This window comes from Salvelinus fontinalis, chromosome 24 (assembly GCF_029448725.1).
Source record: "Salvelinus fontinalis isolate EN_2023a chromosome 24, ASM2944872v1, whole genome shotgun sequence".
NCBI classification, from domain to species: Eukaryota; Metazoa; Chordata; class Actinopteri; order Salmoniformes; family Salmonidae; genus Salvelinus; species Salvelinus fontinalis.
The window spans coordinates 34257697-34329785 of NC_074688.1; the positions used below are offsets into that span (position 1 = coordinate 34257697).

At 45.0% G+C, this 72089-nt stretch overlaps 1 protein-coding gene across 3 annotated transcripts; it reads right to left on the reverse strand.

Annotated features, from left to right (window-relative positions):
* Positions 1 to 18574: 18574 nt before the first annotated feature.
* On the reverse strand, positions 18575 to 51593 carry LOC129822342 (2-phosphoxylose phosphatase 1-like). 3 transcript variants are annotated; one of them, XM_055880559.1, is made up of 6 exons: positions 51455 to 51593; positions 50287 to 50430; positions 39659 to 39847; positions 34792 to 34918; positions 20799 to 20938; positions 18575 to 20695 (listed from the first exon to the last, which is right to left on the reverse strand). In XM_055880559.1, the coding sequence occupies exons 2-6, from the start codon at positions 50363 to 50365 to the stop codon at positions 19638 to 19640; spliced, it is 1593 nt and encodes a 530-aa protein (XP_055736534.1). In that variant the 5' UTR covers positions 50366 to 50430; positions 51455 to 51593; the 3' UTR covers positions 18575 to 19637. The 3 variants fall into 3 exon arrangements, with proteins under 3 accessions (XP_055736534.1, XP_055736535.1, XP_055736536.1); XM_055880560.1 differs by lacking the exons at positions 50287 to 50430; positions 51455 to 51593 and adding an exon at positions 44395 to 44531; XM_055880561.1 differs by lacking the exons at positions 39659 to 39847; positions 50287 to 50430; positions 51455 to 51593 and adding an exon at positions 44395 to 44531.
* Between the last annotated feature and the right edge of the window lie 20496 nt (positions 51594 to 72089).

The window sequence follows — 72089 nt, forward strand, 5'->3', positions numbered from 1 at the left end:
CCACACTGTCTGTTCTAGTAGTGACTACCTCCACACTGTCTGTTCTAGTAGTGACTACCTCCACACTGTCTGTTCTAGTAGTGACTACCTCCACACTGTCTGTTCTAGTAGTGACTACCTCCACACTGTCTGTTCTAGTAGTGACTACCTCCACACTGTCTGTTCGAGTAGTGACCACCTCCACACTGTCTGTTCTAGTAGTGACTACCTCCACACTGTCTGTTCTAGTAGTGACTACCTCCACACTGTCTGTTCTAGTAGTGACTACCTCCACACTGTCTGTTCTAGTAGTGACTACCTCCACACTGTCTGTTCTAGTAGTGACTACCTCCACACTGTCTGTTCTAGTAGTGACCACCTATACACTGTCTGTTCTAGTAGTGACTACCTCCACTCTTTAGTCTGTTCTAGCAGTGACTACCTCCACACTGTCTGTTCTAGCAGTGACTACCTCCACACTGTCTGTTCTAGTAGTGACTACCTCCACTCTTTAGTCTGTTCTAGTAGTGACTACCTTCACTCTTTAGTCTGTTCTAGCAGTGACTACCTCCACACTGTCTGTTCTAGTAGTGACTACCTCCACACTGTCTGTTCTAGTAGTGACTACCTCCACATTGTCTGTTCTAGTAGTGACTACCTCCACACTGTCTGTTCTAGTAGTGATTACCTCCACACTGTCTGTTCTAGTAGTGACTACCTCCACTCTTTAGTCTGTTCTAGTAGTGACTACCTCCACTCTTTAGTCTGTTCTAGCAGTGACTACCTTCACTCTTTAGTCTGTTCTAGTAGTGACTACCTTCACTCTTTAGTCTGTTCTAGCAGTGACTACCTTCACTCTTTAGTCTGTTCTAGTAGTGACTACCTTCACTCTTTAGTCTGTTCTAGCAGTGACTACCTTCACTCTTTAGTCTGTTCTAGCAGTGACTACCTTCACTCTTTAGTCTGTTCTAGCAGTGACTACCTCCACTCTTTAGTCTGTTCTAGTAGTGACTACCTCCACACTGTCTGTTCTAGTAGTGACCACCTATACACTGTCTGTTCTAGTAGTGACTACCTCCACACTGTCTGTTCTAGTAGTGATTACCTCCACACTGTCTGTTCTAGTAGTGATTACCTCCACACTGTCTGTTCTAGTAGTGATTACCTCCACACTGTCTGTTCTAGTAGTGACCACCTCCACACTGTCTGTTCTAGTAGTGACCACCTCCACATTGTCTGTTCTAGTAGTGATTACCTCCACACTGTCTGTTCTAGTAGTGACTACCTCCACTCTTTAGTCTGTTCTAGTAGTGACTACCTCCACATTGTCTGTTCTAGTAGTGACTACCTCCACACTGTCTGTTCTAGTAGTGACCACCTCCACATTGTCTGTTCTAGTAGTGATTACCTCCACACTGTCTGTTCTAGTAGTGACTACCTCCACACTGTCTGTTCTAGTAGTGACTACCTCCACACTGTCTGTTCTAGTAGTGACTACCTCCACACTGTCTGTTCTAGTAGTGACTACCTCCACACTGTCTGTTCTAGTAGTGACCACCTCCACATTGTCTGTTCTAGTAGTGATTACCTCCACACTGTCTGTTCTAGTAGTGACTACCTCCACACTGTCTGTTCTAGTAGTGATTACCTCCACACTGTCTGTTCTAGTAGTGATTACCTCCACACTGTCTGTTCTAGTAGTGACCACCTCCACATTGTCTGTTCTAGTAGTGACTACCTCCAATCTTTAGTCTGTTCTAGTAGTGACTACCTCCACTCTGTCTGTTCTAGCAGTGACTACCTCCACTCTGTCTGTGATAGTAGTGACTACCTCCACACTGTCTGTGATAGTAGTGATTACCTCCACACTGTCTGTTCTAGTAGTGACTACCTCCACACTGTCTGTGATAGTAGTGACTACCTCCACACTGTCTGTGATAGTAGTGATTACCTCCACACTGTCTGTTCTAGTAGTGACTACCTCCACACTGTCTGTTCTAGTAGTGACTACCTCCACACTGTCTGTTCTAGTAGTGACCACCTCCACATTGTCTGTTCTAGTAGTGACTACCTCCACACTGTCTGTTCTAGTAGTGACTACCTCCACACTGTCGGTTTTAGCAGTGATTACCTCCACTCTTTAGTCTGTTCTAGTAGTGACTACCTCCACATTGTCTGTTCTAGTAGTGACTACCTCCACACTGTCTGTTCTAGTAGTGACTACCTCCACACTGTCTGTTCTAGTAGTGACCACCTCCACATTGTCTGTTCTAGTAGTGACCACCTCCACATTGTCTGTTCTAGTAGTGACTACCTCCACTCTGTCTGTTCTAGTAGTGACTACCTCCACACTGTCTGTTCTAGTAGTGACTACCTCCACTCTGTCTGTTCTAGTAGTGACTACCTCCACATTGTCTGTTCTAGTAGTGACTACCTCCACACTGTCTGTTCTAGTAGTGACGACCTCCACACTGTCTGTTCTAGTAGTGACTACCTCCACACTGTCTGTTCTAGTAGTGACTACCTCCACACTGTCTGTTCTAGTAGTGACTACCTCCACACTGTCGGTTTTAGCAGTGATTACCTCCACACTGTCTGTTCTAGTAGTGACGACCTCCACACTGTCTGTTCTAGTAGTGACTACCTCCACACTGTCTGTTCTAGTAGTGACTACCTCCACACTGTCTGTTCTAGTAGTGACTACCTCCACACTGTCGGTTTTAGTAGTGATTACCTCCACTCTTTAGTCTGTTCTAGTAGTGACTACCTCCACATTGTCTGTTCTAGTAGTGACTACCTCCACACTGTCTGTTCTAGTAGTGACTACCTCCACTCTTTAGTCTGTTCTAGTAGTGACTACCTCCACACTGTCGGTTTTAGCAGTGATTACCTCCACTCTTTAGTCTGTTCTAGTAGTGACTACCTCCACATTGTCTGTTCTAGTAGTGACCACCTCCACACTGTCTGTGATAGTAGTGATTACCTCCACACTGTCTGTTCTAGTAGTGACCACCTCCACATTGTCTGTTCTAGTAGTGACTACCTCCACACTGTCTGTTCTAGTAGTGATTACCTCCACTCTTTAGTCTGTTCTAGTAGTGACTACCTCCACATTGTCTGTTCTAGTAGTGACTACCTCCACACTGTCGGTTTTAGCAGTGATTACCTCCACTCTTTAGTCTGTTCTAGTAGTGACTACCTCCACATTGTCTGTTCTAGTAGTGACTACCTCCACACTGTCTGTTCTAGTAGTGACTACCTCCACACTGTCTGTTCTAGTAGTGACTACCTCCACACTGTCTGTTCTAGTAGTGACTACCTCCACACTGTCTGTTCTAGTAGTGACTACCTCCACACTGTCGGTTTTAGCAGTGATTACCTCCACTCTTTAGTCTGTTCTAGTAGTGACTACCTCCACATTGTCTGTTCTAGTAGTGACTACCTCCACACTGTCTGTTCTAGTAGTGACTACCTCCACACTGTCTGTTCTAGTAGTGACCACCTCCACATTGTCTGTTCTAGTAGTGACCACCTCCACATTGTCTGTTCTAGTAGTGACTACCTCCACATTGTCTGTTCTAGTAGTGACTACCTCCACTCTGTCTGTTCTAGTAGTGACTACCTCCACACTGTCTGTTCTAGTAGTGACTACCTCCACTCTGTCTGTTCTAGTAGTGACTACCTCCACATTGTCTGTTCTAGTAGTGACTACCTCCACACTGTCTGTTCTAGTAGTGACGACCTCCACACTGTCTGTTCTAGTAGTGACTACCTCCACACTGTCTGTTCTAGTAGTGACTACCTCCACACTGTCTGTTCTAGCAGTGACTACCTCCACACTGTCTGTTCTAGTAGTGACTACCTCCACACTGTCGGTTTTAGCAGTGATTACCTCCACACTGTCTGTTCTAGTAGTGACGACCTCCACACTGTCTGTTCTAGTAGTGACTACCTCCACACTGTCTGTTCTAGTAGTGACTACCTCCACACTGTCTGTTCTAGTAGTGACTACCTCCACACTGTCGGTTTTAGTAGTGATTACCTCCACTCTTTAGTCTGTTCTAGTAGTGACTACCTCCACATTGTCTGTTCTAGTAGTGACTACCTCCACACTGTCTGTTCTAGTAGTGACTACCTCCACTCTTTAGTCTGTTCTAGTAGTGACTACCTCCACACTGTCTGTTCTAGTAGTGACTACCTCCACACTGTCGGTTTTAGCAGTGATTACCTCCACTCTTTAGTCTGTTCTAGCAGTGACCACCTCCACACTGTCTGTTCTAGTAGTGACTACCTCCACACTGTCTGTTCTAGTAGTGACTACCTCCACACTGTCTGTTCTAGCAGTGACTACCTCCACACTGTCTGTTCTAGTAGTGACTGCCTCCACTCTTTAGTCTGTTCTAGCAGTGACTTCCTCCACTAGTCTGTTCTAGCAGTGACTACCTCCACTTTCCACCTTTTTCTCTGTGGCTGTCTCTCAGCTCCATCCTGTCAATAGACTTCTTCCTCTTTCAAACCCTGTACTTCTAAACATTATGAAATCAATCTCTCTCTCCCTCCTTCTCTCTGCTGTTCCCACATCTGTGATTATAACTGTGGTTGGGAGGGTGGGAGGAGGCACCCTCACGTTTGCCATAACCACAGCCTCTCCCTCCAACTTCCTCCCCCTTCCTCCTCCCTCCCTCCTTTCTGTCTTTCTTTCTTACATTCAACACTCCTCTCTCTCCCCCTCCCTCCCTCTGTCTGCAATGTCAATCACTCCCTCCCTTTATCACTCGCCCTCTATCTGGTTCCCATGTCAACAGAGTACCCTCTCTATGCATCTGATTGACTCAGGTCACTAGCAATGTTTGGGCATCTACATTCAGGATTTGTTGGCAATGTTTAAAGGCAAAATAGGAAATGTTTGGGGCTCTGACAAACAAGCCAAGTAGCTAACATACATTTAGACTCACACGCACAAAGGTGTGGAGGTAGTCATTGTCTGTTCTAGCAATGACTACCTCCACTCTTTAGTCTGTTCTAGCAATGACTACCCCCACTCTTTAGTCTGTTCTAGCAATGACTACCTCCACTCTTTAGTCTGTTCTAGCAATGACTACCCCCACTCTTTAGTCTGTTCTAGCAATGACTACCCCCACCTCTTTAGTCTGTTCTAGCAATGACTACCCCCACTCTTTAGTCTGTTCTAGCAGTGACTTCCCCCACTCTTTAGTCTGTTCTAGCAATGACTACCCCCACCTCTTTAGTCTGTTCTAGCAGTGACTACCCCCACCTCTTTTGTCTGTTCTAGCAGTGACTTCCCCCACTCTTTAGTCTGTTCTAGCAGTGACTTCCCCCACTCTTTAGTCTGTTCTAGCAGTGACTACCTCCACTCTTTAGTCTGTTCTAGCAGTGACTACCCCCACCTCTTTAGTCTGTTCTAGCAGTGACAACCCCCACTCTTTAGTCTGTTCTAGCAATGACTACCCCCACTCTTTAGTCTGTTCTAGCAGTGACTACCCCCACTCTTTAGTCTGTTCTAGCAATGACTACCCCCACTCTTTAGTCTGTTCTAGCAGTGACTACCCCCACTCTTTAGTCTGTTCTAGCAATGACTACCCCCACTCTTTAGTCTGTTCTAGCAGTGACTACCCCCACCTCTTTAGTCTGTTCTAGCAGTGACTACCCCCACTCTTTAGTCTGTTCTAGCAGTGACTACCCCCACTCTTTAGTCTGTTCTAGCAGTGACTACCCCACCTCTTTAGTCTGTTCTAGCAATGACTACCTCCACTTTCCACCTTTTCCTCTGCGGCTGTCTCTCAGTTCTGTGATTATAACTGTGGTTGGGAGGGTGGGAGGAGGCACCCTCACGTTTGCCATAACCACAGCCTCTCCCTCCAAATTCCTCCCCCTTCCTCCTCCCTCCCTCCTTTCTGTCTTTCTTTCTTACATTCAACACTCCTCTCTCTCCCCCTCCCTCCCTCTGTCTGCAATGTCAATCACTCCCTCCCTTTATCACTCTCCCTCTATCTGGTTCCCATGTCAACAGAGTATCCTCTCTATGCGTCTGATTGACTCAGGTCACTAGCAATGTTTGGGCATCTACATTCAGGATTTTTTGGCAACGTTTAAAGGGAAAATAAGTCATGGTTTGGGCTCTGACAAACAAGCCAAGTAGCTAACATACATTCAGACTCAAAAGCACACACGCGTACACACACACACGAGCATACACACAGCTAGTTGGGGCCGCAGGCAGCACAACACATTAAAGTTTGAGCTAGACCCGCTCCAGCTCTCGGGTTGTGGGAGGAAATTCCTGCTCCGCCCTGCTATACAGTATGACATCAGAGAGAGTGTATGGTAGTGTATGGGTGTCAGACAGAGGCTGGAGGGCATGGAGAAACTGTCAGGTGAGATGGGAACAGCCTGGTCAGGAGAGGGGTTCTATCAATAACAGTGATGTCAGTGCAGGACCAAGAGTAGAGGTCAACAAGACAGTATAGAAATCATATACTAGAAAATCTGCTTTGAAAAACGTATACCCCAATAATGGACTGAAGGAGCCTAACATCACTCCTTGGTCCAAGGACCTGACATGTTCTGTTTAAAGGCGAATTTGCTCTGGAAGCCCAAAACAGTCAAGTACTCAGTGTAAACGTGAATTGATTCTTAGTTGCGGTAAGGTTCTAGAAACATAAATTCCTCTACTTTCATATCACATCAAAATAACTGTTCACTGTTTTAACCGGTTTTATCACAGTTGCAGCCAACAGTATTTTTCAGTGACAACACGTTTGTGATGTCCATCTTCCTTTACAAGCAGGTGTTTGGAGACGACAATAGATAGTTATCAGGTAGTCCACTCAGTATTCTGTCTGTAACATGGAAATATGGCCTTGTGGGAACCCTAACCCTATAAAGGTGTGTATCAAAAACTCTCTGATATGAAAGATAAGGTCCTTATGCTTCCAAAGCTGTACCACAAGTGATGCATATATGAATGTTCAGACCAAGCATTGGGGCTCTTAAAAAACTCCCTATAGAGAAGACGTCTTAATCCAATGTAATGGAAGGACTAGAAAAAACACAGGCAGTTAGTGCATAGTGTTACTGCCCCGGCACTAAGGATGACAATTAACTTTAATAGCCAAATCCTGCACTTTTATATTGATGTGAAAACTGAAATGGTGTTAGTATCCGTGTCAATGCATTCCATAAATAGATCACATGCATGATTCATACTACTTCAGACATTATCTGTCTGTTTTAGAAGGGTAGGGGCAAAATTCATTAATTCGATTCCCTATTCCCCAATTTGTCAAGAAAACCCCAATGTTAATGTTGATGGCAACCTTGCCATGTTATTGCATTTTGCAATCAATATTGATATTTTTCTGAGAGTTCTGGAAGTGGAAAGTTGGACAGGCTTACAAGGGCACTTTAGAAAATAAGCCTGCGGAATTGATGTTTTGTCATCGTCGGATTATGTTATTTATCGAGATGACACATCACTGGTCTGGGCTAGGGCCTAAGAGGGAGTAAGCGCTTTAGTTTTTATACATATATAAAATATATTGATTGTGCGTTAAGCCCTGTGGCACTCATGATAAACTATTTCTGTGATACTGGTGGATGGGGCACCGGGGCAGGCAGAGTGATGGTGGCTTCTATCAGTGAAGGTATACTGCCATCTAGTGATAGAGATGTAAATGAACATGAAAATGAGTCTAGGGAAGGCCAAAGACTTATGTAACAGTATAACTTCAGACCGTCCCTGGTTCGCCCCAACCTCGGGCGCGAACCAGGGACCCTCTGCACACATCAACAACGGTCACCCACGAAGCGGCGTTACCCATCGCTCCACAAAAGCCGCGGAAAGGGAAACACTGCTTCTAGGTTTCAGGGCAAGTGACGTACCTGATTGAAACGCTATTAGCGCGTACCCGCTAAATAGCTAGCCATTTCACATCCGTTACACTTAGATAAACAACAAATCTTTGTATCATTCAAATTATGGTGTCTCTGGGAGCACAGGAAGTGCCATTGAGGCCATCTCGATTAAGAAGTACATTTTCTTCTTCTACTACTTCTAAGAGTTGGTAATCAAACTGAAAGGGTGCATACTGCCACATGGAGTGTGTTGTCTGAAAAGGTATGAAGCCAAGGTTGGTGATTTACTGCTACCTGCAGTTATGGAATGTTTGCTCTAGTGTATATTTCATTGGGTGATCCCTCCTGATTCCCTAGATCAGGCCTGGTCAAAGGCCGGCCCCGGGGTCCTATGCGGCCTGCGACCTGATTCAATACGGCCCGCGGAATCATGCTCAGATCACATAAAACATTTGAGATAGTAAAGTTTTGAAAAATATTTATAGTATTTTTTATTCAAATTAAAAGCCCAATAAATACTCACCTTTGTGTAATGATTTATCGGCCACCGCTTGTGGGACATTTATTTTGAAGGCAAGTGTAAATAACAACTGCACGAGGTAAGACAGTGACTGACAGGCTGACACACACGTCACAGTTACAAATTGTAGCTAGCTAGAAATTGCGCAAAAATTTGTTTTTCAAAGAAGATGAAAGTAGACAATGAATGTAGGGTGTTCCAGCAAGAGTGGGCATCGAAATATTCATTTATTGAGGTATCAGGGAAAGCTGTGTGCGTAACCGGTGTGAAATGGCTAGCTAGTTAGCGGGGAGCGATAAGTAACGATTCTTCGAAGGTGACTTGTTGTGTGCAGAGAGTCCCTGGTTCGAGCCCAGGTAGGGGCGAAGAGAGGGACAGAAGCAATACTGTTGCATTGATGCTGTTGACCCGGACCACTGGCTGCTGCGGAAAAGGATGAGGTCAAAATGGGGGTGAGTGTTGCCGGTGTGTAATGGCTAGCTGGTTAGCGTGGTGCGCACTAATAGCGTTTCAATCGGTAATATCACTCGCTCTGAGACCTAGAAGTTATTGTTCCCCTTGCTCTGCTTTTGTGGAGCAATAGGTAACGATTCTTCGTTACTTATTGTTGTTGTGTGCAGAGGGGCGCTGGGGCGAGAAGAGGGACGGAAGCTATACTGTTACATGTGCTTAGAGCGCATCGCTGTCTTAAAAGACTACAATTTGTCCGGTCACTTCCAGACAAAGCATGCAGAGAAATATAGGAATATGTCTTCTGAGCAGAGGACAAGTGCATCGAAAGAGTTTCTCAGTTGCAAAAGCAGCAAGCATTTTTTTACAAAACTGCATTCATCAAATTACGCAATTACGAGAGCTAGCTATGTACATGTCCACAAAATTGCTAAACATATCAAGCCATTTCGTAAGGTTGAATTCACTAGAGAATGTTTAATTGACTCTGCAGCAATACTTTGCCCCGACAAGAAAGAGCTGTTTGAAAATGTTTCCCTGTCAAGATGAGCAGTGGCACGGCGTGTTGAGAACATCGCAGAGAATATGGAACAACAGTTGAAAGACAAGGTAAAAGTTTTCCCCTATTTCTCCTTGGCCCTGGATGAGAGCAGTGATACGGCGCAGTAGTTGATATTCTTACGAGGTATAACGCCAGACTTTGAAACGCTCCTTGGCGACAACACCAGGCTCCAGAGCATTGAAGCTGTAAAACAGGGAATAACAAATAAATCTGAAGACATTACAACACTGCACAACATCAAATCACCTCCCAGGTTTAGATAACCTCATACAATGAAAATTATGTTTTACCTGAAGTGCTTTTACTTCTTGATCTGTGACAGCGGCCTGAAGTACAGAGTCAGGTGTTGTTGCCAGCCATAGCTTTCCACCAGCACCGTACCATCCTCCAGTCCAACCAGCTGTGGGATGTTGACCCCTGTCATAGTGCTGACCTTCACAACACCAGCAATCTCAGACAAAGTGTTCATTTTGGTCTTTCTGAAGCGCTGCTTGATGAGGCCGAAAGCACCAGTCATGGGCAAACTTGGTGTGGCCTGTGATCAGGAAGTGAAGGTTTAGATTGTGGTGGAGCTTGTGCATAGTCCACCAGGGACAATACCAAAGCACAAACTTGTTCTTGTTTTGGCCATTGCCGTTATCACAATTCAGGTCCACACGTGTTTTCCTGCTGCCTTTGCTTGCTTAGGCCAGCTCTCTTTTTGATGACTATGCCTAGTTGATTAGAGTGAGGCGTGTTCTACTGATTGTCTGGAATTTGTCATTCAGCATCAAATATTTTAGCATTATTATACAATAGAAGCGAAATGGCATTCTGAGATATCACTACACAGTTCATACAGGGAATGTTAGCTACTGTAGCTACTGTTTAATTTCAGCTGGCTAACTAACAGCAAGCTTTAACTAGCAATACAAACAGTCATAACTAAAGTTAACCAATATGTTAGCTAGCTAACATTAGGCTATAACTAGCAATGCAAAATGGCATTCTAAGAAAACTACACTAATGTTACACACACTTCTTACACAAGTTAATGTTAGCTAGCAAGCCAGCCACCTAACCTTGGCTGACGCTAGCTAACTTGGGGTCTTTTGTTATTAAAACATGTCACGCTAACGTTAACTAGCTAAAATATGAAATATAATCCCAATCCATAGAGTAACGTTACTATCAATACAAACCGATAGCAAGCTATCATAGAAAGCTAAAGCGATCAAACTCCAGCTGACTAGCTAACAGCAAGCTTTAGGAACGTATATCTGAATCTGTAGCTAGATTCTTACCTCTATACATGGATGAAAGCTTCACGGCCGACTGCAACCCCTTTAATCAGACATCCTGTGTTGTTTCTGTTTAGTTTGCACAGCTTGTTTGACCCGTTGTGTTCCACTGATTTCAAAACGTGTTATTGTCAGAGTGAGAGAGTCAGCATTGCATGGCACGATCGTCCAGAAAGTAGTCCATCACAACTTTTCCCACTGACCTTTGTCGATAGTATCATCTCAGTATGAATGAGTCAGGAGACAGACGCAGGAATGTGTTATAGTTTTTTTTATTGCACCCAAATTACAATGTGCGGTGTAAAGGCAAGGGGACGAAGACCAAACTAACAAACAACAAAACAGGGTAGAAACCCAAAACAAAAGAGCAAGGAGTACCTCGAATAAATAACACACACAACACACACGTGCACAATGATTAACACATGGAACGAGACCCGTAATCATCTGCACAATCCACAATGGCACACAAGCCAAAACACACAGCACAGGTACTCACACTCACCAACAGACATTGTAACAATAATCAACAGCCCAATGGAAACCGAAGGGCACACTTATACAAATACTAATCAGTGGGAATAGGGGACAGGTGTGCGTAATGAATGTTCCGGGAGGGATCCGTGACAGATAGCGCCTGATAAATGCAGGGCAGAAATGTTATTGAGAGCAGTAGCAACATATTTGCAGCTCTCCATGGCTAAAGTTATATCTTTAAAAAAAAACTGCATTACGAGCAGCTCATTTTATAGACACAATATGCAACACCGCAGACCAATCCAAACTCATCTCTTGGCATGTCCAGCCCACTCATTATCTCAGCCAATCATGGCTAGTGGGAAGGTCGCCATCTTTCTTTGTTGCTAAACCAACTAGGCTCGTAATTTAAAAACTTCTTATGGCTGCAATCCCGTTAACCGGATCGATATGACAACAGCCAGTGAAAGTGCAGGGCGCCAAATTCAAACAACAGAAATCTCATAATTAAAATTCCTCAAGCATACAAGTATTTCACACCATTTTAAAGATACACTTCTTGTTAATCCCACCACAGTGTCTGATTTCAAAAAGGCTTTACAGCGAAAGCACCACAAACGATTATGTTAGGTCACCACAAAATCACAGAAAAACAAAGCCATTTTTCCAGCCAAAGACAGGAGTCACAAAAAGCAGAAATAGAGATAAAATTAATCACTAACCTTTGATGACCTTCATCAGATGACACTCACTGGACTTCATGTTACACAATACATATATGTTTTGTTTGATAAAGTTCATATGTATATCCAAAAACCTCAGTTTACATTGGCGCCATGTTCAGAAATGCCTCCAAAATATCCGGAGAATTTGCAGGGAGCCACATCAAATAACAAAAATACTCATCATAAACTTTGATGAAAGATACATGTTTTACATAGAATTAAAGATACACTTGTTCTTAATGCAACCGCTGTGTCAGATTTCAAAAAGCTTTACGGCAAAAGCACAATATTCAATCATCTGAGAACAGCGTTCAGCCACAAAAGGAAGCCATACAGTTACCCGCCAAATTGTGGAGTCAACAAAAGTTATAAATAGCATTATAAATCTTCACTTACCTTTGCTGATCTTCGTCGGAATGCACTCCCAGGACTCCCACTTCGTTCACTAAAAGCAGACGAAATGTCAAAAAGTTCCGTAACAGTCAGTAGAAACATGAAACATGTCACATGAATCAATCTTTAGGATGTTTTTAACATAAATCTTCAATAAAGTTCCAACCGGAGAATTCCATTGTCTTCAGAAGTGCGATGGAACAGAGCTCCTTCTCACGTGAACGCGCATGGTCAGAGCATGGTCAGGTCATGATAGACCTGACTCATTCCCGTCTCCTTCGGCCCCACTTCACAGTAGAAGCATCAGACAAGGTTCTACAGACTGTTGACATCTAGTGGAAGCTGTAGAAAGTGCAAACTGACCCATATCCCACTGTGTATTCGATAGGCGATGAGCTGAAAATCGACCAACCTCAGATTTCCCACTTCCTGTTTGGATTTCTTCTCAGGTTTTTGCCTGCCATATGAGTTCTGTTATACTCACAGACATCATTCCAACCGTTTTAGAAACTTCCGAGTGGTTTCTATCCAATACTAATAATAATATGCATATATTAGCAACTGGGACTGAGGAGCAGGCAGTTTACTCTGGGCACCTTTCATCCAAGCTACTCAATACTGCCCCTGCAGCCATAAGAAGTTAACAATTTTACTCGTATTTACAAATGACATAGAAGTTTGATATTAAGGCATGTGAAAGTTCACATGGTTGAGAAGGCATTTCTGACAAACGCATTTTGATTAAAAAAAATGTTTTATGTTTAAAATGGTCTCCTGTGAAGTCATGACTTGCGACATATGCCTAGTTTCCTGAATTGGGTCACAAATAACAAGTCAAGACACAGATCATCTCTTACTGACTCTCACCTCTCAGCAATCCTGCGCATAGTGACGTCAGAAACTATACCTGACTCCACTGCTCTAGTCAATGCCCATCAGAGACTTCACTCCTCACACTGATTGAGAAGTTTAGATGTAATGTTGAGCTCTCTCTCTTGTGTTTTTGTGCGTACCCGTTAACAAGAGTTCTGTCCGTGGTGCTGAATGTACAGTGTACTTTTCCCTCCGTGTAGTTCATTGCATGTTTAATAATGAAAATACTGAGCAAAAAGAGAACATGGATGTGGTTTATTTCTGTGCATAGTAAAATAAGTAGCATATCTGGACGTGATTTACAGTAGATATATCTGTCAACACAGTCATACACATTATGTATAATCCTGTAATATCATTCTGGCCCACGATGGCAAAAATATATTCTAATGTGGCCCTCCATGGAAAATAATTGCCCAGGCCTGACCTAGATGGAATTATGTGATCCTTCCTTAACCCACAGGAAGGCCCAGTTGACTTCATTAAAGTGGCGCTACCAATGCTAAAACAGGCTTTTGGGCACTAAAGTTGTCTATCTAAGCTTATAGTCTAGACCAGGGGTATATGATTCTGACCATACGAGGTCCGGAGCCTGCTTGTTTTCTGTTTTACCTGATAATTAATTGCACAAAGCTGGTGTCCCTGGTCTGAATGAATCCCTGATTAGAGGGGGACAATTACAGAAATCAATGGAAGATGGCTTCGAGGTCCAGAGTTGAGTTTGAGTGGTCTAGACACTCCTGTGTAGAGGAATGATACTCCATCTCCACCTAATAAAGTTAAAAGGCAATGAGAGCCAAGTATTGTGTTCTCTGTGTGGAAATAGTTGTTTGATGGTACATGAGCTATATTTGAGTAGGCATGGGCAACTCTGTTGCACTACAGAAGAGCTTCTCAACTAAAGTTGTCGAGCACTATTATAACTAATGTATTCATCATGGCATTGTAACCTGCTAGATGACCAAGAGTAGGGGAGACTGGACATCAATGACTAAAATTGAGGTGAATACGAGTAGACACTGTGTTGATAGACACTGGACCTCAGGATCTTGAGTCCGTGGCTGTAGCAGCCTATACCAGACATAACTTCTCACCACCAGGGGGAATACTTTCCTTCTTGTCTGAAAGTTGAGAACACAGAAATATCAATATTCAAAATCAATGTTGATTTCTATGTACAGTGCTGATAAAATAATGTATATGTCTAAAGATAATGATTAAATAATTCCACTCTGAAACCATATAATTGTATGAAATGTATTACAATCATAAATCTATAATCTGATGTGTGTAGTTTTAGTCAGAATTAGAACAAGGACCTTTTGTTCCTTTTTAGTATGTAAGCAGGGTGCAAGTGTGAAACAAATGATAAGAGGAGCTATCGACAGACAAGCTGGACTACTGTGTTCCTTACAGGACATTCTGTCTCCACCCGTGGAGGGGAGAAACTGTTAGGCTTGCAGAAAATTATGAAACATGTTGCAGTTTAAACAATGTATTTGTATATTGGAAAAACACAGACTGTCTGAGCAAGGCGTAGCTTAAGATTTGAACTTGTATGTACGTGCGTAGGATACCTACAGTTTGTGTGTCTGTATGTGCGTAGGATACCTACAGTTTGTGTGTCTGTATGTGCGTAGGATGCCTACAGTTTGTGTGTATGTATGTGCGTAGGATACCTACAGTTTGTGTGTATGTATGTGCGTAGGATATCTACAGTTTGTGTGTATGTATGTGCGTAGGATATCTACTGTTTGTGTGTATGTATGTGCGTAGGATATCTACAGTTTGTGTGTATGTATGTGCGTAGGATATCTACTGTTTGTGTGTATGTACGTGCGTAGGATACCTACAGTTTGTGTGTATGTATGTGCGTAGGATATCTACAGTTTGTGTGTATGTATGTGCGTAGGATATCTACAGTTTGTGTGTATGTATGTGCGTAGGATACCTACAGTTTGTGTGTATGTATGTGCGTAGGATATCTACAGTTTGTGTGTATGTATGTGCGTAGGATATCTACAGTTTGTGTGTATGTATGTGCGTAGGATATCTACTGTTTGTGTGTATGTACGTGCGTAGGATACCTACAGTTTGTGTGTATGTATGTGCGTAGGATATCTGCTGTTTGTGTGTATGTATGTGCGTAGGATATCTACTGTTTGTGTGTATGTATGTGCGTAGGATATCTGCTGTTTGTGTGTATGTATGTGCGTAGGATATCTGCTGTTTGTGTGTATGTATGTGTGTAGGATATCTACTGTTTGTGTGTATGTATGTGCGTAGGATATCTACTGTTTGTGTGTATGTATGTGCGTAGGATATCTGCTGTTTGTGTGTATGTATGTGCGTAGGATATCTACAGTTTGTGTGTATGTACGTGCGTAGGATACCTACAGTTTGTGAGTATGTACGTGCGTAGGATACCTACAGTTTGTGTGTCTGTACGTGCGTAGGATATCTGCCTTTTGTGTGAAGGTATGTGCGTAAGGAGCCAGTATAAAATTGATGTTTTTGTACAATGGACTAGAACGTTCTCTGAATAAACTGTACTAACCTTTTGCATAAAGCCGAGTCTTTGCCTAATTATTAGTACACCCATGGTCTTACAAACCTCGGGGATTGGTCAAAGCTATTGATTGATAGTCATTGGGATTGAAAATTCTCATGACAAGTGCCTATATAAAGTCTACAGCCCCTTGAACTTTTTTCACATTTTTCTGCCTTAAAATGAAATCTATAAGTGATTACATTATTTTATATATACAGATCTACACAACCTACATATTTTCAAAGTAAAATAAGTATAAATAATAATAACTTGCCGGGCTACAGGGGGGATCCAGTCAGGACGAGTGGTGCTAGCTCTGCGCTTGAGACCGCCAGTGCGCCTCCACAGTCCAGTGCATCTGGTGCCTCGGCCAAGGAAAAGGCCTCCTGCATGTCTCCCCAGCCTGGTGAGTTCTGTGCCTGTGCTAAGCTCTAACCCTTCTGCATGTCTCCCCAGCCTGGTGAGTCCTGTGCCTTCTCCCAGAGCCAGGCCTCCTGTGTGTATCTCCATTCCAGTGATGATCCATGGCACGAAGCCTCCAGTGATGATCCATGGCACGAAGCCTCCAGTGATGATCCATGGCACGAAGCCTCCAGTGATGATCCATGGCACGAAGCCTCCAGTGATGATCCATGGCACGAAGCCTCCAGTGATGATCCATGGCACGAAGCCTCCAGTGATGATCCATGGCACGAAGCCTCCAGTGATGATCCATGGCAAGAAGCCTCCAGTGATGATCCATGGCACGAAGCCTCCTGTGATGATCCATGGCACGAAGCCTCCTGTGATGATCCATGGCACGAAGCCTCCTGTGATGATCCATGGCACGAAGCCTCCTGTGAGGATCCATGGCACGAAGCCTCCAGTGAGAATCAATGGCACGAAACCTCCAGTGAGGAGTTATGGCACGAGGCCTCAAGCGTCGCCCTCTAGTCCGGAGCCTCCAGCGTCGCCCTCTAGTCCGGAGCCTCCAGCGTCGCCCTCTAGTCCGGAGCCTCCAGCGTCGCCCTCTAGTCCGCAGCCTCCAGCGTCGCCCTCTAGTCCGGAGCCTCCAGCGTCGCCCTCTAGTCCGGAGCCTCCAGCGTCGCCCTCTAGTCCGGAGCCTCCAGCGTCGCCCTCTAGTCCGGAGCCTCCAGCGTCGCCCTCTAGTCCGGAGCCTCCAGCGTCGCCCTCTAGTCCGGAGCCTCCAGCGTCGCCCTCTAGTCCGGAGCCTCCAGCGTCGCCCTCTAGTCCGGAGCCTCCAGCGTCGCCCTCTAGTCCGGAGCCTCCAGCGTCGCCCTCTAGTCCGGAGCCTCCAGCGTCGCCCTCTAGTCCGGAGCCTCCAGCGTCGCCCTCTAGTCCGGAGCCTCCAGCGTCGCCCTCTAGTCCGGAGCCTCCAGCGACGCCCTCTAGTCCGGAGCCTCCAGCGACGGGCTTCAGTCAGGAGCAGCCAGGGTCTCCCTCCTGTCCGGAGCAGCCAGGGTCTCCCTCCTGTCCGGAGCAGCCAGGGTCTCCCTCCTTTCCGGGGTCCGCTGCCAGGGTCTCCCTCCTTTCCGGGGTCCGCTGCGAGGGTCCCCGGTCCGGGGTCGGCGGTAAGGGTCCCCGCTCCAGAGGCGCCACCTAAGTGGGCCAAAACTAAGGTGGTGTTGGGTCCACGTCCCGCACCAGAGCCGCCACCGCGGTGAAATGCCCACCCAGACCCTCCCCTATTGGTTTAGGTTTTGCGGCCAGAGTCCGCACCTTTGGGGGGGGGGGGTGGGGGGGGGGGGGGTACTGTCACGCCCTGACCGTAGATTGCTTTGTATGTTTCTATTTTTAGTTTGGTCAGGGTGTGATGATGTGGGTGGGTATTCTATGTTGTAGGTCTAGGTTATCTATTTCTATGTGTTTGGCCTGGTATGGTTCTCAATCAGAGGCAGCTGTCTATCGTTGTCTCTGATTGAGAGACATACTTAGGTAGCCTGTTTTCCCACTTTTGTTTGTGGGTGGTTAGTGTTTGTTGCACCTGTCAGAACTGTTTGTTGGTCATTTTGTTGTTTTTGTTTGTGTATTCATTTTGATTAAAAGTATTATGGATACATACCACGCTGCACTTTGGACCTCCTCTCCTTCTCCAGACGATTATCGTTACAGTCATTACATCTGTGTTATTACTTGGTAGAAGCACATTTGGCAACCATTACAGCCGTGAATAATTTTCATTAAGATTCTACCAACTTTGGACAACTCTTAGGGCAACCTATTGTTTTTGTCAAATTTCTCAAGCTCATTCAATTTGGTTGGGAATCATTGATGGACAGCAAAATTCAAACCTTGTTTGATTTTCAAGAAAATTTAAGTCAGGACTGAGACTAGACCGATACGGTCCTAGGAATATCTAAATCCTGCATGATTTCGTGCTGGAATTGGACCTGCAGAAATGGATATATCCTGCAGAAATATCAAAATCCTGCAGGATTCGTATCTGCGGGATTCATGCTGGGATTTACTTGGTCCTTCAGGAATTGCCATATCCTGCAGGAATATTAAAATTATTCAGGTTTCGGTCCTGCAGGAATTGTCATGGTCCTACAGGAATTGCCACAGGAATTGTTCTGCTGGATTCGTGCTGAGATTTAGTTGGTCTTGCAGGAATATCAACATCCTGCAGGTTTTGGTCCTGCAGGATTCCTGAAGGAATTGTCCTGTTTGTGCAGGATTTCTGCAGGACTAGTCATCATGGACTTTTTCTGCAGGCTTTTGTCAAGCCTAAGTAACCTTCTATCTTATGTAACCATTTTAAACATAACATAGCATACTAATTTGATTGTCCTGGATTTATGTTTACTATATTACGTCTAGTCTACGAGACTTGGGGAATTCAGAACAGTAATATGTTAGCTCATACGTTTTCACACAATACAGAGACAGTTGTGAGGAAACAAGTTTTATTACTTCTTTGCAGACTGTAATGTGCTTTACAGTAAAAATTATAATTATTCAAAATTATGAACATCGTTAATAAAAATAGTCCCAACTGGAAAATGACCACTGAAATGGTTTCCTTCATGTAGTGGAAAAATGTACAATTACTGATGACATATTTATGAACTGTTATTACCATCTTACAGCAGCAGTGAAATCTAAGTACCATAAAAACTAGCCTTTACTAAGGTGTGGAATATTTTCATTATTGAGTAAACATTGAGTGTAAATTGTTGGGATGACTTAATTCTTAACATTGAAATCAACCTGAAAGTACAGTACTGAGCTCTTCTTTTAGCAGTAAACTCAAATGAATTAATTATACAGAAAAACTGACCCTAATTCTATTGGTCTCCAGCACCATTTTAATCAAAATGTCAGAACAATATCAAGACAAATTATAAATGGCAGATTCAAAATTTTATATGAACTAATCCAGTATTCGTGTTTCCAGTTTCAATGTTCCCCTTTTCTATGCAGGAATTTGGGAAAAGCAGAATCTCAACATTCCCAGTTGGAATGCAGGAATGTGTGAATAAAGTGTCTGAGTCCTTAACTTTCACCCCAGAATGTCTTTCCCTTACAAACATTTCAAAAACGCAAAAATGGTAGAAAGGTCAACGTTCAAATGTGTATATTTGCAGGTTAAGTATCCGGGTGTGATTGTCAACACCACAAGGCTGTCAGTTTAGAAGTCCAACTTCATTGACAAAGACATCTGATCAAGAAGGCATGAAGAGTGTGTATATAGTATGTGTGTGTTTGTGTATAGGAATTTGTTGGTGAAAATATGTATTTTTGCAGTGTGTTTGTGTGCATGACATGTATGATCAGTATCTATGCTTTCTAGGAATGTTTTTTGACTTTAGAAAAATTTCAACGTTTTAAGACATTAAAATAGTTCAATAGGGCACTACCATCAACGTGGGAAAAGAGCTATTAACAAATTCCAAAATCAGCTAAATGATTCCCTTCCTTTCCTCCTTTTCTCTCTCCATCCCTCTGTCAGTCAGCCTGTCCGTCGGTAGCAGGCGTCGTGGTAGGACGTGGCGTTGAGGACACCGAACATGTCTTTCCTGACGAAAGACAGGAAGTTACCCAGGGGGCATAGCGGTTGTGTGGCATGGCGGTCATGTGAGCGACAGAAGGTGGTATGGAATGTTACGTCCTCTCCGTTGTACAGAACCCTCACAAACATGTCCCCCTCGTTACCATCTTTTGACCTCTCCCCTTTCACCCCAGAAGCCTTATTCTGGCTCTGCCGTTGCCCCTTACGTTGTCCCTGCGTTGCGTGCGGACTCTTCCACAACTCAAACACAACCCTTGCTGCAAACCTCGGGAACAATGCCTCCTCCAAGCCCAGGGCGCTTAGTAACGGCGCCACGGTGACGTCGTGAGCCGAGGACAGGGTGAACACCTCCTCTCCTCCAGCGCGGGGTTTTCTGCCCGGAGCGTTGGCTTTGGCAACACGCTCCAACCTGTTGGCGGTGCGGTTGAGGTAGGGGTGCGTGGCGAGCACAGCGTAGCGGTGATACAGTCCCACCCTCCTCCTGTCCACCTCATCCTCTAACTGCTGCCTCCGGATCACAGCGAACTGGGCCAGAGTCAGACAGCCCCCACTGCCCAGAGCACTCCCTGCTGCCACACAGGGGAAGGACAGGCCGTGGCACAGGTGGCACAGCAGAGAGTCTATAGGGTTGGCAGCTCTGAGCTGGCGCGGGGGCAGACCTAGCGTACGGGCCATGTCTGCGTAGGTCCTCTCCAGTTCAGTGTCTGCCGCTCTGAAGCGGTACTGTCTCCTCTGCTCCTCTTCCAGATAACGGTTCCTAGCAGGACAGTCACAGGCTGAGCCACAGAACAACGTGCTCCACTGGTGGTGGACTGTCAGACGGCTCCAGTCAAAGTCGGGCAGGAACCCATACAGAAGAGCCATCCCACTCTGGAGGGTGCGACTCCTGCCCGTAGTCTCCACCCACACTTGCTTGGTCGACCAATCGGGCGGGAGGAGTTTGTGGCGCTTGTAGGCTTGGCGAAGGAGCTGGCCATTGCGTAAATGCTGCACTACACCTAAAGAGGGAAAGACAGAGATTGGTTGCACATTTCAGATATAAAAGCAGCCTGGTTTGGGTGGTTCTTTACACATCTTTAATGTGATTGATTGGTTGGTTACCTGTCTGAGTGAGCTCGCCCATCTCACAAGCGCTGTGGTTAGGGAGGCGGGGCAACGAGCTGAGAGTCCCCTCCCAGCGGCCATGCCCCCCCTGGGCCATGTGACCAATGAAAGATTTTAGCTGGGGGTGGGAGGGCTTCCTGGAAGGGGGGCGAGAGATGAAAGAGAGAGGGGGGGTTAAGTGACATGATTAATATGTGACATGTGGAAGGAAAGAACCCTTCGTATGGGGTGAAAACTAGAGTTAAAGTAGTATGCAGTCTTGTACTGTTATGTCTCTACCACCAGGGAGCTGTCTAACACAACACTGACTGAGCCTACTTCAATGTGCGGTAGATAGAGTATGAGGGCTATATAAACACAATCAGCAGAGACATGGCTACAGAGACAAGAGCATCATGTTTCCCTCATAGTGAGGTCAGTGTACAGTCAGGGCAGGGGATGATCAGTCAAAGATCTAAACGGTTAGAGATGATAGAGGATTACAGTTTAATACATCAAATCTGGGAGCTGCAGCTCAACCGCACCATAGTTTTACAGATTAAAGATTATTTATGGGGTGGCAGGGGTTCAGCGGTACACACAAGCACGCACACACACACATACATGAGCATGCACACATACACACAGGGACACTGGTTTCCATAGCAGTTCTGAGACATCATCCAAAACCACATCACATCCTATCATTAGTCTCAGATTCGACAAGGTTTGTCATGATTGGTTGAAACATTGACCTTAAATCTATGCCTTCCACCACAGAATAGTATTACATCATGAAATCCCGTTCGCCAAGCAGCCCGTCTCCAACATTCAGCAGGCAGCTCCAGTCTCTAACTAACATTCAGCAGGCAGCTCCAGTCTCTAACTAACATTCAGCAGGCAGCTCCAGTCTCTAACTAACATTCAGCAGGCAGCTCCAGTCTCTAACTAACATTCAGCAGGCAGCTCCAGTCTCTAACTAACATTCAGCAGGCAGCTCCAGTCTCTAACTAACATTCAGCAGGCAGCTCCAGTCTCTAACTAACATTCAGCAGGCAGCTCCAGTCTCTAACTAACATTCAGCAGGCAGCTCCAGTCTCTAACTAACATTCAGCAGGCAGCTCCAGTCTCTAACTAACATTCAGCAGGCAGCTCCAGTCTCTAACTAACATTCAGCAGGCAGCTCCAGTCTCTAACTAACATTCAGCAGGCAGCTCCAGTCTCTAACTAACATTCAGCAGGCAGCTCCAGTCTCTAACTAACTTTGGCCAGGCAGCTCCAGTCTCTAACTAACTTTGGCCAGGCAGCTCCAGTCTATAACTAACGTTTGCCAGGCAGCTCCAGTCTCTAACTAACATTCAGCAGGCAGCTCCAGTCTCTAACTAACGTTTGCCAGGCAGCTCCAGTCTATAACTAACGTTTGCCAGGCAGCTACAGTCTATAACATTTGCCAAGCAGCTCCAATCTCTAACTAACATTTGCCAGGCAGCTCCAGTCTCTAACTAACATTTGCCAGGCAGCTCCAGTCTCTAACTAACATTTGCCAGGCAGCTCCAGTCTCTAACTAACGTTTGCCAGGCAGCTCCAGTCTCTAACTAACATTCAGCAGGCAGCTCCAGTCTCTAACTAACGTTGGCCAGGCAGCTCCAGTCTCTAACTAAAGTTTGCCAGGCAGCTCCAGTCTCTAACTAACGTTTGCCAGGCAGCTCCAGTCTATAACTAACGTTTGCCAGGCAGCTACAGTCTCTAACTAACGTTTGCCAGGCAGCTACAGTCTATAACATTTGCCAGGCAGCTCCAATCTCTAACTAACATTTGCCAGGCAGCTCCAGTCTCTAACTAACATTTGCCAGGCAGCTCCAGTCTCTAACTAACGTTGGCCAGGCAGCTCCAGTCTCTAACTAACGTTGGCCAGGCAGCTCCAGTCTCTAACTAAAGTTTGCCAGGCAGCTCCAGTCTCTAACTAACGTTTGTCAGGCAGCTCCAGTCTATAACTAACGTTTGCCAGGCAGCTACAGTCTCTAACTAACGTTTGCCAGGCAGCTCCAGTCTATAACATTTGCCAGGCAGCTCCAGTCTCTAACTAACGTTTGCCAGGCAGCTCCAATCTCTAACTAACGTTTGCCAGGCAGCTCCAATCTCTAACTAACGTTGCCCAGGCAGCTCCAATCTCTAACTAACGTTGCCCAGGCAGCTCCAATCTCTAACTAACGTTGCCCAGGCAGCTCCAATCTCTAACTAACGTTGCCCAGGCAGCTCCAATCTCTAACTAACGTTTGCCAGGCAGCTCCAGTCTCTAACTAACGTTTGCCAGGCAGCTCCAGTCTCTAACTAACGTTTGTCAGGCAGCCCCAGTCTCTAACTAACGTTGGCCAGGCAGCCCCAGTCTCTAACTAACGTTTGCCAGGCAGCTCCAATCTCTAACTAACGTTGCCCAGGCAGCTCCAATCTCTAACTAACGTTGCCCAGGCAGCTCCAATCTCTAACTAACGTTGCCCAGGCAGCTCCAATCTCTAACTAACGTTGCCCAGGCAGCTCCAATCTCTAACTAATGTTGCCCAGGCAGCTCCAGTCTCTAACTAATGTTTGCCAGGCAGCTCCAGTCTCTAAATAACGTTTGCCAGGCAGCTCCAGTCTCTAACTAACGTTTGCCAGGCTGCTCCAGTCTCTAATTAACGTTTGCCAGGCAGCTTCAGTCTCTAACTAACGTTGCCCAGGCAGCTCCAGTCTCTAACTAACTTTGCCCAGGCAGCTCCAGTCTCTAACTAAAGGATCATGCATTATGCTGGTGTTAGATTTAACATTCTTCTATTCAATTGACTTGCCCACTCAATATCTATCTCACTGGTGGTCAAATCCCTTTGAATTGTCAAGCAAGACAGAGCAGGAAAGGGAAAGAAAGAGAGAGGGAGAGAGAGAGAGGCAGGCTAAAGAGGGGGAATAGTTTCCAGCTGGAGAGACCGCAGACAGACAGAGACAGTGGGTCGACTTGGCATGCTAGTGCAAGCTGTGGGGAATTACATGCAGACACACACAGACACACACTCCAACAGTCCCCTAGGATCCTGCCTATAACCCATATGCTAGTGCAGACTAGATTCCCATAATTACACACTGGTCAAAATAAAAACAGACCCAGATTGTAGACCTTTATAAATAAGACCTTTATAAATGTAAATCTCTCTCTCCCAAGCACACACACATAATCCACACACACCCCGGAGACAAAACAGCCTGGTCAAACACACGTCTGCTGTATCTATTGAGGGCACTCGGAGTGTGGTGTCAGGAAAACAACCTCTCACTCAACGTCAACAAAACAAAGGAGATGATCGTGGACTTCAGGAAACAGCAGAGGAAGCACCCTCCTATCCACATCGAAGGGACAGTAGTGGAGAAGGTGGAAAGTTTTAAGTTACTTGGAGTACACATCACAGACAAACTGAAATGGTCCACCCACACAGACAGTGTGATAAAGAAGGGGCAACAGTGCCTCTTCAATCTCAGGAGGCTGAAGAAATTTGTCTTGTCACCTAAAACCCTGACAAACCTTTACAGCCTGTAGGGCTGTATCGCCGGCTGGTACAGCAACTGCACCTCCCTCAACCGCAAGGCTCTCCAGACAGTGATGCTGTCTGCACAACGCAATACCGGGGGCAAACTACCTGCCCTCCAGGACACCTACAGCACCCAATGTCACAGGAAGGCCAAAAAGATAATCAAGGACAACAACCACCCGAGCCACTGACTGTTCACCCGGCTACCATCTAGAAGGCGAGGTCAGTACAGGTGCATCAAAGCTGGGACCGAGAGACTGAAAAACAGTTCCTGAAATATAACATACTGTTGAAAAGGCCATCAGACTGCTAAACAGCAATCACTAACTCAGAGAGGCTGCTGCCTACATAGAGACTCATATCTCTGGCCACTTTTATAAATGGATCACTAGTCACTTTAAACAATGCAACTTTAATAATGTTAACATATCTCACATTACTCATCTCATATGTATATACTGTACCTTATACCATCTATTGCACCATGCCTATGCCGCTCATCCATATACACTGCTCAAAAAAATAAAGGGAACACTTAAACAACACAATGTAACTCCAAGTCAATCACACTTCTGTGAACTCAAACTGTCCACTTAGGAAGCAACACTGATTGACAATAAATTTCACATGCTGTTGTGCAAATGGAATAGACAAAAGGTGGAAATTATAGGCAATTAGCAAGACACCCCAAAAAAGGAGTGATTCTGCAGGTGGTGACCACAGACCACTTCTCAGTTCCTATGCTTCCTGGCTGATGTTTTGGTCACTTTTGAATGCTGGCGGTGCTCTCACTCTAGTGGTAGCATGAGACGGAGTCTACAACCCACACAAGTGGCTCAGGTAGTGCAGTTCATCCAGGATGGCACATCAATGCGAGCTGTGGCAAAAAGGTTTGCTGTGTCTGTCAGCGTAGTGTCCAGAGCATGGAGGCGCTACCAGGAGACAGGCCAGTACATCAGGAGACGTGGAGGAGGCCGTAGGAGGGCAACAACCCAGCAGCAGGACCGCTACCTCCGCCTTTGTGCAAGGAGGTGCACTGCCAACGCCCTGCAAAATGACCTCCAGCAGGCCACAAATGTGCATGTGTCTGCTCAAACGGTCAGAAACAGACTCCATGAGGGTGGTATGAGGGCCCGACGTCCACAGGTGGGGGTTGTGCTTACAGCCCAACACCGTGCAGGACGTTTGGCATTTGCCAGAGAACACCAAGATTGGCAAATTCGCCACTGGCGCCCTGTGCTCTTTACAGATGAAAGCAGGTTCACACTGAGCACATGAGCACATGTGACAGACGTGACAGAGTCTGGAGACGCCGTGGAGAACGTTCTGCTGCCTGCAACATCCTCCAGCATGACCGGTTTGGCAATGGGTCAGTCATGGTGTGGGGTGGCATTTCTTTGTGGGGCCGCACAGCCCTCCATGTGCTCGCCAGAGGTAGCCTGACTGCCAATAGGTACCGAGATGAGATCCTCAGACCCCTTGTGAGACCATATGCTGACACATGCACATTTGTGGCCTGCTGGAGGTCATTTTGCAGGGCTCTGGCAGTGCACCTCCTTGCACAAAGGCGGAGGTAGCGGTCCTGCTGCTGGGTTGTTGCCCTCCTACGGCCTCCTCCACGTCTCCTTATGTACTGGCCTGTCTCCTGGTAGCGCCTCCATGCTCTGGACACTACGCTAACAGACACAGCAAACCTTTTTGCCACAGCTCGCATTGATGTGCCATCCTGGATGAACTGCACTACCTGAGCCACTTGTGTGGGTTGTAGACTCCGTCTCATGCTACCACTAGAGTGAGAGCACCGCCAGCATTCAAAAGTGACCAAAACATCAGCCAGGAAGCATAGGAACTGAGAAGTGGTCTGTGGTCACCACCTGCAGAATCACTCCTTTTTTGGGGGTGTCTTGCTAATTGCCTATAATTTCCACCTTTTGTCTATTCCATTTGCACAACAGCATGTGACATTTATTGTCAATCAGTGTTGCTTCCTAAGTGGACAGTTTGATTTCACAGAAGTGTGATTGACTTGGAGTTACATTGTGTTGTTTAAGTGTTCCCTTTATTTTTTTGAGCAGTGTATTTACACTACAGTTCAAAAGTTTGGGGTCACTTAGAAATGTCCTTGTTTTTGAAAGAAAAGCACATTTTTAGTCCATTAAAAGAACATTAAATTGATCAGAAATACAGTGTAGACATTGTTAACAAGAATAGACTGACGAGTTTCAGAAGAAAGTTACTTGTTTCCGGCCATTTTGAGCCTGTAATCGAACCCACAAATGCTGATGCTCCAGATACTCAACTAGTCTAAAGGCCAGTTTTATTGCTTCTTTAATCAGAACAACAGTTTTCAGCTGTGATAACATAATTGCAAACGTTTTTTTTTAATGATCAATTAGCCTTTTAAAGTTATAAACTTGAATTAGCTAACACAACGTGCCATTGGAACAAAGGAGTGATGGTTGCTGTGTAACGCTCGTCGTTATGTGGAAGAGAGGAGGACCAAATCGCAGCGTGGTACGTTTCCATATTTATTGGAACACTTATCAACACGAACAAAACAATAAACAGAATGAAACCAACGACGCTACAGACCTGAACATGTGAACCTAGTAAAACAAAGAAAGCAATGAACAGGAACAATCACCCACAAACAAACAGTGAACACAGCCTACCTAAATATGGTTCCCAATCAGAGACAACGTAAAACACCTGCCTCTGATTGAGAACCATATCAGGCCAATAAGACACACCTAAACCAATGAAACACAAAACATAGAATATACCCACCCAGTTCACATCCTGACAAACTAAACAAAGATTAAACAAAGGAAATAAGATCAGGAACGTGACAGTACCCCCCCCCCCCCCCCCCATCCCCCAAAGTGCGGACTGGGTGGGCATCTGTCCACGATGGCGGCTCTGGCGCTGGACGTGGCCCCCGCCCCACCATAGTTAATCCCCGCTTCCGTGGCCTCCTCCTATTGACGACCCACCAAAATAACCCCACTGTACTGATGGGCGCCTCCGGACTGTTGGGCAGCTCCGGACTGAGGGGCAGCTCCGGACTGAGGGGCAGCTCCGGACTGATGGGCAGCTCCGGACTGAGGGGCAGCTCCGGACTGAGGGGCAGGTCATGGCTGACTGACGGCTCTTGCAGGGTCATGGCTGACTGACGGCTCTGGCAGGGTCTTGGCTGACTGACGGCTCTGGCAGGTCATGGCTGACTGACGGCTCTGGCGGGTCCTGGCTGACTGGCGGCTCTGGCGGGTCCTGGCTGGCTGGCGGCTCCTGGCTGGCGGGCGGCTCTGACGGCTCCTGACTGACGGACGGCTCTGAAGGCTCAGGACAGACGGGCGGCTTTGAAGGCTCAGGACAGACGGGCGGCTTTGAAGGCTCAGGACAGACGGGCAGCTCAGACGGCGCTGGGCAGATGGGCAGTGCAGGCGGCGCTGGGCAGACGGACAGCGCAGGCGACGCTGGGCAGACAGACAGCGCAGGCGGCGCTGGGCAGACAGACAGCGCAGACGGCGCTGGGCAGACAGACAGCTCAGACGGCGCTGGGCAGACGGGCACACCTTTAGGGAGGAGACGGAGAGACAGCTTGGTGCGTGGGGCTGCCACAGGACCCACCAGGCTGGGGAGACCTACAGGAGGCTTGGTGTTAGGAGGAGGCACCTGAAGGACCGGGCTGTGGGGGAGCACTGGAGCTCTGGTGCGCAGCCTTGGCACCACTCCCCCAGGCTGGAATACTACTCTAGACCGGACCCTCCAGAGTGCAGGCACAGGTTGAACCGGGCTGTGGGTGAGCACTGGAGATCTAGTGCCTTCTACGCGCACCTCTCCCTTAGGCTCCACTCCCACATTTGCCCGGTACGAGCGGAGCGCAGGCATAGGATGCACTGCACCCTCCCAGCGCCCCAGAGACACAGCACGCAGAGCCGGCGCAGGATACCCTGGACCGAAACGGCGTACCGGAGACCAGACGCGCTGAGCAGGCACAATAGGCCCTGGCTGGATGCCCACACTCACATGACACTTTCGGGGGGCTGCCCTATAGCGCACCGGGCTATGGGCACGCACTGGCGACACCGTGCGCTTAACCGCATAACACGGTGCCTGACCAGTAACGCGCTGCTTATAATAAGCACGAGGAGTGAGCTCAGGTCTGCTACCTGGCTTAGCCACACTCCCCTTTAGCCCCCCCCAAAAGAAATTCTGGGGCTGCCTCTCGTACCTGTCGCGCTGCCGTGCTGCCTCCTCATATCGTCGCCGCTCAGCTTTCGCTCCCTCCAGCTCAGCTTTGGGGTGGCGTTATTCCCCAGCCTGTGCCCAGGGTCCTTCTCCGTTTAAAATCTCCTCCCATGTCCAGGAGTCCTGAGATTTCGGCCGCTGCTGCTGTTGCTGCCCGTTACCACGCTGCTTGGTCCTTTTGTGGTGGGTGATTCTGTAACGCTCGTCGTTATGTGGAAGAGAGGAGGACCAAATCGCAGCGTGGTACGTTTCCATATGTTTTGGAACACTTATCAACACGAACAAAACAATAAACAGAATGAAACCAACAACGCTACAGACCTGAACATGTGAACCTAGTAAAACAAAGAACGCAATGAACAGGAACAATCACCCACAAACAAACAGTGAACACAGCCTACCTAAATATGGTTCCCAATCAGAGACAACGTAAAACACCTGCCTCTGATTGAGAACCAAATCAGGCCAAACAGACACACCTAAACCAATGAGACACAACACATAGAATATACCCACCCAGTTCACGTCCTGACCAACTAAACAAAGATTAAACAAAGGAAATAAGGTCAGGAACGTGACATGCTGATAATGGACCTCTATACGCCTAAGTAGATATTCTATTAAGAATCAGCCGTTTCCAGCTACAGTAGTCATTTACAACATTAACAATGTCTACACTGTATTTCTGATCTATTTTATATTATTTTAATGAACAAAAACTCCATTGTGTCCTCCTCCCAGAGCGCTAAGAACCTTGGCGTGATCCTGGACAACACCCTGTGGTTCTCAACTAACATCAAGGCGGTGGCCCGTTCCTGTAGGTTCATGCTCTACAACATCCGCAGAGTACGACCCTGCCTCACACAGGAAGCGGCGCAGGTCCAAATCCAGGCACTTGTCATCTCCCGTCTGGATTACTGCAACTCGCTGTTGGCTGGGCTCCCTGCCTGTGCCACTAAACCCCTACAACTCATCCAGAACGCCGCAGCCCGACTGGTGTTCAACCTTCCCAAGTTCTCTCACGTCTCCCCGCTCCTCCGCTCTCTCCACTGGCTTCCAGTTGAAGCTCGCATCCGCTACAAGACCATGGTGCTTGCCTACGGAGCTGTGAGGGGAACGGCACCTCAGCACCTTCAGGCTCTGATCAGGCCCTACACCCAAACAAGGGCACTGCGTTCATCCACCTCTGGCCTGCTTGCCTCCCTACCACTGAGGAAGTACAGTTCCTGCTCAGCCCTGTCAAAACTGTTCGCTGCTCTGGCACCCCAATGGTGGAACAAACTTCCCCACGACGCCAGGACAGCGGAGTCAATCACCACCTTCCGGAGACCCCTGAAACCCCACCTCTTTAAGGAATACCTAGGATAGGATAAAGTAATCCCTCTGACCCCCCCCCCCCCCCTTAAAAGATTTAGATGCACTATTGTAAAGTGGCTGTTCCACTGGATGTCATAAGGTGAACGCACCAATTTGTAAGTCGCTCTGGATAAGAGCATCTGCTAAATGACTTAAATGTAAATGTAAAAAAATTGCTTTTCTTTCAAAAACAAGGATATTTCTAAGTGATCCCAAACTTTTGAACGGTAGTGTATATGTACAAATTCTTATTCCTCCCTTTAGATTTGTGTGTATTAGGTAGTTGTTGTTAGATATTACTGCACTGTCGGCACTACAAGCACAAGCATTTCGCTATACTCACATTAACATCTGCTAACCATGTGTATGTGACCAATAACATTTGATTTGATTTATTGCAGCTCCAGCAAAACAAAGATCTTCTCTCAGGAGGTCCACATTGCAACCTCCCTAAGTCTACCTTCATCCCTCACTCTCTCTGTTTCTATCTCTCTATGTCTCACACTCTTGTTTTCTCACCGTGGATCCTTCCCACTCTCTCCACTTGGCTGTGTCGCCTTGCATCTATCCATTTCTCTCTCTCCTCCCTCTCTCCCTCGCTCCTTTCAGCTCTAACTTGGAGTGGAATGTCGGTGCTGAGAGCCAGATGGCATTGAATACTGGTCAGAGAGAGAGAGGGGTGCACTGGGAGAAAGAGGGAAAGAGGGAGAGAGACAAAGGCAGAGAGAGAGGGGGGTGCACTGGGGGAAAGAGGGAGAGAGACAGAAAGGCAGAGAGAGAGAGGGGTGCACTGGGGGAAAGAGGGAGAGAGACAGAAATGCAGAGAGAGAGAGGGGTGCACTGGGGGAAAGAGGGAGAGAGACAGAAAGGCAGAGAGAGAGAGAGGGGTGCACTGGGGGAAAGAGGGAGAGAGACAGAAAGGCAGAGAGAGAGGGGTGCACTGGGGGAAAGAGGGAGAGAGACAGAAAGGCAGAGAGAGAGAGGGGTGCACTGGGGGAAAGAGGGAGAGAGACAGAAAGGCAGAGAGAGAGAGGGGTGCACTGGGGGAAAGAGGGAGAGAGACAGAAATGCAGAGAGAGAGAGGGGTGCACTGGGGGAAAGAGAGAGACAGAAAGGCAGAGAGAGAGAGGGGTGCACTGGGGGAAAGAGGGAGAAAGACAGAAAGGCAGAGAGAGAGGGGTGCACTGGGGGAAAGAGGGAGAGAGACAGAAAGGCAGAGAGAGAGAGAGCGCGAGTACAGACACAAACTCAATGCATGAGCGCTCATGTGGGTTTGAGTCACAGGAGGCTGCTGAGGGGAGGATGGCTCATAATAATGGCTGGAACAGAGTAAATGGAATGGCATCAAACACATGGAAACCATGGAAACCTTGTGTTTGATGTATTTGATACCATTCCACCTATTCCACTCCAGTCATTACCACGAGCCAGTCCTCCCCAATTAAGGTGCCACCAACCTCCTGTGATTTGGGTTATGCCTTCTTGTGACATGCCAAACATTAATGAAGATGTGTAATTATCTTCTAGCCAAAGTTTGGCTTCATAGCAGACATTCACCAGTCCTCTCAGCTCTGTGAAGGCCAGGCCCAGTGGCCACAGATGACTCAGATTACTGACTCTTCCTCTGCAAGACCCATCAGCTCAGAATAAAATGCCCATGTTAAATTTGCAAATGGCCATACACCAAGATATCCCAAAAAGAGGATTGGGGAGGAATTTATCAGCCATCTATTTAGAATGACATGTCAAGATTCAAGGTTATGCAAGTCACCGGGGATCACTCTGTTGTGCCAATCAAAGTAGATAGAACCCAAGTGCCCTCACACACAAACAATCTCTCACACACACTTTTGACTGAGGGAAGCCAGGTCTGAGAGAGCCCTTCCTGCCCTGATCTTTGCTTTTGAGAATGTGCAGCAATAGCCACAGCAATGACTTCCCTTTCTATAAATAATATCTTATCAGAAAGTGCCATCTGCATGATGAGAGGCAGAGCAGAGCAGTGGGATGAGACAGGATGACAGAAGAATGAGAGGGGGAGGTGAACACAGAATAAGAGACAGTTATACACAGAGACAGAAAAGGATATGGGAAGATGAGAACATGAAAAAGAGAGAGGATATCAAATATCAAAATGTGTGTGTGTGTGTGTGTGTGTGTGTGTGTGTGTGTGTGTGTGTGTGTGTGTGTGTGTGTGTGTGTGTGTGTGTGTGTGTGTGTGTGTGTGTGTGTGTGTGTGTGTGTGTGTGTGTACATCCATCTGCACCAGAGAGTAGCAGCAGAACAGCAATCACAACACCACAGTGACGGTCTGGAGGGAAAACAAGTGGGAGAAAATGAGAGTGATGAAAGTAAAATGGAGACAGAATGACTGTTGGACAGTCAACACTGTCACACTTTGAAATAAGGAATGTCTCTGTGTTAGAGCTCAACGTGTAGTCGGATCACTCTGATGCTCCTAGGTGCCAGTGAAAGTGAACCTGTGGCCCCAGGCAGGACATGCACCTAGCAGACACATCTCAGCTCTAACCCCGGAGGGAGCACTACATCTAACAGTCACACTGAACATCTTGTAGCTCCAAATCACACACTGCAGAACCACGGCCAATCACTTTCACTAACAACAGCAGCTCGTTCTCACATTCCCCTCTTCTTCATAGCAATTATTGCTTAAGTTTTCCACCGACATGCTAACCAGAAACTCTTCACAAGACTGGGGGGGTAAGAGAGGGGAGATGGGTAATTTCACAAGACAAAGTGGTATCATTTTCTGGCTGCAGTCAAAACTGCATTTGACCTAATCTAATGATCTAATGGTCTAATGATCTAATGATGTAATTATCTAATGATCAAATGATGTAATGTAAACTGGAGCTGGAGGGAATAGCTAACATTTACAGTAGACTCCAGTTAATTCAGGAGGCCATCTTTATTTAACAGAAGGCCTTAACCTGTCTAGGATCAGCGTGCCGCTAGCGGCACTCCCCCCCCCCCCCCACTGAAAAACCAGTGCCGCGAAATTCAAAAAAAATATTTTTTTAAAATATTTAACTTTCACACATTAAAGTCCAATACAGCTAATGAAAGACACAGATCTTATGAATCCAGTCAACATTTCCGATTTTTAAAATGTTTTACAGGGAAGACACAATATGTAAAGATGTACATCTATTACCTAAAAACACATTAGCATATTCCACCATCTTTTATTTGTCCACCAACACCAGTAGCCATCACCAATTCGGCTAAACTAAGATATTTATAGCCCCTAACCAACAAAAAAACTCATTAGATGACAGTCTGATAACATATTTATGGTATGGGATAGGTTTTGTTAGAAAAAAGTGCATATTTCAGGTAGATGGCATAGTTTACAATTGCACCCACCATCACAAATGGACTAGAATAATTACAATGAGCAACGTGTTTACCTAACTACTAATCATCAAACATTTCGTAAAAATACACAGCATACACGAATCGAAAGACACAGATCCTGTGAATACAGACAATATTTCAGATTTTCTAAGTGTCTTACAGCGAAAACACAATAAATCGTTATATTAGCTTAGCACATAGCAATTAGCAGCCCAGCATTGATTCTAGCCAAAGTGAGCGATAAAAGTCAACATCGCCAAAAGATATTAATTTTTTCACTAACCTTCTCAGAATTCTTCCGATGACACTCCTGTAACATCACATTACAACATGCATATACAGTTTGATCGAAAATGTTTATATTTAGCCACCAAAATCATGGTTAGACAATGTGAAATGTAGACAAGCTGGTAAAGAAAACGTCCTTGCGCCACTTAGACAGTGATCTACTCTTATACATAAATACTCATAAACGTGACTAAAAAATATAGGGTGGACAGGGATTGATAGACAATTTAATTCTTAATACAATTGCGTTATTACATTTTTTAATTTATCCTTACTTTTCAATACAGTTTGCGCCAAGCGAAGCTACGTCAAAAAACATGGCGTCCTAAGCCACTAAAATGTTTCGACAGAAACACGATTTATCATAATAAAAATGTCCTACCTTGAGCTGTTCTTCCATCAGTATCTTGGGCAAAGGATCCTTTCTTGGGAGAAATCGTCTTTTGGTGGAAAGCTGTCCTCTTGCCATGTGGAAATGTCAACTACGTTCGGGATGAACTGAAAAGCGTGACCAACTTTTCACATCGTTGCAAAAATAAATGTCCCAAAATCGCACTAAACGGATATAAATTGCTATAAAACGCTTTAAATTAACTACTTTGTGATGTTTGTAACTCCTATAACGAGTGAAAAGATGACCGGAGAAATATAACAGGCTAAACTAATGCTTGGAACAGGAGAGGGTCGGTGTCTTCCACGCGCGTTACGCAGCAAGAAAAGACTTGCTAGCTAAAGGTTTTTTTCATTTGTAGGGCCTGTGAACGAGCAATCGAGCCCGTTGGAATCGTCATCACGTAAAGGCATCCAGGGGAAGACGTAAGAAGTGTCCGTATAGTCATAGCAACGACAGTGCCCGTTTAAATGACTTCAGAAAAGTGGCCAACGTTTCTCAAATCTGACTCCATGTCAGGGAAATTGCTGTAGAATGGGCTCTGTTCCACTTAGAGACAAAATTTCAACTCCTATAGAAACTATAGACTGTTTTCTATCCAATAATAATAATAATATGCATATTGTACGATCAAGGATTTTGTGGGAAGCCGTTTAAAAAATTAGCCACATTAGCATAAATAGTCTAAACAGCGCCCCCATCCCCAACAGGTTAATGAATGAATAATAGGAGACGAGAGACTAATAGTTGCATCATCAGTGGATGTTCAGTCAGTGGGCGTTGCTCTCACCTCTTTGGGGACAGGGTGCAGTCGATGGCAGGCCGCTTGGTTTTGGGGATGGCGTAAAGGGGGTAACGGTCGCCATGGCGAATCATCACCTGGACAGACAGCAGCTTGTAGTCCACAGGGCTGTGTCCTGAGAGAGGACCACACATTCATCATCACCATCAACACCTTCACCATCATCACCATCAACATCCTCACCACTGTCACCATCAACACCTTCACCATCATCACCATCCTCACCACTGTCACCATCATCACCTTCACCATCATCACCATCAACATCCTCACCACTGTCCCCATCAACACCTACACCATCAACATCCTCACCACTGTCACCATCAACACCTTCACCATCATCACCATCCTCACCACTGTCACCATCATCACCTTCACCATCATCACCATCAACATCCTCACCACTGTCCCCATCAACACCTACACCATCAACATTCTCACCAATGTCACCATCAACACCTTCACCATCATCACCATCAACATCCTCACCACTGTCACCATCAACATCTTCACCATCAACCCCATCATCACCATCAACCCCATCATCATCATCATCATCACCACAATCAACACCATCACTATCATCATCACCGCCATCATCATCACCACCATCAACATCATCGTCACCATCAACACCATCATGACATCATCATCATCACCATCATTACAACCATCAACACCATCACTATCATCACCATCAACAGCCACCACTGTCACCATCAACACAATCATCAGCATCAACATCCTCACCACTGTCACCATCAACACCTTCACCATCATCACCATCAACATCCTTACCACTGTTACCATCATCACCATCAACATCCTCACCACTGTCACCATCAACATCTTCACCATCATCACCATCAACCCCATCATCATCATCATCATCACCACCATCAACCCCATCATCACCACAATCATCACCATCAACACCACCACCACTATCATCATCACCATCATCACCACCATCACCATCATGACATCATTACCATCAACCCCATCATTACAACCATCAACACCTTCACTATCATCATCACCACAATCAACATCACCATCATCACCATCAACATCCAACATCATCATCACCATCAACATCATCAACATCATCACCACCACCATCATCATCATCACCACCACCATCAACATCATCATAGAAGTAGTAGTGGTTGTAGCTGTCATAGTAAGGCTAGTTACGGTAGTAATAGTGATGATTTATAATAAAATACATTCTTGGCTTGTTCTTGGTGTATTACACCAACACAACATCAGAGGAAGTGGTTTACAGATAACCTTGTAGTAGTATGTGATACAAGTGTGATACAACTCCAATCCTTATTGATATGAAGTGTTGCTGTCATGAGTTTGTGAGAGTGCATGGTTTGAATAAAGACTATAGTACCGTGCTCACTGACTGAATGAGAGACCAACCATTTAAGGAGTCAGATGTTCTTCGAGACCACAGTGGCCTTGAGTCGTCTGGCCTGTGCAGAAGACTCAAGGTTTGGTTTCGGTTCAACTATTTAAAAATAATAGTTTTCAATGTTGATAAAACATTTTTACCCTGGCCCTTTATCCTCCCTATCCTCAAACCCTGACCCTTTATCCTCTCTATCCTCTAACCCTGGCCCTTTATCCTCTCTATCCTCTAACCCTGACCCTTTATCCTCTCTATCCTCTAACCCTGGCCCTTTATCCTCTCTATCCTCTAACCCTGACCCTTTATCCTCTCTATCCTCTAATCATGACCCGTTATCCTCTCTATCCTCTAACCCTTTATCCTCTCTATCCTCTAACCCTGACACTTTATCCTCTCTATCCTCTAACCATGACCCTTTATCCTCTCTATACTCTAACCATGACCCTTTATCCTCTAACCCTGACCCTTTATCCTCTCTATCCTCTAACCCTGGCCCTTTATCCTCTCTATCCTCTAACCCTGGCCCTTTATCATCTAACCATGACCCTTTATCCTCTAACCCTGGCCCTTTATCCTCTCTATCCTCTAACCCTGACCCGTTATCCTCTAACCCTGACCCTTTATCCTCTCTATCCTCTAACCCTGACCCGTTATCCTCTAACCCTGACCCTTTATCCTCTCTATCCTCTAACCCTGACCCGTTATCCTCTAACCCTGACCCGTTATCCTCTAACCCTGACCCTTTATCCTCTCTATCCTCTAACCCTGACCCGTTATCCTCTAACCCTGACCCTTTATCCTCTCTATCCTCTAACCCTGACCCTTTATCCTCTCTATCCTCTAACCCTGACCCGTTATCCTCTCTATCCTCTAACCCTGACCCGTTATCCTCTAACCCTGACCCTTTATCCTCTCTATCCTCTAACCCTGACCCTTTATCCTCTAACCCTGACCCGTTATCCTCTAACCCTGACCCTTTATCCTCTCTATCCTCTAACCCTGACCCGTTATCCTCTAACCCTGACCCTTTATCCTCTCTATCCTCTAACCCTGACCCTTTATCCTCTCTATCCTCTAACCCTGACCCTTTATCCACTCTATCCTCTAACCCTGACCCTTTATCCTCTCTAACCATGGCCCTTAATCCTCTAACCCTGACCCTTTATCCTCTCTATCCTCTAACCCTGACCATTTATCCTCTCTAACCATGGCCCCTTATCCTCTCTATCCTCTAACCCTGACCCTTTATCCTCTCTATCCTCTAACCCTGACCCTTTATCCTCTCTATCCTCTAACCCTGACCCGTTATCCTCTAACCATGACCCTTTATCCTCTCTATCCTCTAACCCTGACCCTTTATCCTCTCTATCCTCTAACCCTGACCCTTTATCCTCTCTATCCTCTAACCCTGACCCTTTATCCTCTCTAACCATGGCCCCTTATCCTCTCTATCCTCTAACCCTGACCCTTTATCCTCTCTATCCTCTAACCCTGACCCTTTATCCTCGCTATCCTCTAACCATGACCCTTTATCCTCTCTATCCTCTAACCATGACCCTTGATCCTCTCTATCCTCTAACCATGACCCTTTATCCTCTCTATCCCCTAACCATGACCCTTTATCCTCTCTATCCTCTAACCATGACCCTTTATCCTCTCTATCCTCTAACCATGACCCTTTATCCTCTAACCCTGGCCCTTTATCCTCTAACCCTGACCCTTTATCCTCTCTATCCTCTAACCATGAACCTTTATCCTCTAACCCTGACCCTTTATCCTCTAACCCTGGCCCTTTATCCTCTCTATCCTCTAACCCTGACCCTGACCCTTTATCCTTTAACCCTGACTCTTTATCCACTATATCCTCTATCCATGGCCCTTTAACCTCTAACCCTGACCCTTTATCCTCTTTAACCTCTAACCCTGACCCTTTATCCTCTCTATCCTCTAACCATGACCCTTTATCCTTTCTATCCCCTAACCCTGACCCTTTATCCTCTAACCATGACCCTTTATCCTCTATCCCTTAACCATGACATTTTATCCTCTCTATCCTCTAACAATGACCCTCTATCCTCCAACTAACCATGAATCTTTATCCTCTCTATCCTCTAACCCTGACACTTTATCCTCTCTATCCTCTAACCCTGACCCTTTATCCTCTATCCTCTAACCCTGACACTTTATCCTCTCTATCCTCTAACCCTGACCCTTTATCCTCTATATTCATGACCATTTATCCTCTCTATCCTCTAACCATGACCCTTTATCCTCTAACCCTGACCCTTTATGGGGCGACAGGTAGCCTAGTGGTTAGATTGTTGGGCCAGTAACCAAAAGATTGCTGGATAGAATCCCCGAGCTGACAAGGTAAAAATCTATTGTTCTGCCTCTGAGCAAGGCAGTTAACCCACTGTTCCCCAGGCACCGAAGATGTGGATGTCGATTAAGGCAGCCCCCCACACCTCTCTGATTCAGAGGGGTTGGGTTAAAGACACTGTACTGTACTACTATGGCTGACTCTGTAAAACAACACATTTCACTGTAACGTGAAATCTGTACAAATGTGCGCAACCGCGACATTCAAACGAGGCTGCAAAGAAGACTAATGGGACTGTAGCGACTGTGTTGACTTCAAAATCTGGGGTGTGAACTAGGTTTCTATTCAAGCGTTGATCGACATGGTAATGGCTCTATAGTATTGGAGAAAAGTTGAGAAAACTGACCCTCCGTTACATTTTAGAGGCGATAAGGTGATAAGTTGGACAGATCGAGTGAAAAAAAGCTGTTTCCCCACATGACATCTCTCCTTCTCACTGTCACGCATTAGTTTCGCTTCCCCAACCGCCATTTTAAAAAGACCCGACGGTGCTCATTGCCTGCTTGAATTATGCAGAAACGGGCAGCGTGATGGTCTCGTCATGGATTCTGTTGGAAAGGGGAGAAATTGTGCTTTACAATGGTATTGACATTACAGTTGATCTGGAAGTATTATGTTTTTTGGGCGCTAAAATAAGGTCAATTGTTCAGACCAAGGCGATGTACAAGAGTGAGTTAGTTTACGTTACCTATTCAGTGTATGGGACAATAAAACATGTTTTTATTTTTTATTAACCCTCTCTATACTCTAGCTAACCATGACCCAACACCAGTCTATCAATTCTCTTTACATGACACAACACATCTAAATGTTCTGTATTTCTCCACATGGCTAAGTCTTCCTTGTTACTGACTGACTGACTCCATATGGTTCTGTTCTAAACCCTGAGCTTTGACCTGTGTTCACTGATTGGTTGAGCAAACGGCAAACACGCTAGCAGACTGCAGAGGACTGAAACATTGCTCTTTCTTCCCACTTACCAATGGAACAGCAGATTAGATTGTGTGCGTGTGTGTGCATGTATGTGTGTGTGAGTGAGTGTGTGACTGTCTCACCCTCCCAGGCCTGTTCAGAGCGGTTGGGGGTGTTGCAGTAACCATAAGCCTCTGAGATGGGGTCTGGATCAGGATCCTCTGTGGGGGGGACAGGGATCACTCTCTTCCTGCTCTTCCCCTGGCCCTGAACTTGACCCTGACCCTGGGGGGGGCGATCCTCACCCATGGGCGTAGTGGGGATTAGGTGCACTGGAGGTAGAGGAGAAAGGGGGGGGAGGGTCAATTCCTCAATGTTCAAGAGATTGTCAGGTAGAGAGAGACTGAATGAAAGAGCAGAGGAGGGATTGAGTGAGAGAGAAGTATAGAGAGAGAGAGAGAGAGAGAGAGAGAGAGAGAGAGAGAGAGAGAGAGAGAGGGAGGAAAGTTAGCAAAGAAACAACATCAAAGCAGACCTAACCGTAGTGACAAACACCACTGACATCCATTGCTCAAAGGACTCTCCTGTATAAAGATCTATAACATCTATTAGCCTCAGACCAGTCTTAGACCCAGCCTCCCCTCAGCTCAGTCCTAGCCCCAACCTCAGCCCAGTCTTAGGCCCAGCCTCAGCCCAGCCTTAGGCCCAGCCTCCCTTCAGCCCAGCCTTTGCCCCAGCCCAGCCTCTGCCCTGTCTTAGGCCCAGCCTCAGCCCAGCCTTAGGCCCAGCCTCCCCTCAGCCCAGCCTTTTCCCCAGCCCATCCTCTGCCCAGCCTCCCCTCAGCCCAGCCTTAGCCCCAGCCCAGCCTCTGCCCTGTCTTAGGCCCAGCCTCAGCCCAGCCTTAGGCCCAGCCTCAGCCCAGCCTTAGGCCCAGCCTCCCTTCAGCCCAGCCTTTGCCCCAGCCCAGCCTCTGCCCTGTCTTAGGCCCAGCCTCAGCCCAGCCTTAGGCCCAGCCTCCCCTCAGCCCAGCCTTTTCCCCAGCCCATCCTCTGCCCAGCCTCCCCTCAGCCCAGCCTTAGCCCAGCCTCCCCTCAGCCCTAGCCCAGCCTCAGCCCAGCTCATTTACATGTGAACAGCAGCAGAACCCTGTACAGAACCCCTAACCACTACCACAGGGTTGCCTTGACAACCATTAACCTGTGACCCCTGGGCCAGGTGACCCAAGGGGGAGAGCGGTGTGGGAACAACTGCAGTTCCATTCAGAAACACAGGATCCTGGGAATACACACACACACACACACACACACACACACACACACACACACACACACACACACACACACCTCAGAAGCCGGGCAGTGGAGTAGGTAAATATTACATCACTTTGCAAAGAGAGACAGAGCAAGACGCTTTCAAATCATCAAGGAGAGAGGCCCTTTCATTCCTATGACAAACTTTAAATAATCTCTCCCCAACAGACACACACACATACACTTGTACAGAACATAGAAACACACACACACACATACACACAGGCTCACATAACTCTCGCCCCCTCACACCAAAGCACACACACAGTTTCACCAGCTCCTCCCTCCAAGCTCCAGCTGAGATCATAAAGTCAACAGTGTTGCTGGACAGAACTGCTGGGTGTTGGGGATGGCTGGGGAGGTAGGGGATAGAGGTAGGAGGTAAGGGTGGGAGGTAGGGAGTAAGAGTAGGAAGGTAGGGGTAGGAGGTTGGAAGGTATGGGTAGGAGGTAACGGTAGGAGATAGGAAGGTAGGAGATGGATCGCAGGAAGAGTAGCTAGAGCAGCTAATGGGGATCCATAATAAATACAAATACAAAATTCCACCACGGGGTAAAGCAAAGCCACAGAGTGGAGTGGAAACGGGAAAGACATTTGAAGGTACAAAATTATATAGCATACGTAGAAATCCAATCCTCTGGTAAAACTCTTGGTCATAGATTAAGGTTAGAATGTTACTAGCAAAAGTTCACATCAGTCAGTTAACACCGATCAGTTAGCATCAGTATAGATGGTGAGTTAGCATCAGTATAGATGGTGAGTTAGCATCAGTATAGATGGTGAGTTAGCATCAGTATAGATGGTGAGTTAGCATCAGTATAGACGATCAGTTAACATCCGTATAGATGGTGAGTTAGCATCAATAGAGATGGTGAGTTAGCATCAATAGAGATGGTGAGTTAACATCAGTATAGACGGTGAGTTAGCATCAGTATAGATGGTCAGTTAGCATCAGTATAGATGGTCAGTTAGCATCAGTATAGATGGTGAGTTAACATCAGTATAGATGGTGAGTTAGCATCAGTATAGACGGTCAGTTAACATCAATAGAGATGGTCAGTTAGCATCAGTATAGATGGTGAGTTAGCATCAGTATAGATGATCAGTTAGCATCAGTATAGATGGTGAGTTAGCATCAGTATAGACGGTCTGTTAACATCCGTATAGATGGTAAGTTAACATCAGTATAGATGGTGAGTTAGCATCAGTATTGACGGTCAGTTAGCATCAGTATAGATGGTGAGTTAGCGTCAGTATAGACGGTCAGTTAGCATAAGTATATATGGTGACTTAGCATCAGTATATATGGTGAGTTAGCATCAGTATGGATGGTCAGTTAGCATCAGTATAGTTGGTGAGTTAGCATCAGTATAGATGGTGAGTTAGCATCAGTATAGATGGTGAGTTAGCATCAGTATAGACGGTCAGTTAACGTCAGTATAGACGGTGAGTTAGCATCAGTATAGATGATCAGTTAGCATCAGTATAGATGGTGAGTTAGCATCAGTATAGACTCACCGGTCAGTTAGCATCAGTATAGACAGTCAGTTAACATCCGTATAGACGATCAGTTAGCATCAGTATAGACTCACCGGTCAGTTAGCATCAGTACAGATGGTCAGTTAGCATCAGTATAGATGGTGAGTTAGCATCAGTATAGATGGTGAGTTAGCATCCGTATAGATGGTGAGTTAGCATCCGTATAGATGGTGAGTTAGCATCAGTATAGATGGTGAGTTAGCATCAGTATAGATGGTGAGTTAGCATCAGTATAGACGGTCAGTTAACATCCGTATAGATGGTGAGTTAGCATCCGTATAGATGGTGAGTTAGCATCAGTATAGATGGTGAGTTAGCATCAGTATAGATGGTGAGTTAGCATCCGTATAGATGGTGAGTTAGCATCCGTATAGATGGTGAGTTAGCATCAGTATAGATGGTGAGTTAGCATCCGTATAGATGGTGAGTTAGCATCCGTATAGATGGTGAGTTAGCATCAGTATAGATGGTGAGTTAGCATCAGTATAGACGGTCAGTTAACATCCGTATAGATGGTGAGTTAACATCCGTATAGATGGTGAGTTAACATCCGTATAGATGGTGAGTTAACATCCGTATAGATGGTGAGTTAACATCCGTATAGATGGTGAGTTAGCATCAGTATAGACGGTCAGTTAGCATCAGTATAGATGGTGAGTTAGCGTCAGTATAGACGGTCAGTTAGCATAAGTATATATGGTGACTTAGCATCAGTATATATGGTGAGTTAGCATCAGTATAGATGGTCAGTTAGCATCAGTATAGTTGGTGAGTTAGCATCAGTATAGATGGTGAGTTAGCATCAGTATAGATGGTGAGTTAGCATCAGTATAGACGGTCAGTTAACGTCAGTATAGATGATCAGTTAGCATCAGTATAGATGATCAGTTAGCATCAGTATAGATGGTGAGTTAGCATCAGTATAGACAGTCAGTTAACATCCGTATATACGATCAGTTAGCATCAGTATAGACTCACCGGTCAGTTAGCATCAGTACAGATGGTCAGTTAGCATCAGTACAGATGGTGAGTTAGCATCAGTATAGATGGTGAGTTAGCATCCGTATAGATGGTGAGTTAGCATCCGTATAGATGGTGAGTTAGCATCCGTATAGATGGTGAGTTAGCATCAGTATAGATGGTGAGTTAGCATCAGTATAGACGGTCAGTTAACATCCGTATAGATGGTGAGTTAACATCCGTATAGATGGTGAGTTAACATCCGTATAGATAGTGAGTTAACATCCGTATAGATGGTGAGTTAGCATCAGTATAGACGGTCAGTTAGCATCAGTATAGATGGTGAGTTAGCATCAGTATAGATGGTGAGTTAGCATCAGTATAGATGGTGAGTTAGCATCCGTATAGATGGTGAGTTAGCATCCGTATAGATGGTGAGTTAGCATCAGTATAGATGGTGAGTTAGCATCAGTATAGACGGTCAGTTAACATCAGTATAGATGGTGAGTTAGCATCAGTATAGACAGTTAGTTAGCATCAGTATAGATGGTGAGTTAGCATCAGTATAGATGGTGAGTTAGCATCAGTATAGATGGTGAGTTAGCATCAGTATAGATGGTGAGTTAGCATCAGTATAGATGGTGAGTTAGCATCAGTATAGATGGTGAGTTAGCATCAGTATAGACTCACCGGTCAGTTAGCATCAGTATAGACTCACCGGTCAGTTAGCATCAATATAGACAGTCAGTTACCATCCATATAGATGGTGAGTTAGCATCAGTATAGACTCACCGGTCAGTTAGCATCAGTATAGACTCACCGGTCAGTTAGCATCAGTATAGACTCACCGGTCAGTTAGCATCAGTATAGACAGCCAGTTAACATCCATATAGATGGTGAGTTAGCATCAGTATAGACGATCAGTTAGCATCAGTATAGACTCACCGGTCAGTTAGCATCAGTATAGACAGTCAGTTAACATCCATATAGATGGTGAGTTAGCATCAGTATAGACGATCAGTTAGCATCAGTATAGACTCACCGGTCAGTTAGCATCAGTATAGACTCACCGGTAAAGAGGAAGAGGAGGAAGAGGTGTGTGTGAGCGAAGGAGAGCATTCTGAGATCTGTAATGTAATGTAATGCTCACTGGATAGAGGGCCAGACACACACTGGAACACATTCACTGAACTGGTCCCCCTCTCCCCACACACACACTCACCGAAAAACACACACACTGGAACCCATTCACCGAACTGGTCCCCCTCTCCCCGCACACCCACTCACCGTTAAACACACACGCGCCTGCGTACTTGGCAGACCCACGGCCCAATTGGAGGCATGCTCACTGCCCTGGTCTGCCACAGTCGCCCACACAAAGGGCCTTTTGTAACAGGCAACAGACTACCTCAGACTAGGAGCACACACACTGAAGAAACACACACACACACACACACACACACACACACACACACACACACACACACACACACACACACTGAAGAAACACACACACACACACACACTGAAGAAACACACACATACACACACTGAAGAAACACACACATACACACACTGAAGAAACACACACACACTCACGCACACACACACACACTGAAGAGAAGTAACACACACACACAAGCCCAGGGCATCATCGCCAACTCACACACCCGCAAACACACAGTTGTTTACATGCCTGGAGCATGAACACACACACACACACACATAAACACAGGGTATACTACCAAAGCAATACACATGCAAGCCTAAGGCATCTTCCTACAGTACACACACAACATCAATGTCTACATCAAGGTCTACGCAACAACTAGCTGGCCTTAAGAAACGTACAGCAGGGCCAGTAATTAGGGGTTTAGCAGGTAGTTCTGACTGTATGCATTGGCTGAGAGTTGAAAAAGGTGAGCCCATTACACTGATGAGGGCTTCCTTCCAGCCTTACACCTCAGTGTTTTACACCACCTGTACTGTGGTAAAGAGTCAGCTGCTACAGTAAACCTTAAACACAGGATGGACCACGACTGCTCTTCCTCCCTCCATCTCTCCCACCAGAGAATTAAAACAGGTCTACAACAATACCACACACTACTGTCACAACCAATACCACACACTTCTGTCACGACCAATACCACACACTACTGTCACGACCAATACCACACACTTCTGTCACGACCAATACCACACACTACTGTCACGACCAATACCACACACTACTGTCACGACCAATACCACACACTACTGTCACGACCAATAACACACACTACTGTCACGACCAATAACACACACTACTGTCACGACCAATACCACACACTTCTGTCACGACCAATACCACACACTACTGTCACGACCAATACCACACACTACTGTCACGACCAATACCACACACTACTGTCACGACCAATACCACACACTACTGTCAGGACCAATACCACACACTTCTGTCACGACCAATACCACACACTTCTGTCACGGCCAATACCACACACTACTGTCACGGCCAATACCACACACTACTGTCACGGCCAATACCACACACTACTGTCACGGCCAATACCACACACTACTGTCACGGCCAATACCACACACTACTGTCACGATCAATACCACACACTACTGTCACGACCAATACCACACACTACTGTCACGACCAATACCACACACTACTGTCACGACCAATACCACACACTTCTGTCACGACCAATAACACACACTACTGTCACGACCAATACCACACACTACTGTCACGACCAATACCACACACTACTGTCACGGCCAATACCACACACTACTGTCACGACCAATACCACACACAAAAGCCGCGGCCCTTGCAGAGCAAGGGGAAACACTACTTCTAGGTTTCAGAGCAAGTGACGTAACTGATTGAAACGCTATTAGCGCGTACCCGCTAACTAGCTAGCCATTTCACATCCGTTACACTCACCCCCCTTTCAACCTTCTCCTTTTTCCGCAGCAACCAATAATCCGGGTCAACAGCATCAATGTAAAAGTATAACTTTAAACCGTCCCTCGCCCCGACCTCGGGCGCGAACCAGGGACCCTCTGCACACATAAACAACGGTCGCCCACGAAGCATCGTTACCCATCGCTCCACAAAGGCCGCGGCCCTTGCAGAGCAAGGGGAACCACTACTTCAAGGTCTCAAAGCGAGTGACGTCACCGATTGAAACGCTATTAGCGCGCACCACCGCTAACTAGCTAGCCATTTCACATCCGTTACACATGTATGATCTGTCTGTCTGCTTCTACTCCCCATGGTCTATCTGTCTGTCTGCCTCTACTCCCCGTGGTCTATCTGTCTGTCTGTCTGCCTCTACTGCCCGTGGTCTATCTGTCTGTCTGTCTGCCTCTACTGCCCGTGGTCTATCTGTCTGTCTGCCTCTACTCCCCGTGGTCTATCTGTCTGTCTACCTCTACTCCCTGTGGTCTGTCTGTCTGCCTCTACTGCCCGTGGTCTATCTGTCTGTCTGCCTCTACTGCCCGTGGTCTATCTGTCTGTCTGCTTCTACTCCCTGTGGTCTATCTGTCTGTCTGCCTCTACTCCCCGTGGTCTATCTGTCTGTCTGCCTCTACTCCCCGTGGTCTATCTGTCTGTCTGTCTGCCTCTACTGCCCGTGGTCTATCTGTCTGTCTGTCTGCCTCTACTGCCCGTGGTCTATCTGTCTGTCTGCCTCTACTCCCCGTGGCCTATCTGTCTGTCTGCCTCTACTCCCTGTGGTCTGTCTGTCTGCCTCTACTGCCCGTGGTCTATCTGTCTGTCTGCCTCTACTCCCCGTGGTCTATCTGTCTGTCTGCCTCTACTCCCTGTGGTCTATCTGTCTGTCTGCCTCTACTCCCTGTGGTATATCTGTCTGTCTGCCTCTAATCCCTATGGTCTGTCTGTCTCCATGTCACTGACTCATAGCTATCCTCCAAAACACGTCGCTGTTAGTTTGGCTTTCGTTCCTGTATTCTCTCTCTCTGCCTATTCCTTTCTCTCCCCCTCTCTATTTCCTCTGTTATATCTCTCTTCATCTCTGTGGATTATTCTCTCCCCTCTCTCTATTTCCTCTGATGTTATATCTCTCTTCATCTCTGTGGATTATTCTCTCCCCTCTCTCTATTTCCTCTGATGTTATATCTCTCTTCATCTCTGTGGATTATTCTCTCCCTCTCTCTATTTCCTCTGATGTTATATCTCTCTTCATCTCTGTGGATTATTCTCTCCCCTCTCTCTATTTCCTCTAATGTTATATCTCTCTTCATCTCTGTGGATTATTCTCTCCCCTCTCTCTATTTCCTCTGATGTTATATCTCTCTTCATCTCTGTGGATTATTCTCTCCCCTCTCTCTATTTCCTCTGTTATATCTCTCTTCATCTCTGTGGATTATTCTCTCCCTCTCTCTATTTCCTCTGATGTTATATCTCTCTTCATCTCTGTGGATTATTCTCTCCCGCTCTCTATTTCCTCTGTTATATCTCTCTTCATCTCCGTGGATTATTCTCTCCCCTCTCTCTATTTCCTCTGATGTTATATCTCTCTTCATCTCTGTGGATTATTCTCTCCCCTCTCTCTATTTCCTCTGATGTTATATCTCTCTTCATCTCTGTGGATTATTCTCTCCCTCTCTCTATTTCCTCTGTTATATCTCTCTTCATCTCTGTGGATTATTCTCTCCCCTCTCTCTATTTCCTCTGATGTTATATCTCTCTTCATCTCTGTGGATTATTCTCTCCCCTCTCTCTATTTCCTCTGTTATATCTCTCTTCATCTCTGTGGATTATTCTCTCCCCTCTCTCTATTTCCTCTGATGTTATATCTCTCTTCACCTCTGTGGATTATTCTCTCCCCTCTCTCTATTTCCTCTGATGTTATATCTCTCTTCATCTCTGTGGATTATTCTCTCCCTCTCTCTATTTCCTCTGTTATATCTCTCTTCATCTCTGTGGATTATTCTCTCCCTCTCTCTATTTCCTCTGTTATATCTCTCTTCATCTCTGTGGATTATTCTCTCCCCTCTCTCTATTTCCTCTGATGTTATATCTCTCTTCATCTCTGTGGATTATTCTCTCCCTCTCTCTATTTCCTCTGATGTTATATCTCTCTTCATCTCTGTGGATTATTCTCTCCCTCTCTCCATTCTTCTCATTATATACATGTATTTTCCTCCATCACGCTCTCTCTCTCTGCTCTCCTTTCATCTTCTCTTTTATCTTCCCTTCAATTCCTGTAGTCCATATTTTCCTGTATTGCTCTGTTGATGTTATTGCCTCCCCCTCTCTCCTCTTCCATTCCCTCTCCTGTCATCTCTCTCTTTGTCTCTCCTTTCCTCTATTCTATCTCTCTCGCCATATCCCTCCTCCTGTTTTTGTTTCCCTCCTTCTCCGTCCTCTGTTCCGCTAAGCTTCACACCTCTCTTACTGTGGGACTCCCTGCCGCTTGTCAAACAGGTGTCACGCCTCTGCTGCCATGGCGACCCCAGTCCAGATTTCAGAGAGGTCGTAGAGGCAGGCAGAGTGTCAGAGTCATGGCAAACCATCTGTTATTGCCTGTCTGGATCACACACCGTAATCAATCAAGTTTCAGCAAACAAATTGAAAACCACACAAACAAATTCAATACACTGACTTCTTCTCCCAATGTTCAAAATAATCAGAAAGAAAAGAAGGAGGGAAGGAAGGAGGGAGGGAGTAAGAGAGGAAAAGTGAGAGAAGTAGCGTAAGAAAGAACAGACCAAAACAGGAAGATAACAGTCAGAGGCTAAAATAGAAAAAGAGAAAGATAACTTAAGCAGAAAACCGATAAGAGAGGGAGGGAAAGTGGAGGAGAAAGAAGGATGACAATCAACGGAACATGAAGTGCTGCTGTCCCACTGGGCCTTCCCCTGTAGTAGAGGATAATGACTTGCAGACTGATGAATAAATTATGACAGCCTCTCTCCAACACACAGACAACCTACAGATCACATGACAGGGAAGGAGAGGACGCTAACACAGACCATACTTTGGTTACATAAATCCCATGTTGCCTCAAGTGATCGAGAAATCAATCAAGACACATTCTCAATGACAAAGTAAGGGACCCATACGAGCCTAGACACACGCATGCACGCACACACTCAATGGTAACAATTTACAGTGGGATTTCATTCAGCATAATCTTTTATTGCCTTTCGTATTAGCTAAAGGAGAAGATTAGAGGGCAGGAGCAGAGAATGGTTTTAAGTAGTGCATTAAAGTTACTTCAGCCTACAATCCTCCTCAGACAGACACACACCTCTGCTTTTGAGGGAGATGAGTGATGGCAACAGGGTCACACAGTTCACACATTTTCAATGCAGAGTTAAGACACACTCACAGAATTGCAATCTCTTCTGGCGTCTGTAAAGACTTGAAGCAAGAGAGCAGGGTACAGAGAGAGAGAGAAAGGTACGCACTATACAGCATATTTCATACCCAACATAATCTGGGACTAGGATTTTTCATTCAAATATGGATGTTATTTTTGCAGCTCAATAATATTCTCCAGTCTAGCCTTCTTTCTAATTATGTTATTTCCATATAACAGCAAAAGGACTCTTCCATCCACCCACAGTAAGTGTCTTACGCAACAAATCGACTTGGCCTGTTTCCTTGTATTTATTACCATCGAGAACACAGAATTTTTTTCTATGCACAGGAGAGAGATACACTTAAGAGTATCTCAGGGTATCATAGTGGATAGGACTGGTCTATATATAGAATGTCTCTAGAGGACCTGTCTTTGTTTCCATGTAAATGGGTCGCTTGGAGTGGAAAACACTAGTGGTCAGATATAATACACACACACCGTGTGATCATACACAAACAGACCTGGATATACACACCAAACGATCACACACAAATTCCAACCACAAATAATGGCAGCTGTAGAGACACTACAATACACTACACACAGTTTACTTACAGAATTGGAGGCTGAGACTCACGATGGCCAGCACCGCCCCCACCACCACCAGGAGGATGAAGCGGTTCCGAGCAAGCATCCTGACAAGTGATTGGTCCGTCTCCCTGTCAGTCAACCACCCACACCTTGCCCCATTCCTGCTGTCTAAATAGGCACAACAAAGACAAGCAACATTATGAAACAAACATGCCTATAACACGCCTCTAAACCAATAGAAGAAAAAACTTTGCTGCACACAATGAACCACACAAATGAACTAAAGAAAGTTGTCAGCGACAGTTTGTAGCATGTTCCACTATACAGCCTGCCTTCTATGAATAGATCTATGAGAGAGCAGGGATTTCAGAACAATCTGGGAGGGGAAAGCAGAAAGAACATGTAAAAAACCCACCATTTACGTCAGTTATACACAACGCAACCCTGCTATTAGACAGACTAAAAATAAGAGATGAGGTAAAAATGGTGCTTCAATAATTATCCTCAATCACCTCCCCTCAGAAACGGTCTACATGACTTGAGATGTTCACTCAAAACATGTTCATGCAAATATGAAACAATTATAAGGTTAATAGTTGGATAAACTAAACTGTCTCAAAAATGTTTATGCTTCTCAATGTATAAATGTTATTATATGTAGCTAACCTGTATGCATCATAATGTGGTGAAACTCTTCTGTGGAACTCCTGTAGTGATTAACGTTACTGAAACATTGTAGAAGGCTACCTGCGAGGAGATACTATTTCATGATGATTGCACTAATTAAAACAATGTTGACGCATTGTGACAGCTTGTCTGCTCGTCTCGGCTACAATGCTATGCTGACCAGCTAGCTACAAGGGAAGGGATTATTTGTTAGCTAGCGAACTGGCTATCTAGATAACTTTCATATTGTTATATCGAACACATGCACAATAGTAGCATCAATGCTTCCGGTATAACAGCTAAATTTACAGCTTGTAAAGCTAAATATGTGGTAGTAAACTTGTCGACTTTTTTGCAGAATCGAATGTTTTCGGTGAATTCGTAGCTACCTTAATAACACCGTTATTACAAAACGCCAAGCCTTTGTTTACAATGTACCTACTCAGGACAAACTCGTGGGAAAATGATAAGTAGCTAAACTGCCTAATTAACATATTTGCTGGTCGTTTATTTCGGATCATCTTACCAAGTAGCGAGCCTCAATCAGAACTTGAATCCACCCAGCGCCGTGCCGGCTTTTACTCCTCTGAACTACCTATCCGTGTGGCTGTCCTGGGTCCTGCTTACTTACTGACTCCACTTTGCTGTGCTAACCTCCTACTCCCTTTTTCATATGCAACTGAAACTACTCCACTTTTGTCTCGCATCTCCACTATTCTGGTGTGAAACGTGGAGGATCATCCTGTCATCACCATTATTCTATGGCCATCAACCGATATGATGTTGTGATAAAATAAGTTATTCTAAACGATTGCATCAAAATAGGAATAATTTTGCAGAGAAACAGCTTGAAGGTTATTTTCCCCGGCCCATAGCTCTACGTATACTAGGGCGATAATCAGTCGATGCTTTTGACAGTGGTGGAAAAAGTACCCAAAAGTCATACTGTAGTAAAAGAAAAGATACCTTAATAGAACACGACTCAAGTAAAAGTGAGAGTCACCCTGTAAAATATTATTTGAGTAAAAGTCTAAAAGTGTTTGGTTTTAAATATACTTAAGAATCACAAGTAAAAGTATTAATAATTTCAAAATCCTTATATTATGCAAACCAGACAGGACAATGTAATTATTTATTTTTTACTTTACGGATAGCCAGGGGTACACTACAACACTGACATGTATTTACACATTTATAAGAGGCAGTAGGGATGACCAGGGATGTTCTCTTGATAAGTGTATGAATTGGACCATTTTCCTGTCAAAATGTAACAAGTACGTTTTGGTGTGAGGGAAAATGTAAAAAGTACATTATTTTCTTTAGGGATGTAGTGAAGTTAAAGTAAAAGTTGTCAAATTTCAAAAGTAAAGTACAGATACCTCAAAAAACTATTTAAGTAGTACTTTTAGTGAAGTACTTTACACCGCTGGCTTTTGATGATGATGATGATGTAGAAGAGGTGATCCCCTGGCTGATGAAGAAAGGAGGGAAATGAGGACAGGTGAGAGGGGGTAGAAGAAAAGCAGCAAGAACATCAAGGGTAGAAGATGATAATATTGGGAAGTTGTTAGAAATGCACACAGTCACACACAGACTAACAGAGACAGAGAGACAGAGAGAGAGACAGAGAGAGAGACAGAGAGAGAGACAGAGAGAGAGACAGAGAGAGAGACAGAGAGAGAGACAGAGACAGAGACAGAGACAGAGACAGAGACAGAGACAGAGACAGAGACAGAGAGAGAGAGAGAGAGAGAGAGAGAGAGAGAGAGAGAGAGAGAGAGAGAGAGAGCCAAAGGAACTGAATAATGTTAAGAAATGCTATAGATTGAAGGAATGTAGTGTGGAAACCTAGCAAAAAACAATTAGGCAACAACAAATTCAATCCCTTTTAGACAACTCCCTGAACAAAACATTTCACTGTAATAGTTGTAACGATTGTCGTAATATTCTGCCTCCTCCTCCTACGGACGAGGAGAGGAGAGAGGGATCGGAAGACCAAAATGCAGCGGGTTGTGAATACATAATGATTTATTAACACAAAGACGAAACACGAAAACAAACACTTGGAAGGATTACAAAAATAACAAACCGACCTAAACAGACTTAAACTTAAGAACTTACATGTAACACGAAGAACGCACGGACAGGGAAAACAGACTACACAAAAACCGAACGAACAAACATACCAAACAGTCCCGTGTGGCGCAACATACACAGACACGGAAGACAACCACCCACAACAAACAATGTGAAACAACCTACCTTAATATGACTCTCAATTAGAGGAAACGCCAAACACCTGCCTCTAATTGAGAGCCATACCAGGCAACCCATTAACCCAACATAGAAAAACACATAACATGGACTACCCACCCAAATTCACACCCTGACCAATTAAACACATACCAAAACAACAGAAAACAGGTCAGGAACGTGACAATAGTGAAGGTGTAAACTTGGCAGTAGAAAACCTAAACAGTATATTTGACCTCTCAGCTTCCCTATCAAATACAAACATTTCACACAGAAATCCAAAGAAAATGAACAACAATGGCAAAGGATTTTATGAAGAATGCAAAAACCTAAGAAAGAAATTGAGAAACCTATCCAACCAAAAACATATAGACCCAGAAGACCTGAGTCTACGCCTTCAATACGGTGAATCACAAAAAAAACAGAAATAAACTACGGAAAAAGAAGGAACAACACGTCAGAAACCAGCTCAATGTAATTGAAGAATCCATAGACTAACCACTTCTGGGAAAATTGGAAAACAAAAATATCTATCCAAAATGGAGATGTATGGGTAAACCATTTCTCCAATCTTTTTGGCCCTATAACAAAGAACAAACAGCAAAAACATATACATGATCAAATACAAATCTTAGAATCAACTATTTATTAAGAACCCACTGGATTCTCCAATTACATTGAATGAACTACAGGACAAAATACAAACCCTCCAACCCAAAAAGGCCTGTGATGTTGATGGTATCCTCAATGAAATTATAAAATATACAGACAACAAATTCCAATTGGCTATACTTAAACTCATTAACATCCTCCTTAGCTCTGGCATCTTCCTCCATATTTGGAACCAAGGACTGATCATGCCAATCCACAAAAGTGGAGACAAATTAGACCCCAATAACTACCGCTGGGACATGTGTCAACAGCAACTTTGGGGAAATCCTCTGCATTATCATTAACGGCAGACGTGTACATTGCCTCCGTTAAAAAAATGTGCTGAGCAAATGTCAAATTGGCTTTTTACCAAATTACCGTACGACAGACCACATATTCACCCTGCACACCCTAATTGACAAACAAAACAAACAAAACAAAGGCAAAGTCTTCTCATGCGTTGTTGATGTCAAAAAAGCCTTTGAGTAAATTTGGCATGAGGGTCTGCTATACAAATTGATGGAAAGTGGTGTTGGGGGAAAAACATACGACATTATAAAATCCATGTACACAAACAACAAGTGTGCGGTTAAAATTGACAAAAAACACACATTTCTTTCCACAGGGCCGTGGGGTAAGACAGGGATGCAGCTTAAGCCTCACCCTCTTCAACATATACAGTTGAAGTCGGAAGTTTACATACACCTTAGTCAAGTATATTTAAACTCAGTTTTTCACAATTCCTGAGATTTAATCCTAGTAAAAATTCCCTGTCTTAGGTCAGGTAGGATCACCACTTTCTTTTAAGAATGTGAAATGTCAGAATAATAGTAGAAAGAAATGTATTTCTTTATTTCTGCTTTTATTTATTTAATTTTACATTTACATTTAAGTCATTTAGCAGACGCTCTTATCCAGAGCGACTTACAAATTGGTGCATTCACCTAATGACATCCAGTGGAACAGCCACTTTACAATAGTGCATCTAAATCTTTTAAGGGGGGGGGGGGGCAGAAGGATTGCTTTATCCTATCCTAGGTATTCCTTGAAGAGGTGGGGTTTCAGGTGTCTCCGGAAGGTGGTGATTGACTCCGCTGTCCTGGCGTCGTGAGGGAGTTTGTTCCACCATTGGGGTGCCAGAGCAGCGAACAGTTTTGACTGGGCTGAGCGGGAACTGTACTTCCTCAGTGGTAGGGAGGCGAGCAGGCCAGAGGTGGATGAACGCAGTGCCCTTGTTTGGGTGTAGGGCCTGATCAGAGCCTGAAGGTACTGAGGTGCCGTTCCCCTCACAGCTCCGTAGGCAAGCACCATGGTCTTGTAGCGGATGCGAGCTTCAACTGGAAGCCAGTGGAGAGAGCGGAGGAGCGGGGTGACGTGAGAGAACTTGGGAAGGTTGAACACCAGACGGGCTGCGGCGTTCTGGATGAGTTGTAGGGGTTTGATGGCACAGGCAGGGAGCCCAGCCAACAGCGAGTTGCAGTAATCCAGACGGGAGATGACAAGTGCCTGGATTTGGACCTGCGCCGCTTCCTGTGTGAGGCAGGGTCGTACTCTGCGGATGTTGTAGAGCATGAACCTACAGGAACGGGCCACCGCCTTGATGTTAGTTGAGAACGACAGGGTGTTGTCCAGGATCACGCCAAGGTTCTTAGTGCTCTGGGAGGAGGACACAATGGAGTTGTCAACCGTGATGGCGAGATCATGGAACGGGCAGTCCTTCCCCGGGAGGAAGAGCAGCTCCGTCTTGCCGAGGTTCAGCTTGAGGTGGTGATCCGTCATCCACACTGATATGTCTGCCAGACATGCAGAGATGCGATTCGCCACCTGGTCATCAGAAGGGGGAAAGGAGAAGATTAATTGTGTGTCGTCTGCATAGCAATGATAGGAGAGACCATGTGAGGTTATGACAGAGCCAAGTGACTTGGTGTATAGCGAGAATAGGAGAGGGCCTAGAACAGAGCCCTGGGGGACACCAGTGGTGAGAGCGCGTGGTGAGGAGACAGATTCTCGCCACGCCACCTGGTAGGAGCGACCTGTCAGGTAGGACGCAATCCAAGCGTGGGCCGCGCCGGAGATGCCCAACTCGGAGAGGGTGGAGAGGAGGATCTGATGGTTCACAGTATCGAAGGCAGCCGATAGGTCTAGAAGGATGAGAGCAGAGGAGAGAGAGTTAGCTTTAGCAGTGCTGAGCTCCTCCGTGATACAGAGAAGAGCAGTCTCAGTTGAGTGACTAGTCTTGAAACCTGACTGATTTGGATCAAGAAGGTCATTCTGAGAGAGATAGCAGGAGAGCTGGCCAAGGACGGCACGTTCAAGAGTTTTGGAGAGAAAAGAAAGAAGGGATACTGGTCTGTAGTTGTTGACATCGGAGGGATCGAGTGTAGGTTTTTTCAGAAGGGGTGCAACTCTCACTATCTTGAAGACGGAAGGGACGTAGCCAGCGGTCAGGGATGAGTTGATGAGCGAGGTGAGGTAAGGGAGAAGGTCTCCGGAAATGGTCTGGAGAAGAGAGGAGGGGATAGGGTCAAGCGGGCAGGTTGTTGGGCGGCCGGCCGTCACAAGACGCGAGATTTCATCTGGAGAGAGAGGGGAGAAAGAGGTCAAAGCACAGGGTAGGGCAGTGTGAGCAGAACCAGCGGTGTCGTTTGACTTAGCAAACGAGGATCGGATGTCATCGACCTTCTTTTCAAAATGGTTGACGAAGTCGTCTGCAGAGAGGGAGGAGGGGGGGGGGGGGGGAGGAGGATTCAGGAGGGAGGAGAAGGTGGCAAAGAGCTTCCTAGGGTTTGAGGCAGATGCTTGGAATTTAGAGTGGTAGAAAGTGGCTTTAGCAGCAGAGACAGAAGAGGAAAATGTAGAGAGGAGGGAGTGAAAGGATGCCAGGTCCGCAGGGAGGCGAGTTTTCCTCCATTTCCGCTCGGCTGCCCGGAGCCCTGTTCTGTGAGCTCGCAATGAGTCGTCGAGCCACGGAGCGGGAGGGGAGGACCGAGCCGGCCTGGAGGATAGGGGACAGATAGAGAGTCAAAGGATGCAGAAAGGGAGGAGAGGAGGGTTGAGGAGGCAGAATCAGGAGATAGGTTGGAGAAGGTTTGGGCAGAGGGAAGAGATGATAGGATGGAAGAGGAGAGAGTAGCGGGGGAGAGAGAGCGAAGGTTGGGACGGCGCGATACCATCCGAGTAGGGGCAGTGTGGGAAGTGTTGGATGAGAGCGAGAGGGAAAAGGATACAAGGTAGTGGTCGGAGACTTGGAGGGGAGTTGCAATGAGGTTAGTGGAAGAACAGCATCTAGTAAAGATGAGGTCAAGCGTATTGCCTGCCTTGTGAGTAGGGGGGGAAGGTGAGAGGGTGAGGTCAAAAGAGGAGAGGAGTGGAAAGAAGGAGGCAGAGAGGAATGAGTCAAAGGTAGACATGGGGAGGTTAAAGTCACCCAGAACTGTGAGAGGTGAGCCGTCCTCAGGAAAGGAGCTTATCAAGGCATCAAGCTCATTGATGAACTCTCCAAGGGAACCTGGAGGGCGATAAATGATAAGGATGTTAAGCTTGAAAGGGCTGGTAACTGTGACAGCATGGAATTCAAAGGAGGCGATAGACAGATGGGTAAGGGGAGAAAGAGAGAATGACCACTTGGGAGAGATGAGGATCCCGGTGCCACCACCCCGCTGACCAGAAGCTCTCGGGGTGTGCGAGAACACGTGGGCAGACGAAGAGAGAGCAGTAGGAGTAGCAGTGTTATCTGTGGTGAGCCATGTTTCCGTCAGTGCCAAGAAGTCGAGGGACTGGAGGGACGCATAGGCTGAGATGAGCTCTGCCTTGTTGGCCGCGGATCGGCAGTTCCAGAGGCTACCGGAGACCTGGAACTCCACGTGGGTCGTGCGGGCTGGGACCACCAGGTTAGGGTGGGCGCGGCCACGCGGTGTGAAGCGTTTGTATGGTCTGTGCAGAGAGGAGAGAACAGGGATAGACAGACACATAGTTGACAGGCTACAGAAGAGGCTACGCTAAAGCAAAGGAGATTAGAATGACAAGTGGGCTACACGTCTCGAATGTTCAGAAAGTTAAGCTTACGTTGCAAAAAATAAATAAAATAAAAGATCTTATTGACTAAAATGATATAGTACTGCTGGCTGGTGAAGTAGCCTGGCTAGCAGTAGCTGCGTTGTTGAAAGTGAAGCTGGCTAGGTGACCTCGACAATTTCTCTAAATTTCTCTAAACTACACAATTATCATGGATACAAGGACAGCAAAGACAACTAGCTAACACTACGCTAATCAAGTCGTTCCGTTGTAATGTAAGTTTCTACAGTGCTGCTATTCGGTAGAAGTTGGCTAGCTAGCAGTGTTAGCTAGCAGTGTTGGCTAGGTAGGAGGACGGCAGCGCGGCAGGCGAAAATAGCTGGCTAGCTAGCCGATAATTACTCAAAGCTACACAATTATCTTAGATACAAAGCTAGCAAAGAAAACTATGTAGCTAGCTAACACTACACAAATCAAGTCGTTCCGTTGTAATGTAATCGTTTCTACAGTGCTGCTAATCGGTGGCTAGCTGGCTAGCTAGCAGGGTTGACTACCTTACGTTACGTTAGGACGAGAATACCTGGCTAGCGAACCTCAGCGAACCTCGATAACTACACAATTATCTTTGATACAAAGACGGCTATGTAGCCAGCTAAGTAGCTAGCTAAGATCAAACAAATCAAAGATAGCAAAGACAACTGTGTAGCCAGCTAACACTACACTAATCAAGTCGTTCCGTTGTAATGCACTCGTTTCTACAATGCTGCTATTCGGTGGCAAGCTGGCTAGCTAGCAGTGTTGGCTACGTTGCGTTACGTTAGGAAGAAAATAGCTGGCTAGCGAACCTCAATAACTACGCAATTATGTTTGATACAAAGACGGCTATGTAGCTAGCTAAGATCAAACAAATCAAACCGTTGTACTGTAATGAAAATGAAAATCAGACCGTTGTACTATAATGAAATGTAATGAAAAGTTATACTACTATTCGGTAGACGGTGGACGTTTGCTAGCTGCTGGGCAGATAGCAGTGTGGACTACGATAGACGACGAAATACGATAATTACGCAATTATCTTTGATACATAGACGGCTATGTAGCTAGTTAAGGAGAAATTGCTAAGGTTGGACAAATTAAACCGTTGTACTATAATGAAATGTAATGAAAAGTTATACTACCTGCAGAGCGAATGCAAATGCGACCGCTCGCTCCAAACCGGATGTCACGATCGCTCGTTTAATCACATTCCCAGTGGGTCAGAAGTTTACATACTCTCAATTAGTATTTGGTAACATTGCCTTTAAATTGTTTAACTTGGGTCAAAATTTCAGGTAGCCATCCACAAGCTTCCCACAATAATTTGGGTGAATTTTGGCCCATTCCTACAACTGAGTCAGGTTTGTAGGCCTCCTTGCTCGCACATGCTTTTTTAGTTCTGCCCACAAATGTTCTATAGGATTGAGGTCAGGGATTTGTGGATGGCCACTCCAATACCTTGACTTTGTTGTCCTTAAGCCATTTTGCCACAACCTTGGAAGTATGCTCGGGGTCATTGTCCATTTGGAAGACCCATTTGCGACCAAGCTTTAACTTTCTGACTGATGTCTTGAGATGTTGCTTCAATATATCCACATAATTGTCCCTCATCATGATGCCATCTATTTTGTGAAGTGCACCAGTCCCTCCTGCAGCAAAGCATCCCCACAACATGATGCTGCCACCCCCATGCTTCACGGTTGGGATGGTGTTCTTTGGCTTTCAAGCCTCCCCCTTTTTCCTCCAAACATAACGATGGTCATTATGGCCAAACAGTTCTATTTTTGTTTCATCAGACCAGAGGACATTTCTCCAAAAAGTCTGATCTTTGTCCCCATGTGCAGTTGCAAACCTTAGTCTGGCTTTTTTATGGCGGTTTTGGAGCAGTGGCTTCTTCCTTGCTAAGCGGCCTTTCAGGTTATGTCGATATAGGACTCGTTTTACTGTGGATATAGATACTTTTGTACCTGTTTCCTCCAGCATCTTCACAAGGCCCTTTGCTGTTGTTCTGGGATTGATTTGCACTTTTTGCACCAAAGTAGGTTCATCTCTAGGAGACAGAATGCGTTTCCTTCCTGAGTGGTAGGACGGCTGCGTGGTCCCATGGTGTTTATACTTGCATACTATTATTTGTACAGATGAACGTGGTACCTTCAGGTGTTTGGAAATTGCTCCCAAGAATAAACCAGACTTGTGGAGGTCTACAATTCTTTTTCTGAGGTCTTGGCTGATTTCTTTTGATTTTCCCATGATGTCAAGCAAAGAGGCACTGAGTTTGAAGGTAGGCCTTTGAAGGTAGGCCTACAGGTGCACCTCCAATTGACTCAAATGATGTCAACTAGCCTATCAGATGCTTCTAAAGCCATGACACCATGTTCTGGAATTTCCCAAGCTGTTTAAAGGCACAGTCAACTTAGTGTATTTAAACTTCTGGCCCACTGGAATTGTGATACAGTGCATTATAAGTGAAATAATCTGTCTGTAAACAATTTTTGGGGAAATTACTTGTGTCCTGGACAAAGTAGATGTCCTAACCGACTTGCCAAAACTATAGTTTGTTAACAAGAAATTTGTGGAGTGGTTGAAAAACGAGTTTTAATGACTCCAACCTAAGTGTATGTAAACTTCCGACTTCAACTGTATATCAATGAAATGGTGAGGGCACTAGAACAGTCTGCAGCACCCGGCATCACCCTACTAGAATCTGAGGTCAAATGTCTGCTGTTTGCTGATGATCTGGTGCTTCTATCACCAACCAAGGAGGTCCTACACCAGCACCTAGATTTTCTGCACATATTCTGTCAGACCTGGGCCCTGACAGTAAATCTCAGTAAGACAAAAATAACGGTGTTCCAAAAAAGGTCAAGTCGCCAGGATCACAAATACAAATTCCATCTAGACACCGTTGCCCTACAGCACACAACAAACTATTCATACCTTGGCCTAAACATCAGAGCCACAGGTAACTTCCACAAAGCAAGAAGGGCCTTCTATGCCTTCAAAGGAACATCAAATTCGACATCCCATTTAGGATCAGGCTAAAAATACTGGAATCAGTTATAGAACCCATTGCCCTTTATGGTTGTGAGGTCTGGCGCCCGCTCACCAACCAAGAATTCACAAAATGGGATAAACACCAAATTTAGACTCTGCATGGAAAATTCTGTAAAAATATCCTCTGTGTACAACGTAAAACACCAAATAATGCATGCAGAGCAGAATAGGCCGATACACGCTGATTATCAAAATCCAGAAAAGAGACGTTAAATTCTACAACCACCTAAAAGGAAGTGATTCCCAAACCTTCTATAACAAAGCCATCACCTACAGAGAGATGAGCCTGGAGAAGAGTCCCCTAAGCAAGCTGGTCCTAGGGCTCTGTTCACAAACTCAAACAGACCCCACAGAGCTCCGGGACAACAACACAATTAGACCCAACCATATTATGAGAAAACAAAAAGAGAATTACTTGACACAGTGGAAAGAATTAACAAAAAACAGAGCAAACTAGAATGCTATTTGGCCCTAAACCGAGTGACTGACCCAAACTTAAGGAAAGTTTTGACTATGTACAGACTCAGTGAGCATAGCCTTGCATAGCCTTGTTTCTATGTGGACAAAGTTTAAAACAACATGTTAATGAGATAAAGTATGACCATAGAGAATGATAGATGCCTCTAGTGCTCAAAAGCCAGCATGGGCAGAGCCATTTTGAAGTGGTCAACTGTGTGGGACTTCCTATGGGTTAAGGAAGGATCATATAATTCCTTCCAGGTCATCAGGAGGGATTAGCCAATGAATTGCATTCGTGAGCAAACATTCCATAACTGCAGGTGGCAGTAAATTGCCTACCTTGTCTTTATACCTGTTTAGAAACACACTCCAGGTGGCAGTATGCACCTTTTCAGATTGTTCACCAACTCTTAGTAGTAGTAAAATAAGAAAATGGACTACTTCAAAATGGAGATGGCCTCAATGGCGCTGCCTGTGTGCTCACAGATGCCATAATGGGATAGCTACAAAGGAAAGTCCTCTATTGTTCTCTATGGGTGTGACTGTTATTTCAAGGATTCTCGCAATAAGGGTCATAGTAGACCCTGTATTTGACCTTGCCTTGGCGAACGCATGTGTTCTTCTACAAAGCCCTTTTGGGTCAACTCCCACTTTACCTCTGTTGTCTGGTCTCCTTCACCACCAGCAGTTACCATACCCAGTAAGCTAGGTGGTTACTATTTTTTTTATTTTTTTATTTTTTTTTTTATCCCATTTTCTCCCCAATTTTCGTGGTATCCAATCGCTAGTAATTACTACCTTGTCTCATCGCTACAACTCCTGTACGGGCTCGGGAGAGACGAAGGTCGAAAGCCATGCGTCCTCCGAAGCACAACCCAACCAGCCGTACTGCTTCTTAACACAGCGCGCCTCCAACCCGGAAGCCAGCCGCACCAATGTGTCGGAGGAAACACCGTGTACCTGGCCCCCTTGGTTGGCGCGCACTGCGCACGATGAGACAAGGATATCCCTACCGGCCAAACCCTCCCTACCCCGGACGACGCTATGCCAATTGTGCGTTGCCCCACGGACCTCCCGGTCGCGGCCGGCTGCGACAGAGCCTGGGCGAGAACCCAGAGGCTCTTGTGGCGCAGTTAGCACTGCGATGCAGTGCCCTAGACCACTGCGCCACCCGGGAGGCCCGGTGGTTGCTACTTAAAGTCCCCAGGACATTCACAGTATTAGGCAAGACTGCCTTTTCTTCTTGTGTATCAGATGCATGGAATAGTCTACAATCCATGCTTCATTTAGATATGTTAGTGCCACTGAATGAATTTAAAATATTGACGGGAGACTGTTACAGAGGAGTGAAATGCTTTTCTTAGGCTGGATCATGTTGTTGTATTGGTGTATGATTTAATTCTGTAATGTATTGATTGTTGTATGTTTTAATTCTGTAATGTATTGATTGTTGCTGCCTTCTTGGCCAGGTCTCCCTTGAAAAAGAGACTCTGGGTCTCAATGGGCTTTTCCTGGTTAAATAAAGGTTAAATAATATATATATATACCCTGCAACCTTGACCTTACAGATAATTAATCACCTACCAGTAGACACAACATATCTCCATCAGGCAGAACTATCTAGAGGCAATTGTTTCTTTTGGAGGCAATTTGTTATATCTTAATAATAGAAGCTGGTGGGAGGAGCTATAGGAGGATGGGTTCATTGTAATGGCTGGTATGGAATTAATGGAACGGTATCAAAAACGTTTGACTCTGTTCCATTAATTCCATTCCATTAAGAGGAGCTCCTCCCATCAGCCTCCTCTGCTTTATAATGACCTGAAACATTTTTTAGGTAATGACATCATAATGTACATGTATTGTGTTGTGTGTCTACACACTGTGTCTTTATTTGATGTTCAGGGCTCCCCACAGCTCCCTCTGCTGGGATCTCTTGAATGGGCCAATATTTACTGGGAATTTATAATGATGCCCACCTGTGAGGTAAAGTTGTTGTGATATTGATTGCCATTTCCTTGCATGCTGAAGAAGGGCTCATACCCAAAACATTTGTGCGGTAATTAAATGTCAATTTAAGTTTATTTACCGGAGTGCTGTCCTATTTCTGTTCTTCTAATGACCTGCAGACCCCTCTATGTCTTTTGGTGTGTTTTCACAGACTTTATCTGTTTGCAGATATTTTTATTTATTTATACAGGTTAGTCTCATTGAGATAAAATCTCATTTTCAAGAGAGACCTGGTCCAACCAAGACAGCAGCAGGTTGGATATAGAATTATACTGTTTCTACTCCATTCTACTATACTTTTATTGTAACAGTAGAGCTGACCATTAGAATTAAACGGTTGGTTAGAAGAACATCATTGTCAAATCAACTTTTCGGCAAAAAGATAAGGGGTGGATAGACGATGTAGGCTACCTTTTAGTGAGCATCAGTATTTTTAAGTGGTATATTGTCTGTGACTAGCCTCCTACGAACAATCCGGATCTCGTAACCTTACATTCTGTACGAGGCTAATCCGGGACAGCACCGATCTGACAAAAAAGAACAAATGTTATTTAATTTGCTCTGTTCTTTCACGTCAGGGTAGGTGAAGGATGGGGAAACAATGAAACAAAGGGATTTAAGATATGATTCATTTTGAAGTCCTTTGAATGAGAACTGCTTTGTTAGAGCTCAACCTTGTGGACACATTGAACTTTGACAGCACTGATTATGTTGCTTGGCAGAGCAACTTTCCATAGTTAATCACTCTATTCTATTACAATGCGAATCAAACAAGGGAGATTACAACGATCTTCTGAGTTCTGGTTTTCAAAACCAAGTATCTGTGTCTGTCACAACGGAAGAACGCCCACTCTGGAGTAAGACATGTCCTATGTGGCTGGATGGCGCATAGAAATATACTGAACAAAAATATAAACGCTACATCCAACAATTTCAAAGATTTTACTGAGTTACAGTTTATAAGGAAACCAGTCCAATTGAAATAAATTCATTAGGTGCCAATCTATGGATTTCACATGCACATTTGTGGCCTGCTGGAGGTCATTTTGCAGGGCGCTGGCAGTGCACCTCCTTGCACAAAGGCGGAGGTAGCGGTCCTGCTGCTGGGTTGTTGCCCTCCTACGGCCTCCTCCACGTCTCCTGATGCACTGGCCTGTCTCCTGGTAGCGCCTCCATGCTCTGGACACTACGCTGACAGACACAGCAAACCTTTTTGCCACAGCTCGCATTGATGTGCCATCCTGGATGAACTGCACTACCTGAGCCACTTGTGTGGGTTGTAGACTCCGTCTCATGCTACCACTAGAGTGAGAGCACCGCCAGCATTCAAAAGTGACCAAAACATCAGCCAGGAAGCATAGGAACTGAGAAGTGGTCTGTGGTCACTACCTGCAGAATCACTCCTTTTTTGGGGGTGTCTTGCTAATTGCCTATAATTTCCACCTTTTGTCTATTCCATTTGCACAACAGCATGTGAAATCTATTGTCAATCAGTGTTGCTTCCTAAGTGGACAGTTTGATTTCACAGAAGTGTGATTGACTTGGAGTTACATTGTGTTGTTTAAGTGTTCCCTTTATTTTTTTGAGCAGTGTATATGAGCCGTCCTCCGCTAAGCAGCCTCCACAGCTTAAATACCTTCTATATTGTACTGAGGTCACTGAGTGTCTATTGATCATACCATATCATGATAATGTAGCTTCACATGCAAGCTTCTTGAAAATGACAATAACAATGTCTGATAACACTAGGCCTGTTTCACTGAACCACTTCATGCATATCATGTTGGTGATCTCATTGCTGGTTATAGTATAAAATATGCAAATGTTTGATTTATTTCTTGCTGTTTTTATCGTGTGATTTGAACAGCCCATCTATTTGACCTGGTAGGACCCCTAACTAAGGAGCATCCCTGCAGTCCCGTGACTCTCAGATGGCCCCTCGTGGGCCCCTTCCTGGGGCCAGGGTACAGAGTGCAGCAAGCAGGTCTCTGATTATTGATGATTGAATCAGGCGTTGGTTCAGTGGAGGCCTGTCTGTCTCAAATTCCTGGGTCTGTTCCTGCAGTAATATCTGAAGGTATGACAGTCACATGAGCCAAGTTGCCTGCTAAACGTGCCTCCACTTAGAGAGGCCTCTTCCACAGGCCCATACGGCAATAAGAGTCATGGGATGGGGAGGGTGTGTGTGATTGGAAGTAGTGTGTGTGTGTGTGTTTCTTATATAGGCCTAGTCAGTATCTAATAATTGTTTTAATTGAGAGTATATCTGCATCATGACACAAATGTTTAGTTTTATGACTGGTGTCACACTGTTTGTATTTTGCACTGCAAAAAATGTTGATCTTTTGGATTTGTATTTATTATGGATCCCAATTAGTTCCTGTCAAGGCAGCAGCTACTCTTCCTGGGGTCCAAACACACCAAAGCACCCACATTACATATAAAACAACAGATAACGCAGGGAACTATGTTTGTACTGAATGAGCTAAAGATAAAACAGTACATCATATAACATCCCTACACCACCACATATCCACAACACAACATGTTCATTACCACCATACAACAATATCACAATGTGTCTGTACCTTTGTGTGTGTCTCTTCACAGTCCCCGTTGTTCAATAAGATGTATTTTTACCTGCTTTTAAATCTGATTCTACTGCTTGCATCAGTTATCTGATGTGGAATAGAGGTCCATGTAGTCATGGCTCTATGTAGTACTGTGCGTCTCCCATAGTCTGTTCTGGACTTGGCAACTGTGAAGAGACCTCTGGTCGCATGTCTTGTGGGGTATGCATTGGTGTCCGAGCTGTGTGCTAGTATTTTAAACAGCTCATTACATTCACCTCTTACAAAAACAACTAACGATGAAGTCAATCTCTCTTCCACTGTGAGCCATGAGAGATTGACATGCATGTCATTAACGTTAGCTCTCTGTGTACTTTTAAGGGCTAGCCGTGCTGCCCTCTTCTGAGCCAACTGCAATTTTCCTAAGTCCCTCTTTGTGGCACCTGACCACACTACTGAACAGTAGTCTAGGTGCGACAAAACCAGGGCCTGTAGGACCTACCTTGTTGATAGTGTTGTTAAGAAGGCAGAGCAGAGCTTTATTATAGACAGCTGCCCTGGGGAATTCCTGATTCTACCTGGATTATGTTTGAGAGGCTTCCATTAAAGAACACCCTCTGTGTTCTGTTAGTCAAGTAACTCTATCCACATTATAGCAGGGGGTGTAAAGCCATATCACACACGTTTTTCCAGCAGCAGACTATGATCGATAATGTCAAAAGCCGAACTGAAGTCTAACAAGACAGCCCCCACAATCATTTGATCATCTATTTCTCTCAGCCAATCATCAGTAATTTGTGTAAGTGCTGTGCTTGTTGAGTGTCCTTCCCTATAAGCGTGCTGAAAGTCTGTTGTCAATTTGTTTACTGTGAAATAGCATTGTATCTGGTCAAACACAATTTTTCCAGAAGTTTACTAAGGGTTGGTAACAGGCTGATTGGTCGGCTATTTGAGCCAGTAAAGGGGGCTTTACTATTCTTGGGTAGCGGAATGACTTTAGCTTCCCTCCAGGCTTGAGGGCACACACTTTCTAGTAGGCTTTAATTGAAGATGTGTTAAATAGGAGTGGCAATATTGTCCGCTATTATCCTCAGTAATTTTCCATCTAGATTGTCAGACCCCGGTTGCTTGTCATTGTTGATAGACAACAATAATTGTTTCACCTCTTCCACACTGACTTTACAGAATTCAAAAGTACAATTCTTGTCTTTCATAATTTGGTCAGATATACTTAGATGTGTAGTGTCAGCGTTTGTTGCTGGCATATTATCCCTATGTTTGCTTATCTTGCCAATGAAAACTCAAGGTAGTTGACAATATCAGTGGGTTTTGTGATAAATGAGCCATCTGATTCAATGAACGATGGAGCCGAGTTGGCTTTCTTTCCCAAAATGTCATTGAAGGTGCTCCAAAGCTTTTTACTATCATTATTTATAACATTTATCTTTGTTTCATAGTATAGTTTATTTGTATTTTTATTTAGCTTAGTCACAAGATTTCTTAAATTTGCAGTACGTTTGCCAATCAGTTGGGCTGCCAGACTTATTTGCCATACCTTTTGCCTCATCCCTCTCAACCATACCATTTTTCAATTCCTCATCAATCCATGGGGATTTAACAGTTTTTCCAGTCATTTTCTTAATGGCTACGTGCTTATTAGTAACTGGAATAAGCAATTTCATAAATGTGCCAAGTGCAGTGTCTGGTTGCTGCTCATTACACACAGACCAGCAAATACCACAGACCAGCAAATATTATTTACATCATCAACATATGAATCACTACAAAACTTATTGTATGACCTCTTATTCAGTGGCAAGAAAAAGTATGTGAACACTTTGGAAATACCTGGATTTCTGCATAAATTGATCATAAAATTTGATCTGATCTACATCTAGGTCACAACAATAGACAAACACAGTCTGCTTAAACTAATAACACACAAACAATTATACATTTTTATGTCTTTATTGAACACACCGTGTAAACATTCACAGTGCAGGGTGGGAAAAGTATGTGAACCCTTGGATTTAAAAACTGGTTCACCCTCCTTTGGAAGTAATGACCTCAACCAAACTTTTTCTGTAGTTGCGGATCAGACCTGCACAACGGTCAGGAGGAATTTTGGACCATTCCTCTTTACAAAACTGTTTCAGTTCAGCAATATTCTTGGGATGTCTGGTGTGAACTGCTCTCTTGAGGTCATGCCACAGCATCTCAATCGAGTTGAGGTCAGGACTCTAACTGGGCCACTCCAGAAGGCGTATTTTCTTCTGTTGAAGCCATTCTGTTGTTGATTTACTTCTGTGTTTTGGGTCTTTGTCCTCTTGCATCACCCAACTTCTGTTGAGCATCAATTGGTGGACAGATAGCCTAACATTTTCCTGCAAAATGTTTTGATAAACTTGGGAATTCATTTTTCCGTTGATGATAGCAAGCTGTCCAGGCCCTGAGGCTGCAAAGCATCCCCAGACCATGATGCTCCCTCCACCATACTTTACAGTTGGGATGAGGTTTTGATGTTGGTGTGCTGTGCTTTTTGTTCTCCACACATAGTGTTGTGTGTTCCTTCCAAACAACTCAACTATAGTTTCATCTGTCCACAGAATATTTTACCAGTAGCGCTGTGGAATATCCAGGTGCACTTTTGCAAACTTCAGACGTGCAGCAAAGTTTTTTTTGGACAGCAGTGGCTTCTTCCATGGTGTCCTCCCATGAACACCATTCTTGTTTAGGGTTTTACATATCGTGTACTCATCAACAGAGATGTTAGCATGTTCCAGAGATTTCTGTAAGTCTTTAGCTGACACTCTAGGATTCTTCTTAACCTCATTGAGCATTCCGCGCTGTGCTCTTGCAGTCATCTTTGCAGGACGGCCACTCCTAGGGAGAGTAGCAAAAGTGCTGAACTTTCACCATTTATAGACTATTTGTCTTACCGTGGACTCATGAACATCAAATATTTTAGAGATACTTCTGTAACTCTTTCCAGCTTTATACAAGTCAACAATTCTTAATCTTAGGTCTTCTGAGATCTCTTTTGTTTGAGGCATGGGGTTCACATCAGGCCATGCTTCTTGTGAACAGCAAACTAAAAGTTTGTGAGTGTTTTTTACAGGGCAGGGCAGCTCTAACCAACATCTACAATCTTGTCTCTTTGATTGGACTCCAGGTTAGCTGACTCCTGACTCCAATTAGCTTTTGGAGAAGTTATTATCCTAGGGGTTCACATACTTTTTCCATCCTATACTGTGAATGTTTAAATTATGTATTCAATATAGACAAGAAAAATACAATAATTTGTGTCTTATTAGTTTAAGCACACTATGTTTGTCTATTATTGTGACTTAGATGAAGATCAGATAACATTTGATACCTGGATTTCTGCATAAATTGGTTAATTCCAAAGGGTTCACCTACTTTTTCTTGCCACTGTACACTATATTAGGGCCAGCCTTTGGAATGTTGGTTTTCCTCGATATGGCTATTATATTGTGATCACTACATCCTATGGATTTAGATACTGCTTTAAAGCAAATTTCTGCAGCATTAGTAAATATGTGATCAATACATGTTGATGATTTAATTCCTGTGATGTTTATAACTACCCTGGTAGGTTGACTGACTACCTGAACCAGGTTGCAGGCACTGCTTACAGTTTGAAGTTATTTCTTGAGTGGGCAGGTTGATGAGAGCCAGTCAATATTTAAATCACCCAGAAAATATACTATTCTGTTGACATCACATACACTATCAAGCATTTCACACATTCACGCCTCAGTGCTAACAGTGTAACTCTGGATCATGATGATTACTGCATACAATAGCTGTAGGATCAACAGAGGTATTCAGGGCAATTAGGGGGACATAAATTAAGTTATTTACATTGTGTCTGCCAACGCCCCTAGGGTAATGTACATTTGATTCCGCATTATGATGACTCATTGTCACAATGGTAGGGATTAACTGAGCTGATCTTGGGTCATTGATAAGTCCTGTTTCAACGCAGCCTTGAAATGCGTCCAGGAGTCCAGGAGCCAAGATGATTTGGATGGACTCCGTCATTCCTGTAGAGTGTCTTCTGTTTCCAGAAGGTGTCAAAGTTATCTATAAAAGTGACTCCAGCAGAGCTACGGTAGTCTTTTAGCCAGATGTGTAATGCCAGCAGTCTGCTGAATCTTTCACACCCGCGGCCCAACGATGGTACTGGACCTGAAATGATTGGCAGTTTTTTGGAGTCTTTTAATGCTAAAATCAGTTCTTTAAAATCAATTTTAAAATGTTCAGAGTTATCCCTCCTGATGTCGTTTGACCCCACATGGACTACGACAGTGTCAGCTCCCAGCATGTGTGGTAGAACAGTAGGAAGCAGCCTTGTGATGGTCTGTACTCGTGCTCCTGGGTAGCACAGTGTTTTTGCCTTGGGGACCGAGAGGTTTCTCACCATAGAGCTGCCTATGATGACAGCTGGTGATGTTGAATGGGCCGGTTTCTCAGGCAGCCTCATTGTCTGATAAGGTTGGGAGCTCCGAGGATCTGAACCCGAGGTAGAAGCCCCCGGAGAGGGAGACAGAACAGAGGACAAAGACGTAGGTACCTCCGGATCCGATCTTGAATGGGAAGCGCTGGAACCTCTGGATCCAGGGCGGCAAAGCAGTTTCTGGTCTGTGTCAGGTCTGGGCTCATCTTACCTAGATATCTCTTACCATTAGAATGCATTTACTTGACATCTTACCAAGGTCATTTGCCATGGTAATGGAGTTACGCTGAGACTCCGTTTCTTCACTTTACAATTAAGAATCAATGTTTTCTGAGTCTCAGCGTAATTCCGTTACCATGGAATTGCCGTGACCCATTTTATTTTTTCGTCATTTGGAGGCCTCCACAAGTTCTTCAAACTACAGTGTGTACTTTTAACTCTCATGTCACTGTGGTTCAGTCTGTGTCTGGGTGCCCAGACACACGTGAGCAGCAGAGAATGCTGGGAAAGGACCCCTTTCTTCCAGGTCAACCAGTACCATATGTGGCATGAGGAAAAACCCAGCACCTGCGAAGGGTTAAAGTTTAACATTGCCACTGGTGCACACACAAACACACACACACTGTAAAATACACACAGATATATTAATAGCAGCTGCTCGGTATGAAGGTCAGTTCAAAAAGAGGTTCAGGAGCCAACTGGCTAGAGATATTAGTTGATCATTGATCATTGTCTCTGCAGACATATCTCTGGTTCAAGAAAAACACATTTTCAAAAGAGTAAGTGATCAGAAAAGTTTTCCAAATCAACCTGTACTTGAAGGTACAGGTTAGTTAATACGTAGGTGAGGTGGTAATATAGAGAATTGGGTGAAAGGTTAAGTTCCAAATTTGGTGAAATGGTAAGGAGTTCAAGATATAATTTACAGTATAAGAATGATTCAGCTCAGTATTAGGTCTAGACAACATTTTTAACAGAAATGCACTTTATTCGTGTCCTAAGCATTTCCACATATTTACATGAACAAAGACATACCTGTAAAATATGGGGATCCCACCACTGGCTGTAAGGATATCCCTCCATGCCGTGACAGTCTCCTTATATGGTGGATGTGACACAAACACACCTCAGCTACTTTACACACATGGGCCTTCCCAGGTATTCCCCAAATCAATTATCTATGTAAGGGACCACCCTAACATGGCAGAGCACCCTAATATGGTCGACACACTGACACAACTCACCTCTCCCAAATATAGCGGGAAAAGGAACCTAGACGTTCCCTTCTCTTCAGTCAGCTGGAGGAACGTCAACCATAGTGAACTGAAACTAACTTCTGGCAAACCAATTTTAGAGCATTGTTTATCATTCAATTGTCATTTTATTTCAGTTAAAGACATTGTATTTATATGTACATTTGTGTGTATAAGATAGTTGTTGTGAATTTGTCAGATTACTAGCTAGATATTACTGCATTGTCGGAACTAGAAGCACAAGCATTTTGCTACACTCGCATTAACATCTGCTAACCATGTGTATGTGACCAATAAAATTTGATTTGGACAGAGAGCTAAAGATCCTATTTAAAAAAATATTTATGAGTAACATGTGTCTACTAGAGTAGACCACTGGTT

What these genes read in the sequence shown, in the direction of transcription:
- LOC129822342 (XM_055880559.1), bottom strand. Translation starts at nt 50,365, where the DNA reads ATGCTTGCTCGGAACCGCTTCATCCTCCTGGTGGTGGTGGGGGCGGTG. An exon ending in GAGTCTCAGCCTCCAATTCT is followed by an intron (nt 39,848 to 50,286) that starts GTAAGTAAACTG and finishes CTCTACCTCCAG; the next exon opens with TGCACCTAATCCCCACTACG. An exon ending in TGCACCCTGTCCCCAAAGAG is followed by an intron (nt 20,939 to 34,791) that starts GTGAGAGCAACG and finishes CCCCCCTTCCAG; the next exon opens with GAAGCCCTCCCACCCCCAGC.